Raw genomic sequence first — 68,828 nt, 5'->3', positions numbered from 1 at the left:
GAACCCCTTTATTTGTAATAAGGCTCTGTTGAATTGAGCTTTGTATTGGAAAATAAATCAGTGACTCAATTTTCAGCTAAATACGGTCAAAAGTAATAATTCCGAGAACATCAAGTAATATTTAATTCAACTACTGGATCAACCATGACTGGTGGATAAACTCAAGGATCCTCAACAATCAAATAGATCCTATGTCTGTGTGAATTCCAAAGATTTGGTTCTAGATGATTTACCTGGTGCTTGAGTGTAGCTAAACTCTTTGTATGCATTGGTGATTGTGGAATGACTCCATTTGCTGGAGGGACTCCAATAAGACCACATAATATAACCTATTATACATGTATGATAAAAATTAAAAATAGCACTTGTGTGAGCTATGAAAGTATATGATGTGAGAGAACTTCATACCATGAACCCCAAAAGAAGTAAATCATAATGGAAAGAAGCTGGCTTTCTCAAATTGAATTCCTTCTGCTGAGCCAGTTGAGAAGCTACACTATGGTCAAAATAGTACAGCACTGCAATCATCGTGGCTGGAATAAAAGCTCCAATTATGTAAAGAACAGGCACATTTAGCATATCCTGTCAATTTTATGAGTTAAAGTAGTCATATTAATGCCTGGTAAGGCAAAATGGACCTTGCAATAATTTGTTGGCTTCAGAAATGGGATAAAAAAATTAAGTAGAGAAAGCATGCCTTAATGACAGTCCAGTTCTCATATGCTCCAGGTGACCATGGATTTGGGCTGGAAAGACGCCGAGGAATTCTTGTGGGGACGTTGCCAGCTGGTATGTAGGAAACAGCAGTCCAGACTAGGACCATTAGGGGAACACCATAATCTGCTATAAAGCCTCGAAGTGAACCTGTGAAAGGACAAAAGTTCAACTTTTTCCACATAAAAAATAAGTTTCTTCTAGAAAGCTAAGGGTGAACTGGTGCCAAAGGCTTCTGCACAAAGTAGAGTCTTGGGGGGGGGGGGGGTAAATTTTCCTGCACAACCTTACCCTAGCTGATTCTAATCACAAAGGTTTCGCAGGATTTAGTTTTATGTGGCAGTTGATAAGGATGGTAATTTTCCCCCCTTCTAAATGAAAGCACAAACAGCTAAGTCACTATTACTACACTCAAGAATCAAACATTTTTTACATTCCGTAAACATACCAGATCCATAGCGCCATGATCGTGCTTTCCGGCTTCTTAATGCAGTAAGCAGCAAGCCAAATGATAATACTAAGGCAAACATTCCATTTGCAAATCTCCAAGAAGGCAGAAATTCTATTAACTTTGGGTTTTCTCTTTTGGGTGTGCGAAACTCTTCCACAAGCCCCTAGAATACCCCATTCACGACAGAAATGTTAGAATTGATGTGTTTCTAGTACTAAGATGATTTGAATTGTTTAAAGGAATTGCAAATTACTGTACTATAAATAAGTCTAGACAAATTATAAAACCAAGTTTAGCTTGAATGCCAGTTGTGCAAGGTGAAAGGATAGCTTGTTTCTTCTAAAAGTTTCAAACATAAACCAAAGAAAATAAGAGGAGAAAAGGTAAGAACTATTGCATTACTTTGATGGCTTCCTGCATGAAGAGCATTGCAATTAGCAGACCAAAGAGTTCGCCTGCTAATCGAGTAAACCTATTGATAATCGAGCAAGCTCCTAGAATAGACAACAAGAACAGAAGAATTGCAGTCCATACACATACCCTGCAGATTCAGATGACTACCAAAGTTAGTATTCAAATCAGATCTATCAAAACTAATACTGTCATTTGTCTCTGTAAAGCTGGACCAAAAAGTTTACCATCCAGTCCATGCTAGGAAAAGGTTTGGCCCCAAATCAGGTCTATCTTTTGCGAAGTTAAACATAAATGTGTACATAAGCACAGTAGGCTCAGCAACTCCTAGAATCAGCAAAGGTTGTCCTCCAACAACCGAGTGTATAATTCCACACAATGCAGTAGATGCTAAGGTTTGAACTGTTGTCAGAATCCCATCTGCAACCATGAGTAGAGTCTCTTGAGTGATAAATTTCCCAAAAATTCTTGCTTGAAATCATACTTCATAAGAAGTTGACCAGAGTAGACTGACGACAACTAGAACAAAAAAAATTTTAGTTACCCGTATTTCTCTCCAATTGTTCACCGAATGAAATAACTGGGATTGCAGAAGCGAAGAATATGTACAGAGTGGGAGCCAGTATCCTTCAAGAAAAGCGAGGGTTGCGGGGAAATAAGATCTCAAGTCAATAAGGAAATTAGAAATTTTCAAGTTCCTCACCAACTCACGAGCAAAGTAGAAAGAGGGAATGCAAGAAGTAGATGTTTACCTGAAACCTGCCTTTAAACCTCCTGTCCAGTCTTCCTTGTAGCACATCAACCTTCCATGAAGATCATTCTTGATACCTCGGAATGGTATAAAGGTCTCCTCCATGGTTTTGTGTCACTCAGAAAAATGGTCTATTGGGTTTGGCAACAAACAGAGGGGACCAAGAAATAGTCTTTATGGATGTCTCCAAATAGATTAAGAACCTCACATTCAGATGAGTTACATGAGTTGAGTGCAGCAGAGACCTAATAAGAGAAGAAATCTAACGTCTAGCCATGGATTCTAGTGAAAGAAGGAACTAAAGGGTGATCGGTTAAAGTTCAGGAAGATTCACAAGACCCAGTACCCAGATGGAAGGGGTAAAACAGATTCGTACTCAAGAACACCAGAAAACATCAAATGATTATAGGACTCATTACATGATTCAGTCCAGGAAAGAGAAATCAGGCATGAATGTGCAAAACTCAACCAGTAGCAGACACCACAAGTATATTTAAAATGAGGAAAGAAACAGAATACAGTTGGGGTTTGGACAGTAAACAAGGCAGCACTTTTGCTTGAATTGAAATCTTCTTTGCAAGCAATGTGAACCCAGAGGTTTGAGAGAGTGCTGCAAATATATAAACCCACAAAAGAAATGAAAAAGGGGAACAGTAGGAATTGAACTGTAGAGGCAATGTAGCCCTGTGGGTCAATACAGAGCATGGTAATAAGAGTAAAACTTCACTGTCTCAGTGCTCCACAGCAAACATTCATAAGAAAATACCTTTGCAATTTTGGATTGTTTAATGGAAGAACATATACAAATACACACAGCACATGCCTTGTTAAACTACATTATTTTTTTCAAAATAAAAAAATAAAAATCAATAACCCCGAAAAGCTGAAAAGGAGGAGCTCAAGACAAATCAAAAAAGGATTTAAAGAGAAAGGTCAAATATGATTGCCCTAAAAATAAAGAGGGTCAAACATCAAAGCAGCAATAATGTAGCATCAAACAATCACAATAACACACAAGGGTTTCCATTTACACTACATACCAGCTCATGTATTTGGATTTTTTTAGGGTTAAATAGTGTCAAGGAAAGAAAAACAGAGCCACAGTTGAAGGGGGCCAAGGGACAAATCTTCTGGGTTCTTCCCTGTAATTGGTTTCTGGGACTACTTCCTAGGCAGGTTTATGCTAACAAATTTAAAAAATAAATAATTAAATAATTATCTCCCTGGTCCTTAGTCCTCTCTGAAAGTAGGAAGGAGGGCAGGAAACACCGCTAAGTCTGCTACCCAGATAGCTCTTCACTGTGTATACCTTTTTCTTTAGATTATCTTCTGGGTAATCTACTCTGTAATTTTCATGGGGTCATTGTTGTTGTAATAACTATTAAAAATTTGTAGTTTGTTCTTTTCTATTAGTTTTTCCAGTGACATCAACCCATGGAACAAAGAACAACTTCCATTTGATTATCATTGTTAATGGGAACGTTAAACCGTGTCTCAATCATCTCCTGCCATTATTAGTTGGGAGATCATCTCTTAAAATAACTGAATCAAACGTGGGATACGTCAATACCAGGGTGTCTGAACTCAAAATTGGAACTTGGGATCATGCATTTTTTATTACTTTTCCTTCAAAGCCTATTTGATTACAAAATGGGGTAAATTAAGTTGATTATTATACACAATATTGGGGAATCGGTTAGCAATTCGATATGACTTGCCTTCGGCTTAAGTGTAGGGAGGTGGGTCTGTTTACTGGTGAGAGTACTGATTCCAAGTTTTCATATTTCAATGAAGATGGAAATCTAGATGGGTTGCAGAGATGATGTTTAGATGATAAAAGAATCAAATGGGCATTATATCTTCCTTTATACTTCTACAGATCTACCAACTGAGTGTTTAATGGGCATTATATCTTTGCAAGATCTGGTGAAAGTTTTGATGCCCAATCAAATCAAAGGATATCTGATATTCTAACAAACAGCCTAATATTTATCTTTAATAATACATTTGTTTCAATCTGTTCTTTGTTTTTACTCTTGACAATGGGTGTTGGGGAGAGTCAGGATTTAAAGGAGAGGGGTTGACAAGTACTGGTATTTCTGGGCTCTCTATGGAAAATTAAAAAATTCAGAATAGGAAGCTCCGTGGCCCTAGGGAAGCTCCGCCCTTGAACTGAGGCCGGAGTCACTACACTTCAGAGGGCTTTACCAAGGTGTTAATGGAGCAGAAGATGCTACAGGACTCTGGTTACTACTGAAATTTTACATAGAATTTTTTACATGCACTTCTTCGACTTTGATTATTAGGGTTTGATTCTGTTGCATACATAGAGATGGAACCATGCATATGGAACCATCAATGATCAGCAAGATCAGATGAGCATGGTAACGTAGAGCTTAAGCGGTGGTTGCACTCCTGTGCCATTACCTTGGAATTTAAAGTATAATAAATTTAAAATAAGGCAACTTTGCAATAGAAAATAATTCATGAAACTAATCTATTTGAATTGGTGTGAATCTCAGAAAAGTCTAAGGTGATGCATGCATGATGATAAGATTAATCCATTGCAATTAATAGTTTAGCTCACACAGCTGGTACAAAGAGATGGTAGGGATCGATAATCTGAGTTCATCGTTCAAATGATTCGAATCTCCACCATGCATGCATGATTTTATGAATTTAAGAATTTTAATTATATAAGGTGACGAAGGTGAAGCATGAGTCCTGGGGATTTTGGTATCTTCTTGTATTAATGCATTGCTTGCATAAATATATGCTGATTCCAAAAGCTATATATTAAAGAAGTCATAAAGAGTTTCGATATGAAAACTTTGATTATCTCGGTAGTCAATCTAAAAAAATAGTGTGAATGAGAACGAATGGTTTTAATTTATTTTCTGTTGATAGTGCAGCAGTCAGCAGATTTTATAAGACAATTTTGCTGAAGCACATGAATCTTTTTCATGTGTATTGTTGCAATTCAGTATTTGTTTTCAATTTTCATTTTTACTGTATTGTTTAAGGTTTTTTTTTTTTCTCCTTCCACTTCAAAATTAGTCATTTTACCAATGAATAATCAGAATGCATGTAATAGTATTTTTGCATTATAATCTCTAAAAATACCATCAGAACCAGCATTTCCAGGGTTCCCTACTGAACACTCGTCAATATGTTTCATGCACCCCCTAGAAGGGGGCACAAAAAGACTTCCTCCGGCCTCTTTACGCCTTCACTTGCAACACTACCCCCCTAAACAACTCGCTTGCAGTAGATTTTGTCATGTAATGCTCCAGCACTTAGCCATGATACTAGTTCTTTTTTTTTTTTTATTACTGCTTGCAATACCCATTTTTTATGACATCATTTCCCTTCAAATCTTCTTGAGCACCGTTGTAACCATCTAAAATATGTCATTATAATTCTTATAACTTTATTGTTTGTTCCGTTTTGCCTTGTGTATCTGGGCGGGCTCCAGAGCTGTGCAGCCATGCACCCCACCCTTCAAAAACCTGCCGGGCAAATTATTTTTTAAAAGATTTTGCCTTTAGACCATTTTTTTCTTTTTTTTTATATGTTTTCTGTCATATGATCATCTTTCTGTATGTGAAATATGAACACTAGTCCCCTCCTCTTATTGAAGAATATTTTCAAGAGGAAGATGATAAGTAGAAAGGTCATTGTGGCTCCTCCTCTTAGGGAAAAAAAATGTTGAATCCTTACTTTTCCCCTAGAGATATAACATCACTCTTAATGCATGCATGCATCCATGCTGATGTAGTTTCGTCTTTAATCTAATTCGAATTAAAGTTATTTTTGTTCAGGAGTTCTAATGATAGAACAATCTTCCAAGATCTCTTCAAAATCCAAATTTATTTTCAACTCATCAACAGGAAATGAATTCAGAATCTTCATGAAAGTGCCAAAACTAAATTTATTATGACATAAGATTCAGTTGAGTCCTAAATTGTCAATAATCCTCAGCATCCTTTTGTTACATCTAAATATCATAATTGCTTTAACTTTACTCATTTCGATGACAAATTCACACCAAATCTTATTGAGAAGGATCAATTGAGTTATTTTGATAAAGGCATTTAAAGAAATAATGTATAAGAATAATTTATCTTAGAATATAACAAAAAGTCACCAAATTGATATAAAAAATACAAATTCTCCTGATGTCTATGATGTTGCTCCCCCAATTACGGATTAGACTTAAAAGAAAATTACATAAAATATAAAGTTAGTCAAGAGAAGGGAATATGTATCTAATGATGACATCTTCATTTAACTTAAATGTTTCATTTGCCTTCTTTTTCTTTCTAATTATGGAACTAAAAAAGGAAAAAAAAGCACGAATCAAATTAAAATTAGAGGAGATGATCATAAGCTATATTTTCAACTGTGACTAATCCATGATTTCTTTTTCTTTTTGGGTTGAAAATGACCTCCAATGTCCTAAGAGATTAATTTGATTGTCAAAGATATCATCATCATCTATGTATAAATTGTTATTATTATTTTAAAACTCATAAGGTCAAAAAAGTTTGATGAACCAATGTTCTATACATGAATATTACCCTTAGATATCAAAATAGAATCTCACATAAAATTATGGATCAAGGTTGTGAAAGAAAATCATCATTTCCTTTGTGGCTTGGTTACGAGGACCCCCCCCCCCAAATCTTCTTTAATTTCCTATCATTTCTTATAGCACGTCTAGCGACTTACCCTCGCTTCCATTTGGCACCATAACAAACACCCAATGCCCCTAAATCTTGAAATTCATTTGCTTTCTTCCTCTTTCTAAGACTCTTCTGTTAGTGACACTGACAGGAAGCTAGTTTTTAGTGCTTGTATCTCTCACATTTGGCTTCAACAGAACCTTTGTAGAGGGACTTTCAAGTCTAGATCTCCTGACCAAATTTGGAAGGCCATCTATAAGATGTCTGTTCAAAGATCCTTTCGATCCCTTAGACTCTTTCTGACCTCCAAAAAACAGACATATTGTTGTTATTTGGACATTAAATATGTATCCGCTCTCTCAGAGCAAAAGTCCCCCCCCCCCCCTTCCCCTAGGTTTTCTTTCCTTGACTTTGCTTATCCAAAAACATTGAATTCACCCAAAATACCTACAAGGCTCCAATGCATATTATCAAAATGATCATAACAATGGTAATATATATTTCTACTTTTGTGATTCTTGGCTAACTTGATTGAATTATTATGGCAATCATTTCAGTATCTTAGTGGCTTAGCTAATGAATTAGCTGGCTAAGGTTTTAGCATAGCAAAATCAATTCATCTTTTCTTCCCCAGCAACAGCCTCCACCAGCTTTGGGCATCACTATTACTTAGCAAAAGAGTCACCATCATGATCACTCACCATTAATGTTGCCATCATAGTCCTAACTAATCTCAAGAAACAAAAAGAGATAAGAGGTATTACAGAAGAAATCATCAAATGCTCAAACCCCACCAATAGAGCTTTCTAGTTGCTAGCAGTAATGAAGTCATTAATTAACCCCTCTTTAGTGTTGGAGAATCATAATATTAATATTCAGTGATTTCCATAAAACCTAATTTCTAGGGCTTATGTTGGTGGGGGCAATTGTAATTATTAAGCAAATGGCATTACTTGATCTTTAGACTATTCAGTTTTCACACTTGAACAACTGGTATCTTGATTTATTTTTCTTATATCAAACACTTTATGATGTTTCTTTTTCTTTTTTATTTTTTTTAAACATATTCTCAAATAAGTAGTTTTAATTAATATTTAATTATGTTTTTTACTATGAATTTCTTTTTCTAATTTTGATTGGAAAGGGGAATAAAAGTTTCTTCTTCTTTTTTTTCGTTAGAAGAATATAAAGTTATTAATTAACATAAAAAGAAAAAATAATCATAATGTATACATCTATAATACTTAATTTAAAATGTCTCCCAACCATCCCACTACCATTCCCCTTACCCTTTGGGAATTTGATAATAAATAGAAATTAAAAGATTAAATAGAAAGTGAAATCACTTGGAGAATATGTACATATATACCTTATCATAAGGAAAAAATAAAAATAAAGGTAGGTATATCCTATGTATCATACAATACTTTAACCCATGCCATAAAAGTGGGTTTTTTTTTTCATTTAGTTTTTTGGTCATGATACTAAAGTTTGAATTCATATCTACATCCTTAAAAAGTAGGGCAACTAGTACTGAAACAACTAGTTTGATAATTTATAATTTTCAAGAACCTAAAGATTTCGAATAGACTCGATGAAATTATATTATTTCTACTAAAAGGGTGCTGCTCTATTCATTACTGAAATTATATTTTTCTCAGTAATGGTTTTTTTTTAAACAACATTCTCAAACAAGTAGTGAATTAATTAATATATTATTATGTTCTTTACTATGATTTTTTTTTTCCCCTCTAATTTTGATTGGAAAGGGGAATATAAGCTTCTTCTTATTTTTCGGTAGAAGAATATAAAGTTATTAGTTAACATAAAAAGCAAAAATAATCATAATATATACATCTGTAATACATCATTTAGAATGTCTACTAACTTCCACTACCATTCTTCCCCTTTTGGGAATTTGATAATAAATAGACATTAAAAAGAGTGAATATAAAGTGAAACCACTTGGAGAATCAATGCCACAAAAGTGGGTTTTTTTTCTGTTTTTTTTTTTTTGGTCATGCTACCAAAGTTTGAATTCATATCTAGATTCTTAAAATTATTACAAAAAAAAATCTTGTTCCTTAAAAAGTAGGGCAACTAGTACTGAAACAGCTTAGTGTTAAAATTATAAATTATCTGCACTTTTTAGAACTTTCAAGAACCTAAAGATTTGGAATAGGCTTGATGAAATTATATTTTTTCAGCTAAAAAAGTGTTTCTATATTTATTACTGGATGAATAAATATAAGAAGGCCTACATATCATAATGAGTAAAACCCTAATTAATTATCCCTTTACAATAACTCACGAAGGTCCTCAGAAAGATTATGAGAATTAAGAGAAATCAAAAAACCTATTTGGAAAACTCACCGTCCTATTATGAATTTATGATACCAAAACACACAAAATTTTTCATGCCCTACTTCTATTTTTGTTGAAATAAGAAAATAAACCTAATTTCCTACTGATAGCAATGTGTAGAACCCTCGATTAAAGGCCAAAAAAAAGCAACTGAGATATTAAAGACTGTAGATCCTTTGTTTTTTCTCTCTTTTTCTTCAGTGTTTCATTTGATCTATAAGGATAGCAGCAGCATGGAATGATTTTGTCTTGCACTTCAATTCTTACTCAAATGCCAAGTTGATGTCAACAAGAGATCCTCAACCGGTCATTAAAAAGGGTTTCTTCAATTATTATGATACTCTAAAACCATTTGACAAAGTGGCAGTCCCCACCCAAGATGGCTAACCGAAAGGGCTATCTTGATTAGGTGCTCTCTCTTTCTCTTGACCATGTAGCAGTCCCCACCCAAATGGCCAAACCCTTTTTCAGGCTTTCATGGCCAAACCTTACTGTTCTCAGTCTCTCCCATCCAACCTAGGGTTTCTAACTATTTGCAATCCGATCACAATACTGAGCCACCTTTTCAACACCTTTACTCTAATAAGTGGCTCATTTAAGTCATTTCGAATGGATAATTGATGTTCTTTTCTGGGTTTCAATTGTGAATATTTCTCAACTACATCTTTTAGTCTTTTGTATACGAATTTTCTATCCATCGGGGTAGAAGTGTGCTTCCCTCGCATTTCTCTACCACGTATTAGAAGAGACCCACATAGGATGCATTGAGAGTTCCACCTATAATTCATTTTGTCACCACTCAGAGATAGCTCTCACTCTTAATATATGACAAAAAGTTATGAGAGGAACACAAATCTCTACGGATAAAGAATCCAAACTCTATATGTGATATACACAAGTTCTTCTTTTGAGTCCAAACGTCCCTCTCACACTCAAAGGCTGAGGGAAGGCAAATCTTATGTGTGTTCAGAATTAGATCATTTAGCCTCCATGGACAAAAATTGCCTATTTTTTTCTCCTTACTGAGGATCTACTTGCAGAGCAGTCAATGGTTTACTGTATCACACTATATATATTGCCCACTTTTTGTCATCTTTTTATCTCTAAGATTTTGGCTACTTTAGTCACTTTAAAAGTATTTTTATCACCTGCTGCAGAGGGGATGGATGAGAGACCAAAAGAAGCTGGGAAGTTGTGTTTACCTAATAGTTTGCTGGAAGGCAGGCTTTTGTGCACAGATTTGATTTGGGTGCACAGTGCACTGTGACAGTTGACACAGAAAAGACACTTTTAGTCTTGAACTACTAAACCAATAGTTGGATAACCAAAATCTTTTCGCATGCAACTCATCTTTTCCAGAACCTGATGACTTGGAAGAGGCTTATCATGGTTGCTTTAATCGCATGTTTATATGTGAAAAGGGAAAAAGGAGTGTCTAATTTAACATTAAAGACAAAACATATAAAATCAGACACTGTGAGCTGTGATCATGGCAAAAACACCAAAGTCCATGAAAAAACAGGCAAACCAAGTGTTGAAGGCTTCCATACAAGCAGAGTTCAATCAAGAGGGATAATTTTTCTGTGGAATCTTAGCCCAGCAATTTTTGCTAAAATACTGTTTCAATGCCTTGCCCTCAGACTGTAACTATGGTTCACAACCCATTGCATTAAGACCCACCCCACCTAGTCAAATGAAAACTCAAGATTTTTATGTCCAAGAAACATCTGCTTCATAAACAGAAAGGAATTTAGGTGTTGGACAGCATCTTGATATGTTCTCTTGATCCCATGTTTTATCCAATCTCTCCCCTTTGTTTTTCTTCATTTTACTGTTTTTCCAATCTTATAATGGTTTTTTCATTGATTTATTGAGCACTACTTAAGAGTTTCTGATACCTCAATGGTTGAACGCAACAATTGAGTAGTTGTATCTTGGTGCACCATAGGAGGTGGATATGATCTCTTAATAATGGCTGGTGGAATGCTTCAGCCCACACTCAATCTTCTTTGTGAAAAAATGTGTCAAAACAGGTTCATGATGGTACGATTGGTTCTATTGTTTGTAGTCACCACAAATACTTTGTTAGACTGTAAAGCAGAGTTCTATATCTCAATTTATTGGTTCATTAACCATACTCTTCACTAGAAAACCAAGAAACCTGCATCACATTAACAAAATTGAGCAAGGATAAGAGCCCTAGCAACAGTAGAATACATCCATAACCAAATGAAGCAGATAGCTCAAACATGTTTTTTCTGGAAGCAGTGAGTGATCTAAGTTTTTCTATCAAGTCACACTCAGCAACTGCAGTGAAGGGTTACTAAAGAATTTAATATGCAGTTAACCTCATCAGGTTCATTGAGGCAGAGTTTAACTGTTCTACCGAAAATACATTCAATGTCTCGCAGTAAAGAGGCTTTCGCTTTGGTGTTCCATTGAAAGCATACCTTGTAAAATAATTAAGATCTTTCCTATGCTGTCACATGGAAGTTCCAGCTGTTTCAGAACTGATGCAGCTCAGCTATTCCCTACATCCCTTGAGGACAAGATTTCTTCCTACATGGTGATGAATCTTCAATAGCCGTTGCTAGCCTTGCTACTCAAGCCTGAAAAAAACTGAGCATTCACTAACTCATGCTCAATAAGATACAAGAACTGTTGGTCCATTTTTTTCACATCAAGTTTTGGTTTTTCCTCCCTCTATAAGCCTCTAATCAAATTTCACATTGCATGCACAAGGAAATGCATTAGAATCTGATACCTCAATTTCCTTGATCTAAAACTACAGAACACTGTTGTTTGCGTCCTCTCTTTGAGCAATTCTTGACCACTGTGAACGTGTAAAAAAATAAGAGCCATGACTGAATTAAGACTCTCATTTGAAACCAAACCAAGTGAACATTACAATTGTGCTCAAGAGTATGAGGAACAGCAATACCAATCTGGGCTTGCATCCTTTCTGCCTTAAATATAGTCAAGACCAAAATGGTAAAATATAAAGTTAACTGGCAATGGCACATTGGTTTCTAGTCTTTCTCCTCAGCTGTTGCTACCTTTTCTATGCTACAACCATAAATTACGATAATGCTTTCATCTTTCTTCCCAGGAGCTATGATCCTGAAAACACTTGGCTCAGGAAGCTGAAGAATGATGTTTATAAGTTGAAACAAAATTGTTTACTTGGGAAAGAAGATCAGTTATAGACTTGATATGATCATGTATACTAGAGATCTCGTTAAGGATTGTCACGCCCGGCAAAAGAAGTCGAATTTGAGGTGTGGTGTCGAATAAGCTGCGGATAGTATCTTGGATGCGATCATGGCATTGGCTTCTTCAGTGTAATGAATTCCATCCCAACTTATAAAGTGTGTTCCCTCTTTACAAACGCGAGATCCACTCTGTCCACATGTTAAGCGAATATCATAGTTATAAGGAGGGCCACCAAAGCCACAACATGCCATCAATGGATTCTCAAAACCTGCAGAAGAACAAACATATGGATTGAGGAGGGAAACAGAAAAAAATTCTGTTATTTAAACAAACTATGGGTTTCTGAATTGAAACACAAAACTTTACCGTATTTGGTTGAGTTGGCAATGATATCATACTTGATCCCATACATATCTACATAGACAAAGGTGGTATTTGACATTTCAGATCTCATCTCTTCACAATGAGCATGCAGACCTCTATTAAACTCCAATGCAGCCTCGTTGTATGAGCGTATGCATCCATATCTGTCAACATCTTCCGTAGTTTTGGGAACTAATGATAGCTTTTGGGGGATGCAACCCAAAGGCCCAGTATTGTGGATCCAGAAATTCTTCCCACCTTGTTCATAAATAGTCTACACCAATTTCCACAGATAAAGAGTTGAACAAGAATGTGAAGCTCAATAAAGAAATCTTAGCTAAACAGAACCAAAGCCCACCTTAACAGCAGATTTGATTTGTTCAAGGATGGATGGGATCCTTTGGATGACTTGTTCATAGGATAAATTTTTAGCGAATGAATCCGAGAGGTCATTTTGTCCAATGTCGATCATGTAGAGTGCACTGAGGAAACCGTTATTATCAATCAAAGGCCCCGAATAACCTAGTGGGCAGGATATGAAAACTATTTAAGGTGAACCCACGAACATGATTATCATAACCTCTTCATCTACATTAATGAGTTTCATTGGGTAGGTGCAGAAATAAGTAATGTAGACTACAAATGAAAATTCATATATACCTTGATGCAGAGAGGCAATTTCAAGCGACCGAGCCTTGAAATGAAGGAACTGCTTAACTTGAACATCTAAGGCAAAAGGAACAGATTTTGGTAGGGTAGAAGAACCAACAACCGCAAAATTTGCTCCATTTGTAAAATCTGACCCCAAAGAATCCATGTATGGACTCAAGAGACTTATATTCAAACTCTGGCCTGCCAAAGAAGCATATATAATGGTTTCTTATTGAATCGAGGAGCAAAAGTATAGATATTTATTATACAACATGCAGCAGCCATGCACATCTTAGCACATAGGGAATGTACTAATTTAAAATAAAGCTTCCCAACTGAAATTATTCAGAGCACATAAAACCAGTCCTGACAATAAAGGAACCGAGAACAGACTGAAGAGTGGTGAATTCAGGCCCAGAAAAAATGAAGAAGAAACCACTTGTTGAGAGTGGCCCTAAAATTCTGCATGTCCTGTTACTAGTATTAATGGTTAACAGTCAGGATGACCATTTAGTTTTAGTTAGAGTTTTATCCTCTGTTTTTTGTTACAATTGATTCTGTTACAAGCTGTTATATGTAAGACATGACTTTATCTTATGATGTATGATAATATAATTCTATGTGACTTGGGTGTATAAGATTCTTGGGGAAGTGAGAGACAGATGTTAATGAGCTTGGAACTGGTGTGTGTGTGTTTTTTTTTCTTCTTTCCCTTGGGAGCCCTGAAGTTGGGAACAGCCCAAAACCACTGTCATCCATTCAGAAGGTTTTACATGGAAATAAATCAAATTCGATTAGTTTTAGAGCTACAAAGATTGCTCAGTGAATTGAAAGCTCAAGATAAAGAAGAACTGGAATGAAATTGCCTGGATCAGACACCATCATCTTAATTGCACAGACAAGTCACGTATTCAGGTCAGGCTCCACCTATCATGTATGTAACCAGTGCCGGTGTATTCTACCCCCAAAAAAAAAAAAAAACCAGTGTCGGTGTGATGATCTTCTATTATTATTAATTTAGGGAATCAGCAGCATTGGGACCCAAAGACTGTTATATAGCTGTGAAACCAACCGACACTTGACCAAAAAAAAAAAAAACCAACCGACACATCCATTGCTGCTGCTGGCTTTTTTTCTTTTTTTTACTAAACCTCCTTTTGTTTTTATGTTTTTTTGTTTTTTTGTTTTTTTGTTTTTTTGTTTTTTTGTTTTTTGGTTTTTTTGTTTACTGCGTTGCCCAATTTAAAAAAGAAAAGAAAAAAAAATAAACCGTTCTAGAATGGGAAGGAAGAACAAGAAGCTGAACCAAACCAACAAAAAATCCGATTTGGGTTGGTTCTTCTTGGAAATTGACAAAAAAAATTTGTTTTTTTTATTTTTTTATTTTATTTTTGGGAGGGGGGTAAGGGTAAGAAACCATAGGTTCCTGTTAGCAACCATGAAGGGAAGGGAAAGCAAAGAACAGAGAGAACTAGAAGCATCAGTAAAAGCAAATAGAGAACAAGAGCTAATCTAACACAACAAGTGAAGACAAATCCATGATTCATTCGATAGTAGCTACTACAGTCATGATTTCATTGTCCATAATTTCAAAGTTTGGGATCTAACCGTTGTCTGTGATTCCAGAATTGTAAGTTTTGTAATGAGAAATGAAAGAAAAGCACTTACAGAGGAAATCGAGAACTAAACGACCATCAGACAAGCGGCCGGTGGAACGGCTGAAGAAAGTGCGACCATAAGGGAGGGAGATGTTATAGCCAAGTCCAGCTGCGAGACCTCCTGTGTCTGAATTCGAATCTCCAAAGTTGAAAATCACCACCGCCTTTCTGTTGCACTCTTCACTACACCTCATTGGAACGCTATTCCAGATAACAATCCACCACATCACAATTCCCAATCGTAAAACACAATCCAGAAAATTTCCTTTCATATCTCTCTTTCTCTCTGATCTTTGATTTAATTTCTTGTTCTCCTCCTCCTTCTCTTCCTCCTTTATTTCTTCTTCGATGGTTGTTGTTGCATAGTACTACTCTTTACTGTTCCGTTCATTAAGTCGAGCTGGAAAACTTTGATTTCGTCCGTTTTGTAATAAATTTACAACAAACAAAACTATTTTGCAAAAATTTTACTTTTTTAAAAAATAATAGAGAGAGAGAGGAACATAGATCGGAAATGAATCTCTGCTTCTAGTGCGTTCTGGGATTCTGAGCCAATGTTCTGCTCTGCTTGAGGTCTTCACGTTCTGCCTCTTTTATTTTTACCTATTTGGCTATTTTCTTTCCGTTGCAAAGGGATTCAAATGGTAGAGCCTGCCACGTGTTCGATTCGCTCTGATTTTGATTACCTTACAAGTTACAACCTCGGATCTGATCTAGAGATTCTTCCTTTACCCATCTTCGAACCACCACAACTCCCACAAAAAACGACGGTCTCTACTATATTTCTTCTTAAATCTTCTGGTCCTAACTTAGTAACTACAATTCAAAAAAAAAAATCAATTAATTTTGGCAAAGCAAGATTAAGGGATGGGATTATAATTCATAATTACTGGCATGCTTCACAGCTTGATGAAGCTCAAGACTTTCGATCTTAGGGAACACTTCTCCCATTCAATGGAGAAGAATAATTAAGAGAGCAATTAATTAAAAACCTGCTAGGATCAATGATGGTGTGGCATTCATAACACCCAGAAAGCTTCCTTAATTGGATTCCTCTGGTGTGGTTGGACCTGGTTGAACCGGCCACCATTTTCCAGTTAAGAAGACCTGTAACCTGTTTCTTGACCCAGAGTGAGCTGTTTTCTGGCGAGTTATCAGACCTGTGAACCACTCGTATTGCTGTGAAGTGTGAACTACATCATATAGGGCTACAAGTAGAACCCAGTTTCCTGAACCCACTTCTGATTCCGTTCTTCGACTGGTCATGAACTTGTGAATCTTCGATTCGTTTGCAAGTGTCCAAGCTTTTGATTTGATTCCATGAAGAGGCTTGTTGTTTTTGCTTTCTCAGTTTCTGATTTCGCTTGGAGAGTTATTGGTCCCTGCTGTTTGTGGTAGGAATCATAGTGGAGACAGCCATGAAGAAGCAAAAATAAAGAAACTAGACGAGAGGAAGTGTTGCAGAATAAAGGAAGATCAAGAACCAAAATATGGAAAATTTTCACAGGAGATTTTGTTTTTTTTTTTTTTTTAGTAAACAACAATCTTATTTAAAGCGGGCAAGAGGTGGGGGAATATAGTTCCACCAACCACACAAAGGAAGACATTCTTTCGAGCTAATAGATCTGTAATTACATTAAAACTCTTAGAAATAAAGTAAGGATATAATGTATGAAGTTATCCATCAAATAATGAATATCTTGGATCAAAGGCTCCACTTCCATAAATCTCATCTTCAAGATACCTGATTATCTGTTTACAGTCTGACTCAATTAGAATTTACTCGTATCCGAATGCAAGCGCCTCCAATAGTTTTGCTCTGAAAGCAAGAATTTATCCTTTTTCAGCAGAATTATAGTTTTCAAGAACAATGAAGCATCCAAAAGTTTACATTCGGCATCTCTAATAATAATACCCGCATCACCCTTCTTTGTTTTTGCAACCTATGATGCATCTGTATTTACTTTCACAAAACCCCTTTGAAGAGGTTGGTTTGGCTTAACTTTTTATTGTCCCAAAACTCTTGCATGGTATAGACAGTCTTCTCAACTACTTCTTGAGGTTTCCAATTCTTTTCTCCCATGATCTAGTCATTTCTAGCTTTTGATAACCACCACACTACAAAGGAACTAAGAATTTTCATAATTTCTGCATTTTTCTTGCCTAACTTGCTGAATTCCTTCCATATAGATATCCATTCTTAAAGAGATCTACATTTGTCATTCAAGATTCTCCAAGAAAGAAGAGAACCGAACCATACACTCTTCGCAAACGGACAATATAGTAATACATGGGAAGTTGTTTCCTCTTCCACAACGCATTCTCCACATAATGCATCTACCCCAATCTTCTTGAAAAGTAAGTTGTAGATAGTTGCAAGACATTCATTACAATCCCTCCAGAGAAAGAGAGAAATTTAAGGCAAGGGATGACAGCATTAGCACATATGTTACCCACCTAAGAATCAAATATGAGAAGGTAATTTGCCATTCAACTATCAAAATTCGTGATAACACTAGATTTTGGATTACCAATAATTTTTCCCACTTAAAAGGAGGAAAGACCAGAATTAGGGGTTATTAGTTAAAAAAGAAAAAATTGTTCACTGATCCTCTCCTCTCTCTCTCTCTCTCTCTCTCTCTCCTTCTCTTGTTTTCTGTCCTTCCCTAACCCGTGAGGTTTTTGGTTAGGAAAAAAAGAAAAACAATTTTCTGTTTCCCTTTTCTCTGTCTCTCTTTGTTTTCTCTTTTCCCCCAACCAGTGGAAGTTTCTGATTGTCAAAAAAGAAGAAGAAAAAAACCAGATAGACGCGAGATCTAATCGGGCATTCCCCATTTCTAAAAGTTTTACGTCGGACTGGAAGTGCCTCCCGTAGATCTGGAAGCTTTATTGTTGTAAGAGTCCATATTTCTGGTTGCCATCGGTGTCTTTGCCGTTGTGGATGTCGTTTTCGCACTTGTGACGTGTATTTCCGTGCTTGCGGCATGTCTCTGTCCGCCTTTGTGGGGTGCCGCCTCTTTGATCGTTTGTGATAGAGGATATGTATGTCGTATTCCTAGGGGTGCCGCCTCTTTGATCGTTTGTGATAGAGGATATGTATGTTGTATTCCTAGTGTTTAATTGTTGTTATAGTTGTCTATAGTATGTATGACATTTGGTCAACCAAACCTTGTATTTTCATATATTTATCTTTTGTATTTATTTCTTTTATTTGATGTGTGTTTATATTTCCTCTCAAGTTCATGAATTTTTTTCCTTCTTACCAAAATAAAATAAAATAAAAAACTGATAATATCACCCTAAAAAAAAAAAAAATTTCCATTCTCTGATCTTCCCTAGCGAGGCCATCTCAACCGTTTGATGCCAACATTTCGATCAAGATCTATTGAAAGCAACGAACGGTCGAAATTCTATCTTGACCCAAATTTTGCCATCTAACCGGCGCGATGGCTTCGCTGGACCGTCCATGCGCAGGACAGAAGCTTTTTAGGGTCCGGCTACTTCTCAGACAAAACTCATGGGACACTGAGTCCTAATACCATAATCAACGACGCCAATAAATTTGAGTAAATGAACTGAGAATTGACAAATAACCATACAAACAAGAAAGAGAAAAAGGAGATGGAGACCATAGAATAATAAATGATCATCCAAATTCTTTGTATATTCAATGTATTGACGAACCAACCATCACCATTCAAAGTTGCTACCCCAAAAACCCCAAAAAGAAAAACCCATCATTCAAAGTTACAATCAGTGTGGACCACAAATAAATATGGAACCAACACCAGGTGCCCAAAACCTAGAACTCCCATCTCCCAACATGTTAAAACCAAACCCCAAAAAAGAAGAAAAAAAAAAACCCAAAAAAGGAACCAGAACCTTCCAAGAAATGACAATGGAATGCTCTTCGGCAGATTCATCAACAGCCGATACACTTTGTGAAAGACATGCAATGCAATCTAAAAAGTAAATTCTTGCAGCCTACAACTAAAAACCAGAAATTATAGAACGTTACAGGCTATACCTATTTTTGAAAGCAGACTGACATGGATAACTCTTAACCCTTTTGGCTCCGGTTACCGTCTGAACCAAGAACACACTCTTTATCAGCCTTTGGCACTTTAGGATTCACCGGGATCGTCCCTACCATCAAAACCCCCTGCTGCTGCATAGACCCTGAAACATTGACGGGCATTGAACCAACTGTGAGAAAGTGATTGGGTTCTGGCTCAACTTTCGTCTCAGTTGTTTCAGTCTGAGGTTTATCTTCAGCTTGTTTAGAGTTAATGGTGAGAGAACCAATCTTCAGGACAGTCGTGACATCATTAGCATTATGCCCCACTTTGGGGTCAGCATCATCTTTCGTACTATCTGAGGAGCTAATGGCAACACAAGGTTCTCGCTCGCTAGTCCCCACTAAGCTCTCCAGATCATTACATTCTGCAACTTTCTCTTCCGCTTTCATGGGTACAGCTACCAAACCATTTGGTTTCTCCGGAAGAACAGACGTTGGAGTTAAGAAAGAACTCTCATATGTTTTACTCGAGAATCTGCCTTTCTCTTCGTGCATGATCTTCTGCCGCTCCTCATAGAACATAAAGTCATCAAGCATGGATGTCTTCAAGGTGTAATTCTTAAATATGGTTAGCATCTCCAACCCTTGTTTATATTTTATCTGAGAGGACAAAAAGATAAATCTGGGTCAACCATATTCTCGTGAAAATTATTTGTAGACGGATCTCCAAACAAGAATTTCATACAACTCAATGATGCAAAAACAAAATAAAATAGTTGGGGACATGGCAAACATAGAACAGAAGAATTAAGACTAATACCCCTATAAATAATCCTTGAAAGGAAAGTAAGAGACCATATCAACAACCTCACGGATTCCACTAGTGATGTAAACCACTAACAAACGCTATATTGAAGGTCAAGGAATCAGCCCTAAAGGTAGTAACAGGTCTCATTCAATCAAGAAACATAAACATAATGCTAAGACCCAGGAAAGGATACTAGGCAAATATGATACATGTTCCTATCAGTTTATCAATGATTCCTACAAACTCAACATCTTTTTAACTTCTGTTTTAGCTACTTATCGGTAGAAATTTGCTACCAGATTAAGTAATTGATTGGTTAGTTTTGTTCTTTTCACAATACAGCAATCTATTATCCCAGCCATGCAAGTATTAGAAGCAAGAATGTGAAGTTACCTCCTGGGTGTCTCTGCTGTTAGTCACTGGCTTGTTCTCATTGTTCTCTAATATAATGTGCCGAAAATTAGAGTTTGGTACATCTTTTATTATGTGCCATTTAACAGGGAAGCTACCACTCCACTTATCCTGCTGCCAGAAATCCATGTCCTTGTGGAAGTCAACAGGACCAATCATCTCTGCAATACCGCAGAACTGCCCACTTGCATTTACCTGAAAGAAACCAAACAGCCATCAGCCAAGGCCAACACAGAAATGTCTAAACTAAAACTGCTTTGATACTTCCACAAAAAATAGCTGATTTCTCATCACAATTCTGTGGATTTAAGGATTATATGACCAATCCAGATATGGCAACAGAAGGGCAAAACTATGAAATCAGACCTCCTCATCTCCAATATTTCAGAACAGAAGAAAGTGACTCACAGAAAAGAACAGGAAGACAGGACACCCTCTTGGTTTCCCTGCAGCTATTCGTTGTGCATCCTCATATGCACTATCCAGCCTCTTGTTGCCATTGGGAGTACTTGACCAAACATTGTATTTGATGCTCTTGTGCACATCATCCTCGCTGTAGGATTTGATTACAAAAAATTTGGCATCCGTATACTTGAGAGAGAAATCGTCTTTGTTGAACTGCTCAGGATGGATAATAATTTTTCCTGCGGCGTCGATATCACCAGCCTTTGTTGTGTAGGCATTAACAGAGAAGGATGATGCCCACTGATTTCTTGATCTGCTTGTTCTAGGGCCCCGGTTCTGCTCACCCAACACATCTGAACTTCCATTTCCATTACTAAGAACTCCACCATAGTGCGGCCTTGGCCTAAGCTTATCCACAGGAAGCCATCCACGCTGATTAAGTCCATAGTCAGAGTAACCATTGGTACCAGGTAGGGCAACCTTCAACGAATTGCGAAGGGATGAGACTCTTTCCACTGAGAAGTGGTCAGCAGCTTGAATTGAACCAGGAACATTTCTACCCTGAGACACAATAATTATGAAACATACTTACTCTCTGATACATGTATTTTTTAAAATAATAATATGCAGACTCAAGATTAGACTACTGTTTATCAATCTGCAATTTCTCCCTCTTTCTTACAGCAGGTGTATCAAATAGATGTCCTGCTTTCCACTCCACTACAAACTAAAAGATCCTAACAATTAGAGCTTCAGATCTCGATAAGAAGTCAAAGACAGAAAAGCACATTTGGATGTCCTGCTCCATAGCAATTCGATGATTGTTGCAAGTTAACAGAGAGACCACCTAATCCCTTAAGCTAGAAAGAACTCTACATTTGGATGGCTAAACTCATTCAACAGATAGATAGTGGAGCGGGTGCTCCTTTTGCCATGCACATGATATGGCTGCAAAGGCATATGCTGCTCCGACTTCCAACAAAGGATGTAATCCTAAGCCAAAAAAATAATAGAAGTGCTAGAAAGTTCCACCAAATCTACATATTAATCATCAATTGCCAGAATGCTGACAACTTATCAATTAAAATTCTTATAGGGTCCTCAGAAAATTGACAGCATCAATTGTTGCAAGGAAATTTCAATACATAAGCATAGTGACTTACTTTAATTTCTTTCAATGTTGTTAACTGAAAACTACAAAAGTATTATACCTGAGTGCCATGTAGGGCAGCTAAATGTGAACCACCAAGCTGCTTGTTCGGTGCTCCATTAACTATAGATTCTTCTGATACTTTAAATAAAGAGCGAGACTGGTTCAAAGACGTATCAGCAAGCTCAGATTTAAAATTTCCCAAGGGAGGCCTTGCAGTGGGTGGGAATATTTCTGCAGATGCTGATGGAGGGTTATGTTTTGAAACTAGCGTATCAGCTTTATTGAGCTTCGACACACCAGTACTAAACACGGATGGATCTTGTGAACCATTTGGGACAATTTCTGGTCTAGATTGAACAACAAGAGGAAAATAAGGAGGTGAAGAGACATTAGGCTGTGAACTAGGTCCAGTAAAATACTGTTGCATTCCTACAACTGGGCTATCCATTCCAACAATAGCACCAGGTATGTAAGGATTATATGGATTATATGGAGACTGTGCATATCCATAGCTAGGTGTATAATATACATAAGGCAAATTTTCTGTTTGCAAACCCTGCAAAAGAAGAAAAGATGCAACCAAAAATTAGTGATCTGTTATGGGGTGTTATCGTCAGAAATTAGCAACCATACACGAAAGGTAACAGAATATTTATCTTACAGCGTAATTGGGGTCCAGACCATCTAAACCAAAAAACCTATGGCCCTCATCCCATTCGCTAGGTGATTCAAATCCTAAAAACATGCAAAACAAAACAACAAGATTAAGTATTGCAGCTTCATAAATTACCATACTCACAAAATAGACAGGCAAATTCTATTTATACCTGTACAGTAATACCCATAATAATTGTTGGCAGTAGTATAGTATATGCCCTGGCCCTGGTCAACAATGAACTCTGGGGCTCCTTCGTTTTCCATAATTTCAATTTCCTCACAAGACTGAGGTGCGAATAGTGGGATTTCCTTGGCACCTTTAATCTAAAGAACCAACAAAGAAAACCCAAAATCCAGTATAAATGGTCAAACAGAGCAAATTATGTCCAATCAGACATAGATATCTTTGTCTAGGACCTTTTCTTCACAATGAAATTACCAGATGGTTCTCTTTAATTCCATGCTCAGAACCAATATATTCCATACTGTGACTGCCACCCCTGTAAAAAGCACAAGAAATCAAGTTTTGTAATCAATTCATAAAAATAACTTAATAACCTAAATAATTAAATGCAAGAACATTGAACTACCAACACAAATTATAAAATCCAATAAACAATGCTATTCTCACTGAATGGGTAAAAGAATTTCCAATATCCTGATTTTCATCTAAATAAAACCCAAGTGAAATGACCATGAGTTTGCCAACCCGGACCCTCACCCCCCACCCCCCACCAAAAAAGGCAAAAAATGCAATTACAGGGGACAATTTACCAAAGATATCTCCGCCACCAGAAAGATATAGAGAAAGGGGGTTGGGGGAGAGAGAAGTCAATACCTAATAGAGCAGTAGAGCAAAAAATAAAACAAAAGAGAGTCTGTTTAGAGTGCAGAAACAAAAAGGACGATTAAATAACTATCCAATAAAACTGTCATTCATTAACAAGCATGAAAACAACGCATGGGCCAATTTTTTTACCCTAAAACATAGAAAAATGTGTACGAAGGATTGTAAAGAGGTTAAAACACAGACATTTGAGCATCCTCAAACAGATGAACGTATAAAACATGCGTAAAGTGAAAAAATGAAGGAAGAAAGGGTTTTTCCGCAATTCTATATTCACAGATAACTTAGATTAATTGAATTTAAACTTCGTTTCGGATGGGTGAACCCTAAAAACTGCACATATAGATAGAGAAGAACAGTTCAATGTTACAAATCTACGAAAAGCACATCCAACCATCAAAACTCAAATTAGATTCTGAAAAAACACATCCTACACCCTAGTTCGTGATCTAGTTTAACATGAAAAGGTCTCACGAGATCGGAAGAGGAACGAATCAATTCATCAGAGATGTAAACAAAATCGATAAGCTCCAAAACACCCTGACAGAATCCGTAATCGGCTCGAAAAATCAAATACGATTCAAAAACTTAAAAACACTCAGACATCAATCAAGCAGGCAGGGGAAGGAAAGCAAAAAAACAAAAAAAAACATTAATCGACTGCCATGGATAAATAGACGGGAAACTAATACCATCAATCACTCGTTCTGGTTCTTAAAGAGAGTAACTCGAATCTCAAGGAACCCTAAAATTCCAAATTTCAGATGAGATGTAAACCGCAATCGAGACTATAAAGAATAAGCAACGAGTCAGTTTTGACTGGAAAAATCTAGAATAGTAGTATTTTAAAAAAAAAATAGCAGTTAAATTAATGAAGAAGGAAGGTAGGGAAGGAGAACAATACCACGAAGAAACCCTAAGTCAATCCATGCGTCAACAAGAAAGAGGCCTCTCAGGACAAAAAAATTGATGATCTAAAAGTATCAGTGACGTTTCGGTGCGCCATTGTTGAAGCAGAAACGCCACAGCGAACCCTAACCCTTATGGGGGATTGAACAAAAGTTGAAACCTTGAAAAAGTAGAACTTGGAGTTGGAGGTGAGTTGGGTTGGGGGAACGAGTTAGGGATCGAGAGGGGGGAAGAGATTCCTATTTAGAAGAACCTCGATCCTCGTGGTCGCAAGAAGTTTTGTACTTTACCAACGAGGGATGAATATCGAGATTACCCCTGGTTAAGTCTAGAAACATCTGGATTGCCATTGCGTTTTTTCAATTTTCAATTTTCAATTTCTAATAATTCTACATTTCTACCGCAAAAATAGCGAGTTTCGGCCGGGTAGTGTCGGGAGGATCCGTGGATCAGGATACCCGTCTCCAGGCTGCCCCTTTTTTATTTAATATATATATACTTTTTTTTTTTTTGTGTAATAAATCCCTGACGTGAATAAATAATATAAACTTTTACATGTGGATCATTTTAGTGCAATATATTATGTGTGGATCCCAATCAGATTAACACTGTTAGTCGCAGTTAAGTGTATTCAAATTTTCAAACATGGAAGTACTAAATACCCTCAACTTATTTAATATAATGTGTTATGACTAAAATGCCATTGACTATTCATAATATATACTTTTTAAAATTACATATTAATTAACATTTAATGACCAGAAAATGTTAATTAATTAATATATCCAAACAAAATTTTAATTGATGTATAGTTTAAAAATATATATAATGTGAATAATTAAAAGGTATTTTAGTCTAACACATTGTATTAAATAACTTGAAGCTAACGATGTTAGCTAGTTGGGACCCATACATAATATATTACACTAAAGGGACCCGCATGTAAAAATCACTAAATAATATCATAATAAACATTTATTTAGAAGAAACATAATATTTTTTCTATTGGTCCCTCTGTATGTGAACCTATTCAGCAATTATGCAACAAAATAAAAGCGTATGTCAACAAATTTATCTAAATATATAATAATAATAATTATATGTTTTTAAAAATCAGATCCCTCCACCAAGCTCGACTTCATTGTGATGTGGATCTCGACTGTCCATTTTACAAAAGTGTGAAAATTCATTTTTTGACAAATGGACGGTCGAGATCGAAATCTCAACCATTCAATGCAGGTGTTGTGCATTAATTACGCAGTATCCAACAAAATCCCTCTCCACTACATTAGATCCACAAAATTGGGGAGATTTAGACTTTCTATCGTTTTATTTTTTCTTTTTTCTGAATATATCATTTTCATATTGTATGTAAAGCAATTTTACGGCATTTAATGTAAGGTGGTGTATAAAAATGTTTGTTATATTGTTATTTTCTCTTAAAAGTATATGAATCAACGTGTATTCTAACATCTTTTGGTCAAATATCTCCCTTGATAGAGAGATGATCCACACTCGCACTAACAACCCATGATGAATTGGATCTCTTAACAGGAAGAGATGGGTGGAAGAAGGTATTGATTAATAGTAGATGTAATATTAAGTTATTTGGTGTTATAAGACCCCAAGATAATGAATAAATCCTTTCTATGAACACCTTTGTATGAATATGAAAAGTTGTTAGGATTAGAGCGATCAATTACACACAATCGAATAGAAAACAAGAAAGAAAGAGACACGGGTTTTACCCTGATTCGCCTCAATGTGAGGCTACGTTTAGCGTTAGATTTTTCAATATATTCAATATTCGATTACAAAATAATATATTTAAGTGCTTATAAATCCTTTCACTATATTCAATGTTCGATTACAAAATAATATATGTATAAGCGCTTAGAAACCTTAAGCCACAACGATTCATAGGCCCAAGCCCAAACTCTAAAGAAACCCCGTGTTCATACCCCTCATAATTACCCTCTACGGTAGTGCGGGACCCCGTGTACTAATGTGAAGCATGAGCCATACTCAACAAGAGTCAATCTCTGACCCTCGTAATTCCTTAGCCAATCATCTATTGGCTACTCAACTGCCTTATTGTACTTGATTTTGTATGGCCCTTAATGATCCATGCTGTAACTTCAATTGGTTAATTAGTATATAACTCTTAATTAGATGAACATTATAATATGAAACTACCACCTCACACTAGGAATGCCTAATTGTTAGCTGAAAAATGCTTGTGTGAAACATATTCAAATCAACTATACTAATTTCAAGTTTAAACAGATTGCTTCAAGTTAGGCTTTAGTGTCTACAACACTTGAATAGGTTTATGGAGAAGCATTGACTGGTTGTCAATCTTAATGGGCTTGGAGAAGGATTCTTCAGGGGAGGAATGTATTGAAGGCTAATTTGATCTAGTTCACTGGCAGGAAAGCAGATAAATATTTGGAGGATACATGGATAGAATCTCAGTTGAATTATAAGATTCAACACAAAGAATGCTGAGAGAATTTTCAAATGTTACAAAGGTTGCTGAACTTATTGATCAAGATTATAAACAGTGGAAAGCCCAGTTAATCCACAAGAATGGAGTTTACTCTACAAAATCAGCATAGCATATCCTCTTTAAACATCTTGCGCTGGGTTAGTGGGTTGGAATGTGATCTAGAGTCCTGTTCCGTTGCTGCCCACATTAAGTGTCAACCCTTAAACTTCAAGCAATCAAGCATGGTTGTAATGGCGATATCGGGCGCACTCATCCCTCTCTCCCCAGGTAGATTTGGTCAGTTTTCACAGTTGCCCATATGGATTTTTTTTTCTTTCATTTTTTGTGGAATTTGATATTGGCACATGCAATCCTGATGATAATTTGATGTTGGCAAAGTTCTGTAAGATTGAAGCTTCTCTGAGGTGACAATATATGCCTATATATTTTTACACTTGGATTAAGTTTCCTTATTACTGCAAATGAAGTTGTCTCTTTGTTTTATTTTGGCCAAAGCATGAAAAACTTGAGTTGTCCTAGTGGACGACTTCTCTTGCCCATTAACTGTTTTTTTTTCCCCTTCTTTTCCTGCTGATGAATCTGGGACAAACCAGGCCATGGCGCATTCCTCAATTTTCCTAGCTAAGAACAGAGGCATCCTTGGTTGTGTGATCATGGAACTATGCGTGACATTTCGATTATGTCCTGAAATTCTCATGAGCTTAAAATACTCGTTAGGCATGCGATCAGAGCTGACTACAACATAATTCGACTGAAAATATCACACAATCTAAGGCAGGGGAGAGGAAATCATTGCGAAGTAATAAATTCTGTAGTACAAGTTATGGATTCATGAATTAAGTTTTCTGATATAATATTTTGGGTTGTTAAATATATTAGGTATTTCAGTTTTAGATTGGAAGGGATCTAACCACAAGTAGAAGTCAATAGCCTGGCTTTGCTATGAACTGCTAAGTTAGACTAGGTCAAATTAGGGTTAGGGTTTTGTAGGACACAGGGTTGAATGGTGGCATTAGGTTACATTGATGTAGGAGAGCCTACGAATGAAGATTAAGTTTCATTGGTGTAAAGGGTGCTGAATTTATATTGGCAGCAAGTTAGGATTAGTTTTCTGGGTTACTTGTGGAGAAGCTGGAGGAACTAAGGTTTTTTAACGGTCAGAAAGGGCTGCTACTTCGTTCTTAATGGAAGAAAATCAAACTGATGGAAGGGACAGAAAGAGGTGAGACTAATGTTATTGAGAAGAAGAAGAAATCAGGATTGGGATGTTAGTCTGGTGTGCAGTGCCTGACAGCACCAAAACTTTTCAAGAAAACTTGTATTAATTGTTTACTCAAATCATCCTAATTGATGGGGATGTATTACATGTATATGTAATTATATATCATAGATCACCTGAAATTTCTAGTTTGAAGTGACTCCTATTCACTTTTAATATGCTCAAAAGGTAAATAGAATCAAACAGAATTCTCTTTAGCTATCAAGTTTAATTACTAAACACATGCAATTTAACTACTAATCACATGCACTTATACTACCCCCACTTTATGGGTTTATATATTACGCCCCTTGCATCAATAAGCCCCAAAAGAAGAAGCATAAGGTCCTTCAAGCCCAAGCTTGGGCCAAAGTAAAGTCTTTTTAGAAACAGTTTACACAGATGGACAATCTTAATTGCATCACAAGGTTTGGTAACCCTTAACGTGTGGCAATGAGTGGCGGCCACATGATGGATGTTCCTATACCCATCTGATAGGTAAAGTTTCAGCAAAGACTAGTGGTAGTGCCTCTAAGTGAACAGATATTGAAATCCCACTAGGGTCCATCCCAATGAAATTACATGTTTGTATTTCATTGAAACTTTACACACTTGTGACTAGTCACCAGGTCTGCTTTTGTCTGAAAATTGACATGTGGGATTGGTGAGGTTCTTTCTCCATGGTTCCACCCTGACCTATCCATGTTGAGCATGCGCCAAGGGAGTGTAGGTTGGTGAAAGTGAAGGAACTTCTTCAATCCTTGATGAAGAAGTTATTGATGGAGTATCTGGTTGGAAGTGAAGTTGGGAAATGGGTTGTTGATTATACACCACTCTTGGATATTTTCACTCCGTTCCTATGCACAAGGAACCTAAATATCAATCAGTCACTCTTATCCATGAATATAGCATGGTTGCCCTACTGTCCATGTAGTCACAAGCTAAAACTCTGTAAGCAAAATGAACTCCTATCAGAGAACTGGTTTATTGATAATTACAAATGAAGCAGAAGGGAAGAAAGACATATTGCTGGATATGATAAATATAGCTTTTAAATGGTTGTCTGATTTTATTATGTTTTAAAAAGATGCTTAAATTATTATTTTTTCCCTCTTTGAAAATTGTAGTCTATATTGAAGATGAGTATACATGGTGTTACAGTTTCTGATGTTCGGGGATTTGGGGCTCAGGGAGGGTAACTGAAAGGTATTGCTGGTGAGATCTCATCTTTATTGTGAATTGATGATCTTGTTCCTTCTATATGGGCAGTCCAAATTTAAACATACCTCATTTTTTTGGCTGCCTCAGCAGTCAAATTCCCTTTGAACCTGCAAAAGAAAGTCCTTTTTCTGGCATGTTTTATCATCTCAAATTTGAAACCTTAGTAACCTCTGTTGCAATATGAAGAGGAGAATACTAATAGCTGACGGCTAATGTACAAATATCAAAGGGTGCACTGAACAAGTGGCTAATCATCCAAAAGATTTAAACAATGAGCCTTCAAAAACGTTCCCTATTTTAATCGGTTTTTATTCTCAAACTTTATTCAAGGAATCGGTTGGGGAACTTCACCCCCCTTATTGGTTGACTTTAAGAATCTATCCATTTTTCCTTTTTGCCTCCCTTCAAGAGGGGAGAACAACATTCCTCCCTAAGCTCAATAATTGGTTTTTCTGGCTCCTTCTCCCTTTTTTCTTTTTTTGAGGATACTTAGCGAGATTTACAATTAATGCACCACTGGGTCTGTGGTGTGTTGTTTTAGTTGCCTATGCTATATTTTATTTTAATCTAGTTCTCAACTGTAATCTGTAGGTTCTGAATTTTCTGAAGACAATTTTCTTAAGGAAGTAAAAGTGGGAATTGTGGTTAGCAAAAATCAGGTATGATGACATCCTTTAGTCATATTTCAGGCTTCATTATGATTAAACAAACAGTTTGGATTTTCTACTTGTATGTTGCCATGTGAAATCTGGTCAATCTCTTGCTATCAATTATTCTGCCATCTAATCTTATGTTGTAACTTCATGTGATTTCATCTTAGGTTGAAGAAGTGATTGACAAGATAATTGAGGAGGCAAGAACTGGAGAAATTGGAGATGGCAAGATATTTTGCAAGGATATAACTTTTTTTTGTGAGTAACTGCTGTAACTCGTAATAATGAATAATTATGTCTGACTACTAGATAGTGGAACTTTCCAGTTGTAGACGGGCAACAATTGTATGATACTTATGATAATGTATGTTAGCATTGTTTTACATCCAGCTTGATGCTTTGAGCTTGCATTTTCTTCCCTTTTTCCCCCATTCTAACATTTGTAGTACTAGATACTGGTAAGTTCTCAGTTGTAAGCAATTGCTACTTGAATGGTGGATACACCATTACCAAAAACACCTAGCAAGAACTTTCTTTTTGGAACACAAAGAGATTGAAAGACAGCAGACAATATTAGAACTACCATTTTGCCTGGCAACTTAAAATAGCCAAGCATTAGGAAGCTGTGTAGCCTTAAAAACTCCAGTCCATAAAGAATCATTAATGTTAGTTAACAAGGGAGTTAATTTCAATTTTGAGAAGTTGATTCATCAATTTCAGTTTTTCCAAAACCTAGTTCACTAACCTCCCATATTTTTGTTACCAAGTCAAAGCCATCTTGTGTTTTCCATGGATTTGTTCGAGTCTTCAAGATGCACCAGATGGGAACTGTGCGACAATTGATTCAGTACCAAATTTTCTGAGGTTCTGCATGCCCAACTCCAGCAATCATACATATGCAAAGAAATGAAAATGAAACTAATTAACAAACAGGAAGGAATTGCTGCTTCAAAAAAGAACATTTTCCTTATGATATCATGGCCTTGAAGGACTCCCCAGGTGTGTGAGTCCCTCAAATAGGTGCATCCTGTTCATCTGTGATAGATCCTCTGGTCAAAAACTTATTTTAACCTTTCTCTTCTGTACATTCAGATTATAGACAACCTATGGGAAATCATGAATACACGCTCAGGCAATTTTGTTGTTTAACCAATCATTATGGCCAGATGTAGATGCTGGAAACTAATTATCATTTGTCATAATTCATCCATATAAATTGACATTGTTACTGAACGTCATTCTTATTAGTATTCAAATGGTTTGGAATTAATGGATCAAAGCTGTGTTTTTCATCATGTGTGCAGTAATGCCCATTTCAGATTAATAAGAGTTCACACAGGCATGTTTTCTTCCATCCCAGTGAGAACTTACCCATTTTAGTGGTTACTTTCATATATATTCCTTCCTGGTGAAGATTGTACTCCTTGCTTAAAGTAGTTCGCCACTAAAATGTGAGGTGAAATTCAGGTCAATGTGGGGAGGAGGCAGAGAGGATCACTGGGGGGCATTCTGAAATGATTATTTCTATGACAAATAATTGAGATGTGAGCATGTTACTTCAGATTTATTATGCTATCATCTAGCCTACTCCTGATGATCGACTGTAAATCCTATTAGTTATGGCAATGAAAGGTAATTTATTCTGCGTTTTAAATTTGAAATACCCACACCAGAAAATATCTTAAATCTCAACTTCTTCGTTTTTTGATAAATGTTAATGCATTGAAAGCGGCACAAAAGAAAATTTGAAAACCCTTTCTGTATTCTTGTCCTATTACTTTTTATGTAGAAAACTTGTATTTGGCTTTAATTGGAATCTTTATCACTTTGCCTACAAAGAGTCAAGCTATAAGCCTATGATATTCTACTTGTTAAGAAAAGTAATGGCTGGCTGGGTCCTTTTTGATGCTGGCTGCTGGCTTGACACACTAACCTTCCTCCTTCATTTGGGCTTGGTACCAGCAGCCGACACTTTTGATACCCAGTGCATGAGGCTCACACCACTGTGGTCTGGGAAAGCTGGTTATAATGTATACAGCCTTACCCCTTCTTTGCAGATGCTGTTTCCAGACTTGAATGCATGACCATTTGGTCGCAATGGTTATCTATTTGGTAGAGCTTTGTCATGTTGAACTGAAACCAGAGGTTTAACAGAGGATTTTTATAATTCATGAGTTAAAGTTTCCCAAAAAACAATCCAAAATAAAAGGATAAGTTATTGAATCTTTTGTTACTCTAATTCTGCCTGAATGTTTTATCTCTTATGGTTTTTATCTGGAAACAGGGTCATGAGAACAACTCTAGAATTTAACCATGAAATCTAATATTGAGAGAGTGTTCTGAAGGATTTCTTAGTTGGCTTGTATGACTTGTACGTATAAATGATCGTTTGTTTTCTGTTCAGCAGATCAAGACCCATCATGAGGCACTGATCGATGTTTTCCTGCTGGAATGATCCGTGGAACGGAAAGGAGCACAGCAACTGACAGCCATCTCTTAGTCAGTAGTTTTTTTTAGAATCAAACAATGGAAGTATCAAATAGAAAGATGATCCATTGGTTCTGATCAAAATTTCAAAAGATCTAGATGTTTAAGATTCTAATTCAATCATTTACTCTATGTATGTCCATGCACTCCCTCGTGATGAATGAATTATTTTGCTATCTCTATGTATCTGAAATCCTTTATATGTCTCTGAGGCATGCTACTGTTCTGAAACTTTGGCGTGTGATTCATGTAATCGGATGTGGATGAGTTAACCACAAATCAATCCTTAGTCCATCCAATATATCTAACAAGAAACAGCAACTGCAACACCAATCCTATTTACAGAGAAAACAATATGTTGGTTTCCAGCATGGGTAAGACATTTCATGATCTTTGTGTAATCTCAGGTTGGCAATGAGTCAGTTCAGGTCTGATCCTGTTTGACTTGGCTTGGTTCTAGAGCATACAACCTTAACATGATTTAGGTGCCTTGAATAACTGGTTCTTGAATCCGGATCATCTCCTTGTCGGGAGAGCACAGAGTGCTCCCCATGGCTTCCTGACCACAAAAACCAGTGGGTCCCTCTGGTGGAAAAAAAGTTTTTTTTTTTTAATTTTTTCCAAAAAGTGTTTTTCACTGTGGGCCCCACTGATTTTTGTGGTCAGGAAGCCCGTCGGGGTCGCTGATCCGGACTCATTCTTCTTACCTTGCTTTATTAATTTCTTCTTGAAATAAGACGAGATAATTTAACAGAAATTTCCGAGTTCTAAATTTCAGTTTTATTATACCATTTAAATAGTCCCAAGAACTATTCAAATTCTGAGAATTTATGCCAAACATTGATATCCACTTCTGAGAATTTTAATCTTAGGATTCCAAAAATTATTTGTGGGTTAGTTGCAATAACTGTGATTCTTCCGTGCAGGTCTCTCCAGTCTCCACACCGAAGCTTTAAATGATATCAGCTGATCCTAATCATATCAACTTTATAATGCTAAATGAGGACACCCAAATATATACAGAAGGGTGTAGCTGTGTAGGTTCTCAATTTCTTATGCGAATCTAGTGTAGATGATAAAGGGGCAGCTCAGGGAGGGGACCGATCGAGACCCACAGACCAATTGCAGATCTTAACTCTGCTAAACTTTTCACTGCAACTCAACAATTCCAGAAAGGGCTATCAATCTACTTGCAGAGAGAATGATGAGGTAGTGAAAAGTATTAAATGTAAAGCAGACGAAACGTTTGAGAATGGGTCAGAATTGGTTAAATGCTATGGGCTCTGGGCTCTAGAGTGAATCAATTAGTTTCAAATACAGAGGCATAATTAGAAAGAAACATGCTCACCATGTGACTAATAAAGATAGTTCCTTGTTTCAGTGGAGTGGGTTACAGCTTTCTTTTTAACAAAAAAAGAGAAAAAGTTAAAAGCTTCAATTCAGCTGTAACGAAAAAACTCTCGGATAAAGCAGAGAAAATATGAACAGTGTGGGTTGGTGGGAAAATCTATTATTGTCGTCTTTCTAATTTCTGAGAGAGAGAGAGAAAGAGAATTCATGCAGAAGCCCAGATGAGCAAGAAATCTGACGTTTTATAGGAAACGTGAAATAAAGCAGTATGGAAAAGATTGGAATTTTCTGTAACTCTATACACGCTCTTTTTGCTCTACTTGCACGCATCACTCTCTCTAATGGCTGTAGTAATGAGCAGCAGTTTCTCTGTATATGCATTGGCTATATAAATCAGCATGCTTTGGTTCCCTGTTTCTGCATTGCTTCTCTTCTGTGTGAGTGAACCACTATATAGAGAAAAAGGAGGAGATGGGAAGAAGCTTTATATCATTACCTTGTGTGGGCATGATAGTGGCTCAGTTTGGCTTTGCAGGAATGAATTTGACATCAAAGCTGGCGTTGGATGCTGGCATGAACCCTCTTGTTCTTGTTGCTTATCGACAGGTTTTTGCAGCTGCTATCATATTGCCATTTGCTTATTTCTTTGAAAGGTACTTCCATCTGTACTTCTGCTTATTCCTATAGATTTCCTCTGTTTTTATTAGTTACTGCAGAAGTACAAAGATCAAATGGAGTTATTATGATCATTCTTTGTATGCTTTTCCAGCCCATGAAGTTTATGGTGTGGTGGAACATTTTCCATTTGGCTCTGTTTCTCTGAAAAAAGAAAAATGGGGGGCCTCAGAGATGTCTTTGAGCCTTCCCAACACAATCCTTTTTAGGGGTGACAAAATTTCAAATGAGCATGCTTACATGATGGTTATGGAAAACTGATGAACTTATTATAGTTAATCAATGTTTATTAGTCTTGGTGAACTTGCATGTCTTTAAATGATGATCAGAGTTTCAAAATAGCTTTAAGATGAAAGTAGAGATAAGACTGCATGAATTATGACCCTCCTTGGCTCCTTTCTCCAAACTGGGTTTGCAGTGGCACGAGCCTTGTGCTTTGGATATGCCTTTTTCTTTTTCTTTTTTCATTTTTTTTCTTCATATGACATATTGCATGTCAAGTCAAACTTATATGAAATGAAAAGTAAAGAATCAAATTCACTCACTGTGATATCCTCTCCACACCATCCATGTGAATCCTTGATGGTGGTTAAATTTCATTTTTAATGCATGAAAACTGATATAACCTTTGCATGTTCTTTGCATAGGAAAACCAGAAGGAAGATCACCTTACAAGTTCTTTTTCAGATTTTCCTAAGCTCCATTTTTGGGTGAGTTCCATTTCTTGGTGTTTAATTGAACTCTAATGCACACACCACACTCAACAACAAAACTATCAGCTTATGAATTCGTATGCGGGTGTTTGTGCAGGGTGACCTTGAACCAATGTCTTTATTTTCTCGGACTCCAATATTCTACACCAACAATTACATGCGCATTGAACAATTTGATACCAGCAATCACCTTCATCATAGCCATCCCTTTTGGGTAATTTTAATTCCTTCTACTTCTCTCATGTTTTTAAGGTCTTGTCAAATTTCTCAATTGTGTTATTGTGTAGTCATTGATCTAAGAATCGAGATCCTTGAGCTATTTAGTATTGGATGGGATTGATTTGGATCTACATTCCATGCTCTTAAACATTGTGTGTAATTTTTGTTGGCTTTCATGGTTTTGAAGATTGGAGACTGTTGGGATCAAGAAGAGAGCAGGGCAAGCTAAGGTATTTGGAACAATTTTATGTGTTGGTGGGGCTATGTTAATCTCATTTTACAAAGGGGAGCTTATCCATATGATGAAATCAAGCATCAATTGGAAATATGCTGAGAAGATGAACCACAGTGATTCTAGCAGTGGATCCAACTTGTTCTTGGGGCCCTTGCTTGTAGTTGGAAGTTGCATTGCTTGGTCATTATGGTTTATAATTCAGGTAAGGATGATATCATTGTCCAACTATCTTCTTAGTTCCCTCTTAACTATCACTCAAATTAAAGCACAGTGGAAATTGATTTGCTTCTGCCTTTTATGTCTCTTTCTCTGTCTGTCTTTCTATTAATCTACAATCCATGATTTCTCCTGGGGAAATAATTTGTAGGCTAAAATGAGCAAGACATTCTCTGCTCCATATTCAAGCACAGCGTTAATGACGCTGATGGGAAGTTTTCAGTGTGGAGTTATCGCAGTTTGCATGGAGCATAGCATCTCTGGTTGGTCTTTAAAATCCCATGTTAGACTTGTTGCAGCTTTATACAGTGTAAGCTTTAACACAACCTGAAACTGTTGTGTGTGTTGAACTGTTCTCTCCTATTTATCAGTTTCATTCTCAGACCTTGTTTACCATAACTCCAGGGAGTTGTGGGATCTGGAATTGCTACTTCCATCATGGCATGGTGTATAGAAAAGAGAGGCCCTCTCTATGTTTCCATGTTCAACCCGCTCTTGCTTGTCATTGTTGCCATTATGGGTTGGGCATTACTCAGTGAGAAATTATATCTTGGAAGGTAACTGTGTCTTTCGTCTTTCCTTGCCTGTTTCTTCTTAGTTCCTTGTGATAGATGCTTCAACTCACATTTTTGTTGTTCCAGTGCTCTGGGATCTTTGCTGGTAATTGTGGGTCTCTATGCTGTTCTATGGGGGAAGGGGAAAGAGATTGATCAGATAACCAGAGAGAATGAGTTGGCATTGAGAGATGAAACTGAAGAGAAAGCAAACGTGGAACTACCCGTGCATTCAAATGGCAAATGATTCAGGTTGGAGAAGCAATGAATACAAGTTATAATTAAACTTGGGAGTTTTATCTATTCTGAGTAATGTATTGTATGGTAAAATGTAATTGGTGCTGTAGCAGAAATATCCAAAATTGGAGCTTTGATTCTTCAATGGATGATCTTCAATAAATTGCATGGCCTTTTTTTTGGTAATGTAATAATAAATTGCATGGTGGTTCTCATAAATGTGTTCTTGGTACCTATAATTTATATTCCTCAATTTTTTTTAAAACTATTAGGCGTGATAATGATGATTTTTCATCATTTCCCTAATTGTCTCTCATTTGAATTCTTTCCATATCATTTTATCTTCTCATTTGAATTCTTTCCATACCATCTCTTCCTTCCATTTCATCAATATCCTAATTTGGCTTTGACTTGATTAGGTTTCTCTATTAAATCATTCCATACAAACATTTTTATTTATTCTCTATTTAGGCAGATTATTCTCTATTTTCTCTACTTACAGAGTCTTCATCTACCTTTATACTTGTTTATGTTGATGACATTTTAATTGCTGGGTCTGACACAACTGTGATTTCTAACTTAAAATCGCTTATTCAACAACGTTTCCGAATTAAAGATCTTGGATTGCTTAAATATTTCCTTGGTCTTGAGGTGGCACGTTCCAAGAAATGTATTTTCATCAACCAATGAAAATACACATTGGACATCTTAACTGATGTTGGTTTCACAGGTGCTAATCCGACTCAATTTCCATATGAACAACACTTCAAGTTAACTACTTCTGATGGTGAGCCCTTACCTGATCTAACACCATACCATCGGTTATTGGGAAGACTTATTTATCTCACAGTTACTCATCCAGATATTGTTCACACTGTGAATGTTCTTAGTCAATTCATGCATGAGCCTCGTAAACCTCATATGGATGCTGCTAATCGTTTACTTCGTTACCTCCATGGCACTCTAAGACAAGGGATTATTTTATTTGCTGATAGTGAGTTATCTCTTCATACTTATTGTGACTCAGATTGGGCAAGTTGCCCTATGACTCGAAGATCTACCACTGGATATTGTGTATTTCTTGGTTCCAGCCCTTTATCTTTGAAATCTAAAAAACAAGCTACTGTGTCCTGCTAATCTACCGAGGCTGAATATCGTGCTATGGCTGTCACTACTTGTGAACTCATGTGGTTAGTTACATTGCTAAAAGATCTTAGCGTCATGGTCCCTTGACCAATACCTTTATTTTGTGACAATCAAGCTGCTTTACATATTGTTGTGAACCCAGTCTTTCACGAGTGCACCAAGCACATTGAGATTAATTGTCATATGGTTCGTGATTAGATTTGACATGGTCTTATTTAACCCACCTCCACCACTAGTGCTGCTCAAGTTGCTGACATTTTCACCAAGGCCCTTGGAAAATATTTATTTCTCAGTCATAGAGGCAAGTTGGGAGTTCTTGACATTCACTCTCCAACTTGAGGGGGAGTATTAGGCGTGATAAGGATGATTTTTCACCCTTTCCCTAATTGTCTCTCATTTGAATTCTTTCCATATCATTTCATCTTCTCATTTGAATTCTTTCCATTCATCACTTCTCTCATTTGAATTGCTTCCATTCATCATTCATTACATTTGAATTCTTTCCATACCATTTCATCAATATCCTAATTTGGCTTTGACTTGATTAGGTTTTTTTATTAAATCATTTCCATACAAACATTTCCATTTATTATATTTACATACAAACATTTCCATGTATTGTATTTTTATGTTTATATCTTTCTTTTATTGTTCATAGTTACCTAATAGCATGGGATGTATGCTGCCTATATATTTGAGGTTCCCTTATATGAAATCATTCAACTATTTCTCCCATTGAGATAGTTTCTTAATAAAAACTTTTCCATTTCTTTCCTGAAATTTTGAAAATTTTCTTTTCACCTCCATATATCAAATATTAGTACTTGACTCCCACGATTGGAAAACTTTTTTAACGGTAAAGATAATAAGTAGAAAATTCACTGTGTTCTATGTGAAATATTGGTACTTGGCCCTCTCCTAATGTTAAATCATGGCTCTGCTCTGTCCATGCCTATGCTCTTACTGGCAGCAACCTTTTGGACTTAAATATTCTAAACTAACCACTCAATCGCGATGTTCAGGGCCAATTCTGATTAGACCTAGAAAACCCAACCGGGTAGAACAACCCCAATTCAACCTGTTTTAGTCTTTAAATTTCTCTCCAAGCTATGACCAATCAAAAAGTCCACCAGCATTTTATCACTTGCCATCCTAGTATGAATTCCATCGTTGGGTCCACTTAGATTTTCATTTCTTTTTCATTTTCATTTTGTGAGCACTTAAATGTAGATCTCACCTATTGTGTGGTGAAGACATGAGAGAGAGAGCATCGAAATGGTAGAATAATCATAAAACACTTGTCAATGGTGGGTTAGTAAAGCGGTTAAAAGCCCAAACTCCCATGGGGATATCTTGGGTTTGCACCCATCTGGCGACGTTTCATTTCCAGTATTAAAAAAACACCAGTACCAAAAAAAAAAAAAAATTTCATAAAACACTTGCCAATACAGGTTGGTTGAGTGGTAAAGATCCATACTTCTCAGTGGAGAGAGGTCATGGGTTCGACCCTTACGGACGGCAAAAAAAGAAAAAGAAAAATAATAACAATAATTATCATAAAACACTCCTACACACCAGTGGTCTAGTGCATATTGTTAAACCGGCTCGGAGTTCCTATCCGATCCATTAAATGACCCTCCCCACAGGTCGAAACCCTGTAATAACTTCCTGGACCGGCGGTCTTCAAAGTCCTGGGTCAATCAACCACGAGTCAACCTTCATCTATCAGCTCGAACCAGGACGGTTTGCTTGACCCCGGTAACGGTGGGTAGTGAGCAGCGTCATGAGCTCCATTATACAGTTTGACGGTCTCCGTCTGCTTAAAATTTACGCGTTAATTTTACTAACGTGGAGTTAACGTCGTTATCCTCGATCTTTCTATATATAGAATCTTCAATTTTGATGGAATCTTGTTGTGGTGGACAGCTCCTTGAGATCTGTAATCTCGGATCGACGACAACTGCCTCTTCCTCCATCTCCATGTAAGAATTTGTTTCGATTTCATCTTCCTTCTTATATTTCTCTGATCTATCATTTCAACCTTTCATTTGGGGTTTTTTTTGGATTCCTGTTATTGTGCTTTTTGCTTTCTGATCTGATCTGATCTGCTCAATTATCTAATCTATAGAGCTTTTACCATTTGAGTTCGATTCGATTTGCGGTATCTAGGTTGGATATACTTTCCTCGATCACTTTTTTCGATTCAGGTTTCGATTGCTGAACTTCGTTGTCTGTTATTTATAATCCACATTTCTGTTGAGAGCATATTTCTTATTTGATCGATTTATGCGTCTTTGAGGTGAATCGGATCTTTTAATTGAAGATTTGCTGTTGAAATTCGTAGGAGATTTTATTATTTTGACGTCTTAAGGTTGATGTGAATTGCAATTTTTGCTGGATCCTTGAAATGAGAATTCTTATTGTAAACCTTTTTGTCGTTGTCCCTAAATCCTAAATTAGTGGACACCTTAGTCGGTCTTAGATCCTTGTATTCGATGCATCCATTGTCAATGTGTAATTCAATAAGTGATAGTAAATCATCATCACGTCAACGTTCTATCGTCCTAATTTTCCTGTTAGAAGATTTTGTGAGTTAAAATATTTATCTTTATTAATCTTTGTATTTTGGCTTTTTAGATGATGCTGATGCTAATGACGATGACGATAATAACTTTTTCGTGTTTTTTTTTTTTTCTGTTGGAGTAAACAATGAGTTGGAAATGTTGTTTCCTTCACCGCAAAGAAAATCTTATGAGTTCTAGAGAAATGCTTGCGCGAGGGATTGTCTTTCATATGAGACATTTTATTTTCCTAACTGATTCTTATCTTGAATTGTTGACCCAACACTCCCCTCTCCTCAGAAAAGAAACAAGGAACAAGAAAACTGGGGTTGGTGGGGTTTGAAAGATTCTGTTATTGTCATTGCTGTGAATAAAATCACTACTTCTCCAGAGTTCCTATGTTTTTTTTTCACAGCTGTTATAGATTGACAGCTTCTTCATTATTGATTCGAAGATAATGTTTGAAAGTTAATCTCATATGAATTTGTTTGTCATTATGACTTTGGTAAGATTATGCCATTTAAATATTTGGAGACAGATATCCATTGGTGTACTTTGTGTGTTACTTCTTTGATAGTTTGGCACTTCACAGAAGTTGAACATTGCATATATTTCTGAGTTGGGATTCTTTTCTATCAGATTCGAAGATGGGGCTGTCTTTCACAAAGCTTTTCAGCCGGCTATTCGCCAAGAAAGAGATGCGTATTCTTATGGTGGGTCTCGATGCGGCGGGTAAGACCACCATTTTGTACAAGCTCAAGCTGGGAGAGATTGTCACCACCATTCCTACAATTGGTATGTCTTATATTGCTGGCTGTCTAATTCATAATAAAAAGATAATTCATCATTTCTAAATTCTTGCAAGGCATTATAATCTCTGCTTTAGCTTCATATTTTCCTTATGTCATCAAAGGGTAGAGTAAATTTTGTCTTAACTTTTCTCTTGTTGCCTTAAAATCTCAATATAGAAATTGATAATCTAAATGGAGTTTGTTGTTAGTCTATGCTTAGATCTTGGTTGAGCTGGATTAAGATGACACATTCCTTTTCATGGCTAAACGTCAAAATTGAGTTGTAGAACACTGTTAATGACAACAAAGATGAAACAAGGTCATCTGTCATGTACAGAGGTTATGTTCAGCCCATACATTAGCCATGGAATTGTGATCGCTTTTTGACTTTGTTGAGGGACATCTATGATCTTGTCTTACCATCATTTAACTTGTTAAACTGTTATTGTATCAGGGTTTAATGTTGAAACCGTGGAATACAAGAACATTAGCTTCACTGTCTGGGATGTAGGTGGTCAGGACAAGGTACGTGGTGGCATCTCTTGGTTCTTCTGCTTTGTTATCTTTCTTCTCATTTTCATTGAAATAGAATGGAGTGGGGAAAAATTGAACCAAATAAAGAAGATATTGTTGTCACTAGGTACAGTAGTAGGAGAGCACACCCCTAATACATGAATCATAAATGCACAGAATGTCCTTTGCATCAATCCCCTTCCCCTTACCTTTTGGGAAAACCTATAGACTCAGGATGTAAAGGATAACCAGATGTAGGTTTGCACAAATTATTCCAAGTTGCATGGTGGCTGGCATGCTAGTTGCTTACGCTCAATGTCTGCATTCTTTTCCACTACATGTTCAAGCATTTGAGATGACATTTTTATAAGTCCATTTCAGAATGCATGGTAAAGTTTTTTTTTTAGAAGGAATATTTCATACATATAAAGCATTCAATTAGATTTGTTTGGATGCACTGCTACTGCAGAGCATTGTTTGAAACTAATTGTCGTTAAATTTTCTAAAAACTCAGAATTCACTGAGGTCTTATCATCCAGGAGGTTATAAATCCATATTACAACAGAGAGTCTTCTTAATCTAGTAGTAGTCTTAAATGTTACTCAGCTAAATGGGCCTGTGTATATTTAAGCTCTTTACTTTTCATAATTAAGATTTTGCAGATAGACATTTGAATGGGCATGCAACTGGCACTTTTACTTTCAAAAAAAATGTCTTAAATGATAATCCAATCTTGTACAATATTTGCCTTCTATTTATTTATTATTTTTAATTAGAAGGTCTTGTTCCAATGATGACCTTTCTGTACTCAACACAAATATGTGTAGATGTAGCTCCTGCTACCGTTCTCTTTGGGTCCTTCTGTTTCATGAGGGAAGACTATCCATGATGTGGTGAATATTATATATAATCACATTGATAAAAGGGATGATCATCTATACCATATCCTTTTGAGTCAATAATTTGTTCTAAAATGTTTTGGGCATCTGTGTCTTATATATTCCTTTTCTTGTATCAAGGATATCTTTTTACTGGCTTGATTCATGTACTTCTTTGTTCAAATTAGCATGCTTATGGACGGTCTAGTACTGATTTGATTTTCTCCGTCAGCACTTAACATAATCATAAGCTAAACTTCTCATGCCACATTGTCTTATCAGTGTTTTCTTCAGTTTCATGGGAAAATGACTATATATTGTGGCTGACATTTCAAAAAGATTTCATCAATATTTTGTACTTTTATGTTTACATCTACAAGAATTTCCCCTTCTAGGTATATATGAAAATTTTCTTTATAAAGATACATGCTCATGGAAGGAATTTGCTAGTTAGGGATCCCTTCATTGTCGTTACCATAATTTTATGTTTACTTCTACAAGAATTTCCCCTTCTAGGTATATATGAAAATTTTCTTTATAAAGATACATGCTCATGGAAGGAATTTGCTAGTTAGGGATCCCTTCATTGTCGTTACCATAATTTTATGTTTACTTCTACAAGAATTTCCCCTTCTAGGTATATATGAAAATTTTCTTTATAAAGATACATGCTCATGGAAGGAATTTGCTAGTTAGGGATCCCTTCATTGTCGTTATCATTAGCTATCATCTTTCAAAGTTGCCTTTTTTGATAGTTGAGTCTTCAATATTGTCTTGAAGGCTTCTTCAACTACTATGAGTAGTGATTTGGAGACCTCCAAATTATGAAATCATCCATAAAGAGGCCACATGTCTTAAATGGCTGACTACTTGGGAATGCCGTTCTTTGACAGTCTACGTTCCTTCTTTCCCCATTTTATTAACTCATTTGGCCCTTGAAAAATATCTTTGATTCAATTTTGTGTGTCTGCAAATGTAGATTCGGCCATTGTGGAGACACTACTTCCAAAACACACAAGGTCTTATCTTTGTGGTTGACAGCAATGATCGGGACCGAGTTATTGAGGCTAGGGATGAACTGCATAGAATGTTGAACGAGGTAAGAGAAAGCTTCAAAAGGATCTTTCATTCCAAGCTGAGAATCCTATTGATTGGTATAAAAGGAATTGTGTTGCAGATAGGTAGTTCTATGGCAATAATGTCATTTGCCCTCAATTATTTGCCCTCAATTATTTGCCGTGTGCAGGATGAATTGAGAGAGGCTGTGCTGCTTGTGTTTGCCAACAAACAAGATCTTCCTAATGCAATGAACGCTGCTGAGATCACTGATAAGCTTGGTCTTCATTCACTCCGTCAACGCCACTGGTAAAATCAACCATGCAGCACTGTTCTTTAAAAGACTACTCTCTTTCTCTCTTAATTCATACATCCAACGACCCCCTCCCTCTGAAAACCACCTCGTAAACTTTTTTTTGGTGTCGGGGGAAGTGGTCTATCCTGGATTTTCTTGACTCCAGACCATGAGGTATTTATCTGGTCGTTTCATGTCACTTGCAGGTACATCCAGAGCACATGTGCCACTTCAGGGGAGGGGTTGTACGAGGGACTGGACTGGCTGTCCAACAACATTGCCAACAAGGTTGGTACATATTGAAAATTTGCTTAATGTGGTGATCCAAGTTGAGAAGTTCAATAAAGTGTAATTGGTTGAGCACTTTTTTTTTTGTTTATTGCAGGCATAGAAGAGGGGATGTAATTTTCAGTGATTTTTTGGGCCTGCTGTCAGACATGTCGGAGTAGAAGAAGCAGTTACTACTATTATCTTGGTTTCTTGGATTTTCCTCATATATATTCTGTTTAAAAGTGATATATTTACCCACTCTCTCACTCAGTTTATAAGTATATACATTGGTTTTTTGTTCCTAGTGGAAAGAAAAATCATTATAGCTGGAAGTGGTAGTTAAGATGAAGCTGTTGCTGTATTCCTAACTTGGTTTTCCAGTAAAATTAGATTGATGTTTTATGCCTTCAGAAGTCGTGATCCTGGTGGTACCTACATTTTAATCCCTGTTACTATTTAGCTTGAATTTGTAATGGAAGAATGCATCAGTGAAATATGAAGCACGAGCCAGCACAACGCGTTTATTTGGTTGCCAAATAACATAGCTTTTCCTGACAAGCTAGCTCTTCAAGCAATCTGTCACACTTCCAAGAAAATTTGTACTAGAATGGTATTTCTAACATAATGGTTCACTTGTTAAGCGAAAGAAGTTTTTTTTTTGGGTAATTCAGTCTTTGAATTTATTCAAAGTTAGAAGTCGAGACAAATTGAGTACAAAGATATAAGGCAAGGAGAGGAAGTTAGCTAGATTGTCTTTCTTTGAAGAGACATGGCCTTCCTTGTTAGAGAGAGAGCAATAGAATTCATCTCCCTAGAGACATACTCGAAAGAGCAAGTAGAAAAACTTTGAGTTACAAATAAAATATCCGAAATGATAGGCTGCACTTCCACAAATCTACATTCTCCCAAGCGGTTGAGGCATTTTATCAAAGTATTACAGTCAAACCTGAAGACGATATTCACCAACCCTTCACTTATTCCCACTGAGCTGCATGTAGAATAGCTAGGGCCTTCGCTTCAAGACTATCCTTAGAAAGGACTGGAGAAGAAATAGCTCCCAGAATCTTCAGGCCTCTGTCAAAAGCTATAAATCTCATGCCACCATTCACATCATCAAGGGGGAGGTCCGCATCACACCAAATCTGGGATTCTCATTGATCGCCAGCTGAAAGAGTTAGTTCTCGTTTAACACATTCTGTGGATAACCTTCAAATACCATAGGTTTTTGGGTGTTTTTTTTTCGAATGGTAGAATCCTGTGGTATTCGACCCCATACGGGTGATACACTGCCCAAGATCTAGGTAGGCTGATTGAACATTTTTATGAAATTTTGAGGAACTAAGAGACAGTCAAGCAAATTTACTTTTAATTCTTTCATGATGTGAGAAGAAGATGAAGCCCAGGAAATGTCCAGTGGATCATTGAAAGTAACTGCGAGCAACCCCAGTACATTTCTCTATGATGATTTTTATCAACTTGAAAGATCTATGGATACGCATGATGAGGAAGGCCTGTTAGCTTGCAATACAGGATGAAATTGTGAACTATAATTGTCTAAAGTGGGTACTTCTCCAGTGAAAATGTAGATTAACAAGCTGACTTAAAATTGGTGAGTGGATGAATTACTTCTCTTCCATGCCTCCATCGCACCAGCAAATGATAGCCAACTTCTCAAATGCTTGATTCCTGATCACTTTGTTAATACACACCACCTTCCAGATTATGAAAGCAAAACAATGTAACCTGGTTCAATAGGACAAAAAATTTGGATTTGCAGGAACTGTCAGAATCTTTGATCTTTAACTACTTGAGCAAATGCCCCTTACCAGCGAGAAACATGTCTCACAAGCATAGTGAATACATGGAACGATCTGAAGTGAAGTGTAAAATAAAACTTGGTTAAGACGACTCAGTAAAGCAATACAGTTTGATTGATTGGATTCGCTCAACTGAGATAATCTGAGAGCACTTTTTTTGAAACCAATCAAGCATGACCAATACTGGGAATTTATAGAACATAGATCATTGATCATTGATGGGCACTGCTCGGTGCTCGTGCAGGGTAACAGCCCCCCTTAACCCAAGCAAGAAGTGAGGGTAGCTTTGCTGAAGGCATCAATTCCTAAGCATCAAGGCAACGGCAGAATCTAAACCAAGAGAATTTGTGGGACATAATGCAAACCACCATTTGATATGACAATATTCAAGCATAAAAATCACCAGAAATACAGCAATGTGTGTAGTTATAATTTTCTTTCAGATGTTGCTGATTACAACTTCTCTATTACATACTGTAACCCACCCACCACCAAAAAAAGAAAACAAGAAACAGAAAAGAGGACTACAAAAACCGCTCAGTGGCTCAAGTGAAAATCCTCAAGTGGATGAACATTATCCCCTCAGAAAAGGAAAAATAATGAATACTTTGTCAATATCAACAAAAGTAACAAGTTGATATGTTGTGTGCTATAGCCACTACTGCCTCAAAATGCTGTTTGAGCTGTAGAAGAAGTTCTCTTCCCCTGCTACAGTAGAGTGAAGCCTCCCTGCTGCCCAACCATTATTCATTACACGGACGGCACTACGAACAGGGTCCCCAGTCACTCGACTTCCTTCAATTTGCTTTTCAAATTCCGGATAACCATTCTCCTTCCTTTCTTTTCTTCTCTTTCTCTCTTCATCCCTCTCCTTCCTCAGCCAACTCTCCACGGTTCTCTACAAGTCCCAAGCACATAGACAAATAGAAGGTATTCAGACTAGGTGAAAAATGGAAAAGGAAATTTGTGGAAGTAAAATGAGGCGATTTATTTTGAAACTTGAAAGACAAGCAGATGATGACCATTGGAGGATACCCCAAGAATTATACAGAAATAAGTAAGGAGAATATGAAAGCAAATTCGAAGCCATCCATAATGTGAGAAATGCAAGATGAGGAGCATTTATATCTTAAAATACCATTATGCTTCCACAATTAAAATAAGACTAAGGAGCATGCTTAGAAATTTGGACAGGAGAATAACTAACCATAAGCGACAAATTACTGATCTCCTTGACTTTTTGCATTGGCATTGCTAATTGTAACTTCCCATGTGCAACATAAACCTGGAAGAATAATTCATTACAGGAAGTATAGACATGAGAGTTGCAAAAATGAGCACATCAAAGAAGAATTCATACAATATGTGATGGCCAATCCTCAAGACCATCGAATATATGGGTTGCATAAATAATTGTAGCACCACGCTCTTCACATTCCTTTCTAAGGAATTTCAAAAGGTCAGCCCTTCCCAGCACATCAAGGTCAACTGTTATCTCATCAAGAAGAAGAACCTACAGAAGAAGCATGACAGAGTGTGTTTTGTTATGAACCTTAATAAGAAGATAAAAGTGAGATTATAAGTTAACAGATTACATGTTGCACAAACCAGTGAGAAAAATACCTTGTAAGGTTTGAGGAGACCCATACAAATTTGTACCCGTCGCCTCTGACCATCAGATGCTTTATGCAGTCTCCATGAGAGGTCAATATCTAATACCTCCAATAACCAAAAATAATATGCCAAATCAATTAAGCAATAAAGTACAGGAAGGTAATAGTGCTATTCTATTTTCCAATTACAGTAGTTGGATAAATAGTTCATGACATGAGGATGGCTTCCAGAGACTCTCTGCATAACGCACACACATAAACTGCACAAATTTGTTCCTTTTTTATTTCATGGAAATTATACTACCCAAGATTGTTTGTCAGCTAAGTCATCCAATAAAAGAAGAAAAAAAAATTTAAAAAGTGATTCCAGCCCACCTTCTTGCCCCCTTATGTTTAATTTTTTACTTTCCTAATAGACCACATAAATGTTCTCCTCACATTTTCTTCACCAGAATAGATAAGGGAAGTGTTCTCTAATCTGGCTTTTACATAGAAACCCAAAAGAAAGCTCTTTAAGCTGCCTGGGTAGCCCATCACCCCCCCCCCCCCAAACAACCTTTCTCCTCCTCTCATGAAGGGCATAGGCAGTGTATTCCTCTCATATCAATTATATTTGATTTTCTATCACCAAAAACGTCAGTGCAAGGAAAAATGGTGAGGGAGCATCATATCTGCTCCATCCATCATAGTGGCCTCCTACAGGAAGCTGTCCAGGTTGCTTCAAGCAGGAAGCCAGTATGAGGGGCAGTAAACTGTAAGAATGGGGGCATCAACCTTTATAGGACATCACAATACATGTGTTAAACCTATTAAACTACTACATGAAGTGACAACTTCTTCATAAGCTTAAGTACCCAAAGTATGTTTTGAAATGAAAATTAATATTAAAATCAGTTGCTTCCCATACAGAAGACTGTAAATCACCGAGGTATGAAGAACATTTGGTTCATAATCAACTCTTGCAGTAATGTTGACCGGAACTGAAGCAGAAATGGATACAGGAAACAGGGATTAAGCTCTGAATTATATCAGAAAGAAGCAGAAACAAACATGTACGTATGAAATTCATTTTCCTAACCTTAAGAGGCATTAGGGTGACCTTCTCTAGGAACATGACGGACATGATGATGCCAGTACTACCATCGATTCCAAAATGTGGGTTTCTCAGTATCTTATTCAGATATAAAGAAATATTGAACTTGGAGAATAGATCCTAATAATGATATATAATTCAAAACAAAGTAGTGTTTCTCAATTAGATGTTTGCACATTGATTGAGAAATAAGGGCTGCTTCTAAATTGATCAAACATCCAGGACAGTTTACCAACTTATATGAGTTACTTTTCCTAATTAGGTTAAGCATCGGTCGAACACAGATATGAATATCATAGAAAGGGACGCAACTTAGCATTTTCATAAATCTATGACACAGAAGACATCCTTGAGGAAAAAAAAGAGAAAAAGATTCAACTAATCAAATAAGAAAATTACACAGACCAGATGGGGAGTACCTTAATGAGTTCAGCTCTCCTTTGAGGATCGACGCCCGAAACCCCAAATATCATTTTCTCCGCAGAAATATCCATTTGAATGGAAACCTCAAAGCCAGCAAATGCAACATCTCGCTTCCACTGCCAAGAAGATATACACATCTCCAAGAAGTAAGGATTAATTAAATTATGGATGAAATTTGAAACTTGCAATAGAGAGAACGGAAACCACAGAACGGAACCTCTCCTCCAAGATAACAGAGATCGCCGGAAGACGTCAAATTTGTGTCGTGGAAGGCGGATCTGCCGAGTACACGAACCATCTGAGGCTCCACCATGTGTTTGCCTCCCAGTATTTTCAGAATTGTAGTTTTTCCTGCAACATGGCCACCGATAAAGTAAAAAACAACAAACAATAAACCCAATAATACCATCAGAAAGAATTGAACTTGGGAGGGTTCAGGAAGGTAGAGGAGAGAGATGGAACCTGCTCCATTAGAACCGACGAGAAGGCAACGTTCACCGGCATGGAGAGACAGCGAGAAGCCTTCGATCAGAGGGGTTGACCCAGGAGGAGGATGGCCATCGATGCCAGGATATGTGAACCTGAGATTATTGATCTCGATTGTTGGTGCTCTCTTCTCTCCTTCCTCTGACATTTTTGGATGTTTCTCTCAACTCTTTCGTCGCACTAGTATAAAGCAACGAACTTTGGAGGGTGATGGCGGTAGCGACACGAGATTTGAAGGTTTGGGGTAGTTGGGATCAGATGGAGAGAGGATTCAGATTCTGGACTCGTTGGGTTGCAGGTCTCGGCAACACGAGTTGCAGGCTCGGCCATGTCGACAGCACAAGAATTAGAAAGCGTGGCATCTCCTTAGCCATTAGAGTCTCTCACGTAATTTGACTAATTTCATCTCTCTCGTGGCTAATTGCTGATGACCCATTTCCTCTCACCTACTTTACTTCTCGTGGCTAATGTCTTAAGATGGGAGTTTTAGAGCCTAAGGCCATGGATGGGTTAGCTACACAAAGATTGAAGCCTCAAGCCTAACATATTTTGACCTAATCCAAGTATCCAACCCTGTTTTTGCTTGCTCCATAATGATAATCAAATATTTATTGGGTAGTAATTTTAGCTCTACTAGTTTTGAGGCAAATTATGGTCAAGTTAGTCCCTAAGTTAGGGCCAAGACTAGCTTGGTGGGGTAAATAAAGGGAATCTAAGAGTCGTGTTTTACTTGGGATCAAGTTCCATGTTGACAGGCATAGTGACATAGCGTAAGCTAGAGCCTCTTCTATGGGAGTGTGGATCATCTCTCTTGATAAGGAGCACTCTGTGCTGTCCTGATGACATTATAATCACAAATTATGTGGAGATTTACAAGTAAAAAATTATAAATAATTAAAAAAATAAACTCTACCCCCTAATCTTGTGAGCCCCTATAATTGGTGGTCAACAATCGTGAGAGACGATCCTAAATACTCCTCTAGCCTTTCATTTAGTCGTTCTCAGCTTTGATGCAATGATTTTACTTATCCTCTCCTAAAATGATTTTGAAAATTTGAAAGATGAATATCATCATTGATTTTAATTTAGAATGTCCCTTGCTTTAAAAGGGTTCAAAAGTACCTTCAAACACTTACATTAGAGCATTATGTGCCATGTGAATCAGGAATTTCTCAGTTGATCCATATCAAAATTACCTTACGCTGATGTATACACAAGAAAAGGCCAAATAAATAAAGTTTCTCTTCCACCTAAAATTCAAAATCTCATCCAGATTCTATGTATACAGAAAATAAGGTGGTTGCATTGATTTGCACTAGCAGAGAAAACTCGTTTTTTTAATATTTTTTGATGAAAGGACATTATTGTTGGTTGGTAGGTAGGTGTGACAATGATGGATCAATCAACCAAGCAACGGAAAATGTCAATTGAATTTTCAAATTCATCGAAGAAGAATTGGTTACTAAATCCATATAAATGATAGGAAATTTATCAAGTTCATTTTCTTATAGAAATGGATCATCTCTTTGATGTTACATGTAAATAGATTTTTACCATTTGATGTGACGTTGAGACACATGTCACACATTTACAAGGAAATGGAGCATTCATTTCCTTGTAAGAAATGGACCTAATATTGGTCATGGATTCTCGATTCTCAGAAAACTTGCTTTGACTTACGAAGAAAGAAAATGCTTAACGCTTTCCAACTCGATGACCTTGCCTTCAGCAGAGGGCGCTAAAGATATGATAATAATGTTTAATTTGTGTAACCCCGATTGTCACAAATTAAGACGCATGCTCTTTCACTTGCGGAGATGTTACACTTTTCCTCTTGAGAAATCTTAGGTAAGAATCTTTCAAATTTAGGCGTCTATGCTTTGCTCACACCTCCTCAATCCTCACCAACTATTAGAAAGAAGCCATGAGAGGCACATTAATTCATTTTGTCATATTTTAGAAGAATTGAATCCTCTACCCAAAACAAACAACTACTAGCAGATCCCACGTTGACCTCACCTCTATTATGCTAAGGCTTATTGAAGGCCCTCCTCTTATTACTTTTAGTACAAAGTATGTATCAAAGATATATACATACATAGAAGAAGATAAAATTTCACATATACCATCAGCAAACCCACAAATCTAGGGGTGTTAATTTGTAACATGAACGGTTAAACCGAACCAAATTGGTTAGTTATAACCTAAACCAACGTAAATCAAATATTAAATGGTCGTGTTTGAGCTAAGGGGACGAAATCCTAAATTGTTTGGCCGGTTTGGGTGAGCCCGTGTGCAGGCCCATTAGCCAGCTAGTTCTGCTCAAATATAGTTTTTGAAGATGTTTTAGTAACTACTTCTACTAAGCTCGTATTTATTTTTTCTAGAAACCTTAGTTTTCTAGATATAATTTTAGAAATAGAATTTTCTATTCAATTAACATCTATATTTACTGAACATTTATAGGATTAATTTTGAATCTATCAAAATATTTTTAGTTTCAAATGTTTTCTATTTTTTGCTCAAAATTCATTGTTGAGCAACTGGTCTTCACCCACACCCAACTCAAATCCAAACCAACTATAGAATTCAAAATACTGGTCTCACCCACACCCAACTCAAATCCAAACCATTAACACAAACTGCCCTAACAACCAGAACCTCACAAACCACCCCCAACGTGAACCTTTAGGACTCATCTCCTAATCCCCTCTACCATGACAACCACTCTTATGTGACCCCCAGAAACACCCGTATGAACCCAGATCAATTAACTGGAAGAAGGTAACTAAAAGTCAGGAATCCCAAAATTAATGACTAACATAGCATCTTATAAAACTAGAGATACATAACAAAAACGTTGAGCTCAGAATTAGTGGGGTGCGCCAGGCCCGTGCAGTAGTGCAACGCATGGGCGACGCTTGAAGACCCCGGCAGCAAGCTACCGTGGTGGGCCTTCCCCCTAGAAAAATTAATTTAATATCATGTGGATCGATGACCCACGTATCAGATATTAAACTGATAAGAACAGATACTACACTTGATCTTAGCCAAAAGGCCGAGAAAGGTATGCTTTATTGAATGTTTTAGTTTTCATTTTATAAGCTCTCTCTGGCAGTCCCTCCTTTCCTCTGCTCGATGTGGGATTTAGTAAAATGAGGCCACCGGCCCCGAACTCCAAACCTGGTTTCTTTTCTTTATGTCTTATATCTATAACACTAACTTCTAGATCTTAATTTATCAATATAATTTCCTCACTAACCTCTTATTCTCATCCATGCCTAAGAAGACATGGCAAAGCTCTAGCTATATCTTACAACTTTAGCTCAATGGGGGAGTTCGCTTTGCAGGCATGAAGTGTTCAATATTTGGTTTCTCCACATATGCCAATGAGGAAGTGCTGTATATGTCCTTCTATTGAATATATTTTTAACCGAGAACACCAGAGGACCTTAGGTCGTGCCAATCAAGTTTTCTTACCAGAAAAAAGGATTGAGTCCTTCAATCTCAATTTGAAATAATGCTTTGATGTTTATATATATATGAGTACTTTACTCTCTCATGGTAAGCATAATGCATGAGGAAGAAGAAAAAACTGAAGTCAAAGATGGAAAGAATAATCAGTTCTATTTCGATCCTGTATTATCTTCAACCCCTATTTTGTTCTTCCTCCCATTCTCTCTTCTTCTTCTATTGTAAATTAACCCTCAAGACGATTCAAGCCAAGACCCACATCCATGATCCCACCCTTCTATTAGAGCAAACCGTGAAGATCTCGGTGAAAGAGGTGCAATGTCTCTCTACCACTGAAGTACTATAGAACATCAAGAATCATATCCATATTTTTTTTCTTCGATTGAAATTCAAATCTCTGTAACCCTAATTTTAACCAATCATCCATTTGTCATGGGGGTATAATGAACCATACTAAAGTAAATCACATTACTTTTGCAACCATTTGAGTGAGAATGGCTTATCTATTTTCTGTGAAAAGAAAACGAAAATTGGGTAGTGGTCGCCAGCAAGGGAAGGGAATGGGGTGGTTTCCGACGGCAGTTGTGAGAGGTTTTCGGTGAGGTGTAGGCACAAAATAAGTGAAGGAAAATTTTATTTACCCACCTAAGAGTTAGGCATAGGAGGGTGTTAAACATGAATTAATTATGTTATCTTATTCCACTAAGAGAAATAAGGTCATTTTTCGTGTGACTTCACAAAATCTTAGATGAAAATCTAACAATGTACAACCTATAATTTAGGCCACAATAGTGAAGTGCCCATAGTTTAACCCTTATTATAGTGTGCAACCTTTAAAAATTTTTAAAAAAAATTATACTAGATTTTCTGATCAATGCATCAATCGATCATTAAAGAAATGCCAAATCTATAATTCACTTTTGAGAAGTTGGAATTTCTTTGCCAGCATTTTTGCAATTACTCGATAATAAAAACAAGAGTTTTTTCTATGGCGCCCCCTTAAGTGAGTTTCAAATTAGTGACTGCCTCCTTAAGCGTGATAAATGACATAGCACTGCCCTTCCTTAAAGTCAAATATTCCAAATTGCCCCCTTAACGTTAAGCTTGAGTCGTAAAATGCCCAATATACTGCTAATACTGCGTATACCCCTCAGTTAATTTCCCTTTCCTCCATTTTCCTCTGTCTTTACGAAGAAGCTTCTTCAAAACAAAAGCTCGATCCTCCTCCTCCAACTCTAGCAACCTCCTCCGACTCCAACACGGTCTTCCAAGGACAAAATTAGGTATGGTAAGTTATTCGGTGCTGAGGGTTAGGTAGAGAATGAGAAAATGCCCAGAAACACCTCATTAGCATATCCACTGCAACTTCCATGGAAGGTGATCTTTCTCATCTCAATTCTTACTCCTAGGTTAAATTTGGTGAGAAGCATCCTAATGGTACTATCAGTGGTCCTCTAGTTAACCTAGAAATCCCTAAAGTCCTTGTAAAGAGTAAAAACCCAAAAATGTCTGGTTTCTTCTCTTCATCCCTACCAAAACCCCATCAAATGTGATCCACCCTATGATCATCTTCTTCCATGGCCTAGGTTTCACATTCTTTAGCCCTAATTTAAAAACTATGACAGTGTCTGTCGTCGCATTGCCAAAAATACCCCTATTGTGGTCGTCTCCATAAAACTATATTCTCTCACTGAGAACACCGATTTTCGTCACACTACGCTGATGGCTTCAACACTTAAATTCCTCGATGAAATGAAAATTGACAATTTGCCCTCAAATTCAGCTCTCTCAATTGTTTTCTTGCTAGCGATAGCGCTAGAGGCAATTTAGCTCACCATGCTGGAAAACCAAAGCTCTGGCAACTTTGGGTTATTGGGTAGATTTCAGTACATCCCCTTTTCAGTGGCAAGGAGAGAATGGCATTACGAATAAGGTGGCAACGGGGGATGCTGAAACGAATGGATTGATCGTAGAAGCTTGACAGGTGTTCTTGCCAAAAGGAGAGAACATAGACCATGAAGCTTGATCAATACTAAGAATATTATATTGAACTTCTACAACTCAAACTTCACGGGCTGTTACAAAAGATAGCTTAAAATATTTAAACTTAAACAAAAAAATGTGTCATCCATCGCACTTAAAGGAACAATTGCCGATTTATAACGCACTTAAAGGGAACCATAGAAAAACCCTAAAAATAAAAAATTGTGATCCCCACACACCCTTAGGATGGTAAAAATGGTCCTACTTGACTTGGAACCTTGCCTTCAAAGAAGACTGATCCTACCATAGTCACTCTGGAGTCTACGCCTGGTTAAAGAATAACCTGAACCTTCGTCCGCGTGAAGAATGCTGCCTGCCGCCCTCTCCAATCACGAGACCTAGTCAGACGAACCAGCATGAAATGAAAAAACAGCAGCACTACAACCCAAATAAAGAACAGCTCCAAAACAAACTTCATGTCAAGATAAAGAAACAAATGACGGAAAGAAGAGATCCATAACTTTCTAGAGACATCGAATGGGCTGAGCCACCATTTTCACTTTAGAAGACCAAAACACCTGCTGCCAACCGTCGAGATATAACATTCATTAAATGAGCAACGTTGTCATTCCTGACCATAGTCAAGAATCGACAGTTGAATTTTGTCCTCAACAGTTGACAACTGAAATTTTCATCTGAACTGTTAAGAACACAGTCAATAGGCAACACTGAATTTTAACCCCACTAATCTGAAATGGCAGGTGGATCGCGCAATGTCATTTGGAAAACAGACATAATGTTACTGAAGAGGAGTGCACAAATATACTTAAATTAATTACATTCATTATCAATTTTCTCACAGGGATACAATGGTTTAGAGAATCAGAACAAATTCCCATCACCACCAACGAAGACCCAAAACGAACAATTAAAAAAACAGGAAGAGAAAAGGGTGGGGACAGAACCCAAAACCCCATTAACGCGCTTGCTTCCATAGCTCTCCCCATCATAAGTAAAACCATCTTCATATCACTATTACGGAACGGAACCCCAAACCTTCACTATCACTACATTTCTATACAAAAGACTCTCACACACCCACAAACAACCTAAGCAGCCGACGGCGCCGTTATGTACTTCACAGCACCCGCCTCCGACAATGCCGCCAGGTAGGGTTGCCGGTTTAATACCACCGCCGCTGCCGCCGCCAGGTTCTCCCCTTCTGCAGCCTTCTTGTAATCCAGAGACTCGTCGTTGTAGATATCCCACCATTTCTTCACCAGCATCTTTACGTCTTCTCTGTCCATGTTTTCTTCCTTACCCGTGTATCTCCATGGCTTCGAACCCTGTACCCCAAAAAAGAAAAAAAAAAAAACAGAAATCAGCAACAGAAAATAACCCAATAAGTGTCTGTACAAAGTCCAAAGAACATTTGAATGGAAGAACTTACCGTAGCACAATAGTGAACGACTTTCACTTTGTCTAAGTCTACATTCTCTGGGTGGCGCCATAGATTGGCTAAAACCAGATTGTAAATGTTTGGTATGGGTTTGTAGGTTTTCTCGAAGAACATGTTGAGGAAATCCTGCTCTGCAAAAGTAGTGGGAGGAGTGACCTCCAAGGTCTTGAAGAGATCGTCGTAGGTAGAGAGGCTTGGCTCGTAAACGAACATGCCGGCGTTGAAGTAGAGTGGTGGAGGAGATCCCATCTCGGCTGGCCACTGTACCTTGTCAGGACACTGTTGGCAGTACCCGATCTTGTACTGTGGTGTGTTGCTCCATGTCCGCTCGCAGAAACAATCCAATACAGCATAGAGGTGACCATCAGGAAGATCAAAGAGGTGATCTATGTTCTCATAGACTTGAATGTCTGAGTCCAGGTAGATCATTTTACTGTACTCCACGAACTACAGAACAGATCAAACCAAAAAATTTAGAACAAGCCCTTTTGCATGCAACATGAAGAGAGAAAGAAATCAACTAATCGACTAATCTTACCCCCCAGATCCGGAGTTTGGAGTAATTGATGACGTAATAAGCCATGGCGAACTGGGTTTGGTTCTCTGGAGGATGAACAGGCTCAATTTCTTTGACGATGCAGCCCTGAGACTCAAGAATCTGTCTGTGCTCCTGAGGAACATCAGGCAAAACAGCCACCACAAGTGGGTAAGCACTCTTCACCTTCCTAAGCCCTTTTGCTAAACATACGCAACCTTTAACGTAATCTCCATTTCCTGCCAAGAACGTTACATAAGCTCTCGCCGGAGCAGTTGCAGGTTTGGAAAAAGGGACGTTCACAACAGTGTTGCTATCGATCCTGGGAGCCATTGCTGATCAAAAAGAGTGTTTGTTTTCAGATTGTAAAGGAAGAGATCTCACTGAAATCAATCAAAGAGAGGAAAGGAGGCTTTGGCCGTAGAGAGACGACGAGAAGATTTGGGGATTGTTGTGGCTACTTTGGTTGGCTGGTTGCTGCTCTGCAAGGTGTGATGGGTTCGTCAAGGAGGGTGGGGTTGTTTATATAGATTTTTGAAATGCAAGCTTTGGTGGAACGAAGTTACGGGAGAACTGTAAGTAGATTCCGACGATGCCGCCTCGGACGATCTAACGGTGATCAGGTGTGTTTGACGGGAAAGTTCTGGAATGGGCTCCAGCTGTCGTCATGCTATAGAAGACCCTAGAAGAAGGAAGGCTTCCACCTCATGGACATGGACTCATGTCACTCCCATAAAAGCCCACCACCTCCTTCAGGCCCATTCTGCGTTGTCCTCTCCCGAATCGTCCACCATCAGCATAGTTTATCCACGCCAATGGATAACGATTCATGCGTTCTGAAACAGTCGATTTTGCCGATCCGGGGATTGGCTCGGATAAGATCAACGGACCAGATTTTGTAAGGAGTACGTCACCCACATTGCGGAGCACGGTGAATATTTTTCTCTCCTCCTTTATTACAACCGTCTTAACTACTCCAACGGATAAAACGTCGTCGGCACGGAAATGGTAAAAGTGAAACCCTAAAATTGCCACGTGGATGAATATCTCATTGGTCAGCTGCGTCACTAAACTTATTTTAGCCTCTAAACTAAAATCTTTTTAGGTATCTATTTCACTTGGTAGTTAATTCCTGGAACATTGTAGTAGTAGAGCACGCCAAGTATCTGAGTGTCCTCTTTTGTGGACAGTGTTTAGCCACGTGGCAGAAGGACGTATCTTCCCAATATTTAGGTGGGCCCGGCCGAGTTAGTTTTCGAGGACTTTTCGTAACTGGTGGTCGAAGAAGGCTCTACTGAGTTCCTGGAGAAATGAATTGAAAAGGAGCGTTGCTCTCTCTTCTGGGTCACGCACAACAATGAAAAGGATTTCTCTCTTTCTGGGTTTTTTTTTTTGGTAGAGCTTCTCTCTTTCTAGTCAAGCTCAACAGTAACGCATTAACTTGAAATTTCTAGGAAGCTCTTTTCCACATGTTGTATTAGGTAAGGTGAAAGAGAAATTCTTTTTAATTTGATTGCTAATCTTCTTCCAAAGAGTTGGTCTTTTTTCTCCTTTTGGTTGAGGATTACAATGTCTGGTGATCTTGAAACAGAATATTACAAGTTACAATTTTGTTTGTGGGCCTTTTGAGTGATCTCTTTTGCCGGAAGGGTTAAGATTCCTTCCCTTCAAATGAAGTTTTCATCTCTTGAAGGATACTATAGTTGGGTGCTTCTCACCTGTCTTTAGGTACAGGTTGTTTTAAGCTATTTGGATCGCCACCCTTGTTTTTTTAGATGAGAAACAGTTGATAACATACTTGTCATACTAGTGCCTATCTCGGCATTTCCTTAGATTAAATTCAGTAGCTATTGGTATGGGGGAATACTTTACCCAAAAAAAAAAAAAAAAAAAAAAGGTATGGGGGAATACTAGCCCCTATGAATCAGTTGATTTTTGTGTTACGCTCCATAAAGTTTGAGTATTTGTAATATTTCTCCACCATAAGTCATCCCCATAAGGATGAGGGGATGAAGTAGTTCCCATGCCTTCCGAGACAGAATCGCGAGATTGAAAGCGTGAAGGTCCCTATAGTTTAGAGCACCCTCACTTTTTGGAGAGCAGATTGTCATCTAATCTACCGTGTGGACTAGCTGTTTGTCCCCATTGGGTCAAGAGAACGATTTCATCCATTTCTCAACATCTTTTACGACTGCTGCTGGAAGTTTGAAACAGGACATGATATGGATTAGGATTGTTTTACCCGGCGCACTAAGGTATTTTGGCCTTCCATCCTTGTAATCTATTGTTCACTTTGGAAACGAAAGTATCACAATGTTTACATTTCAACTTCCCTGAGAATAAAGGTATGCTCAAATATATATATCCAACTCCAACGTTGGAGTAATATGAAAGTGTGTAGACAAGTCTCTTTTTATGTTGGATGATGTACTAGGGTTGTAGTGAGCATGAGTCTTCTGTACATTCAATTGTTTGCCGGACTGCTCAAAATACTCACTTTTAACTTTGCCAAAATTTCTTGCCTCCTTCCTTGTTGCTTGACCAGATAAAATTAAATCATCTGCAAAAACCAAATGTGCTAATCTTTCCCCACCTCTCGTCAATTGCATCCCTCTGACGTAATTATTTTTCTGAGCTAGCTCCAGATACAATGATAATAATTCCACAGTTGAAAAGCATGGGACGTATTGCCATTCACCAAGACCATATATTGCACAATAGTGACACAAGGCATTACGCATTCAACCCACTCTGGAGGAAAACCATAATATAATAGAGTTCGTTTGAGAAACTTCTAATCCAACCGATCATAGGCTTTACTCATGTCAAACCACATATTACCATAAGCCCTCTCTTTCTTTTGCGGTGCTTATGTATTTTATGCATCATTTCATGCGCAATCAACATATTATCTTGAATGTGACGACTTTTAATAAATCCATTTTGATGAAAAAAATTAGATGAGGCAAGATACGATTTGAGCTTGTTGACCAATATTTTGATATGATCTTATAGCTTGTGTTGCAAAGACTTATTGGTCGAAAATCTCCCACAGCTGATGGTGTATCAATTTTTGGAATTAAAGTAATGAATGTATGGTTGTGGGTTAAATTAAAAGGTACCTGAATCGAAGAATTGAGATACCATGGCGTGGACCTTCTCTTGTATTATCTCCCAATCATGTTGGTAGAAGGAATTTGGGAAGCCATCCGGACCTAGCCATTAGTTCCAAAAACCGCACATTTAATCTCTTCTATTGTCACTGGTTGGACAAGAAGAGCTTTATCTGTATCCGATCTTTGATAACATCAAAGTATGAGTCTTTCAGAGCTAGATTGGTAGAAGTGTACATCTGCTGGAAATGCTGATTAAATGCTGCAGCTATTGAAGTGTGATCTGATAATAGAATACCACTGTGTTGAAGTGATCTAACTTTACTTATTGGCTTCTATTCTCTAGAATATACCAAGATTCAGATCTATCGGACACCACAGTGTTTTCATGGTGCTCAATTGCATGTCGAATTCCTTCTTCCTTCGTCTCATGACTCTGTACGGTTTGTTTCATCTCCAATGAAAATATTTAATACAAGTTTGTCAAACACCCATTTTTAAATAACCAACGATCTCCTAACAAGAAAAACATGCTATGTTGTGACCCGACTTCAAAGAAAGGCCTTGGTGGGCGATCCGAATGACATGACGTGGGACATTAGTGATGGAAGCAGATGGCTTGGGCTATATAAGCTAAACCAATGGGTTGACCTATTTATCCAATTAAAATCTATACATGTACCTTGAATTCTTCTCTGAGATCATATTGTGAAATTTGGGATTTTTGCCTTCAGGTTTTGGGTGAAAACATTGTAATGTTGTTTTGGTGATTCATTGAGAGAATTTCATTCTTTTTTTCTTCTACGTAGTTGAAAGTTCTTTTTTTCGCCTATAAATATAGCATTTTTCACCTATAAACATAGCATGCCGTTTTGATATGTGAACCACATTAAATCTCTAAACTCTTTTTGTTTTATTTTTGTTTTGTTAATGATTTGTTGATGTTCATTTTAATAGAACACGTGGAAAACAATTTCACACAAACGGCTCTCCCAAAATAGTAATGTTACTTGCGTGTTCTGTGTTTTGGTGATCCAAAGCCAACAAAACCAAGAGCAACATGAGTTGGGGTTGCAGCAATTGCAACCAGAACCAGCTTTACCAATGCCATTGCATCTGCCGGGCAAGATCGGTTGTATTAGATCTTGTTGTGCCTTTCAAAATATTTATGCAATTTTTCAAGGCCACTTATCCTCCCTTTATTCCGATACCAACAACATAGTACTCATTAAATATCAATGGCAACCAATATTGTTTCAGATTGCTGAAAAAGCCTGTTTATTCCTGATACCCAAAAGCAGAGCAGTAGGTTCTGTGGGGGATTTCCTTTCCCCCCCTTAACTTCTTATAGAAGATTAGAAGTATATGAGTCCTTGGCTTCTAAATCGTTGTAATCCAGATGCTATTGCTTGTAATAGCTCCTTCATTGAATAAATTTCTATTTTACCAAGATCAGAAGCATTTGATTGATGCAGAGAGTCCAAATTCAGATAAATTTCAACGGTGTTCATACATAGAGATTGGGTAGCTGCACTACAGCAGTAGGGATAGGTCATTATATGAGTACCAGTTTTGCTACCCACTGATCTAAAAGTTAGAGATTTTTCTGGGTATGAAGAAAATTTGAAATGAGATATTTGCCTCCAACATGGCAACACATTAGGTTAAGGTGTTACTAATTTGATCTTCTATGTGCAAATGCATTCTCTGTAAAGTGTATAAATATGCTATTGAATAACATCTCTGCCAAGTTATGAGAAACTTACAAGGTAAAAGGAAAAAAGAGAGTTCAACAAAAGAGGAAGAACTAGCTCTGGAGAACAAGGCTCTTGCCAAGAATAATGTCATCAGCTGTGAAGTCGGCTGCTTTCCTAAAAGTTCCCCTACCAAAATCCAACTTGTACGAATCGGCAAGACCATCAATCAGGTCAAATTCAGGCTTCCACCCTAACACACTCTTGGCTTTTTCAATGGATGCGAAGAAGTGCTGCATTTCATTAGCAATTTTAAAGACAATTACATCATCAGTAAGACTTGCAAAATAATGGATGTTAATATACATGGCAAAGCACAATTCCATGATATTCTCAACTTAGTTAATCGTCTTTCTTAACTTGTTCTTTACTAACATAACAAGGCAATTCAAAGTTCAAACTAACCCTTTATTTTGGTTTTTCTATCTATTTGTCCTATTGATGATCGATGCATGTGTAAGTGTACAGTGAATCAGTTCAATAATATACCTGGTCACGGAAGGGAAACGACTTGGCTTTACCAAAATCAAACTCCTTTGGATTGAAATGTATGATCTCTGGCTCAGGAAACCCTGCAGCCTGTGAAATAAACAAAGAAAAAGAAAGATAGGAACCACATTGAGTTTGTACTTTAAATTCTTCAATAAATTCTCTCCAGGTTAATAAGTTGATAATTTACCTTAGCACATGCTTTTGCTAAGCCATCAAAAGTGACGTATTTATCTCCAGAGATGTTGAAAACTTCTTTACTTGCTTTTGGGTTACCAAGAACCTGAATAAAGGCCCTAGCCAGGTCCTGTGATTTCAATTTAACTCGAACTACATTAGCCAAATTAATTTGATAGAGGTCAACATGTCATGGACATAAAGATTAAGAACAATTCTGCTAACCTTAACATGGCCAAGTTGGGTTATTTGAACTCCAGAGTTTGGAACAGGAATAGGGCGACCTGCTTTCAGTCGGTGGAAAAACCACTCCTCAACAGGGTTGTAGTTCAGAGGGCCATAAATATAGACAGGCCTTATAGAAGTCCAATTAACACCCTTTGCTTGCAATAAGCTCTCTGTCTCAAGCTTCCCTTTGTGCCTACTCTTTGGATCAACTGCATCAGTCTGTCCACAAGCCTTTACAAGTTAGGATGTAAACCTCAAAACAGAACTATACAAGTTAGCATCACGTATGAGAACACAAAAATCCCACCTTCTTCAAGCCAGTTTGGGTGGAGTGGTTGATTTCAAAGGTTTTACCCATCTTCCAACCTTGTTGGCAACCCCCCACCCCCACCCCTCTTATTAAAAAAAAATCCTCATCCTTTTTACTTCCCCAGCTCAAGATAGGGACAGAATAGAGAAACATGTACAGCACTGCTCCATTAACTAAAAGATTATTGGGTTTGATTCATGGGCTACAACTAAAAGATAGAATCTACATTATCTAATAATAATTACACAGCTCTGGGAGTGGCAGGTGATTTTTAAGCCTTCATATGATCAATCACCTTCGGGTGAATCCTAAGGAGTACCCTCAACAAGGGGAAGTTACTTGGAAGGACAAAGTATGATCACAAATTCACCTCACAGTGTGGTAGGAGATCAGACTTCAGGTAAACACCAGCAGATGAGCAATATATGTACCTGTAAAAGATTTTTTTTATCTCATGTTAATTATAAAAGCAAACAAACTTCAGAGGCTGTGAGCATATTAATTATAAAACACTACTGGAAGGATTAAGAGATTTTATAAAAGCTTACTGTTCCAGTTTTGGTAATGCATCAATGATTGGCTCTACTTCGTCAGCCTCCCGTCCTAATTGCAACAAAATATCAATTACTTAGGGGTGGGAATGGGGAGAAGAATTTAAAATACATGCTTCTTGTTAAGGAAACATAGGACTGCAGGACTACATGCATATTCCCAAGAATTTTGAAATAGAACTTGGGAAAGAAGCATATAAGATAAAGAGATAATTAACCAATGGAACATACCATTTATATCATAGAAAGAAAGCATAAGATAAAGAGATAACTAACCAATGGAACATACCATTTATATCATAGACCACATCAAAGCCTTCAGCTGCAAGACTGGTCTTCACAAATTCAAAGTCCTTCCTGTCTCCTTTCAAATGCAAGATCTACACATTATCATGATTAATAGACCATAAGAAAAGTAATAGTTACTTTCAATCTCGATATGAAGCAGTTGATCTCCATTTCATTAACTAAATGTGTTTGTTGTGTTCCATTTGGCATCATTAATCCACTGGTCATGTTAGAAGAAAAATGATCAGATGCAAAAACAGGTCCCACCACTTTCTACCCGTCTGAAGGCTTCTGTAAGGGATTCATAAGAACCAAGTTGTGTAATGTAAAAAGGTGTGACTCCTAAGGGTACATTCAGTGCTTTATTTGGGAAAACCTGGATCATTTCCCAATGGAACGCCCAAATGAAGCCATGAGAGCTTGGTCAAGCCCATGAACTTTGGTGTATCAAATGGGTTAGGCATGAGTGGGTTAGCCCATGCACTACCCTGGCTTTTACCCTGTCTTTGAGTGGTTGTGCTTGGATGCTGTTCTGATTGAATTCAAATCCTCTTACCCACACATGGAGAGGAAATTTTCCAACCCAAATGGTTGGATTCATGTGTTTCCTCTCAAAGTAAGATTTTTTTTAAAGAGTAAATTAGCTAAAATAGAACTTAACACCATTAACCACTGTTGTAGCTAATTTATTTAAAAAAAAAAAAAAAAAAATCTTACTTAAGAGTGGACACGTGTCAAGAATCCAATCATGTGTGTTGAAAATTTTTCTATCCACATGGGTAGAGGATCTAGACTCATGTATGATGTCAAAGATAAAGAAACCCACCTGCATTACCCATATTGGCATCTCTTGATTCTAGGTTTCTATGTGGGGATGGGAAAGCTCCAGGGTACTTGCTTCTCTAGTGGATCTAGGAAATTGTGCCACAAGCCCCAATAAATGCATCTTTGGAGTGTGAACCAGACCTCTGTTACGAAGGTTCATTCTAATAAAAAACGTCATATTCCAATCAATTTCATACCACAACATATCTTCTACCCTAAGATTTGGCTAATCTGAATCTGGACTATTTGATAAATAACAAGCTCCACAAATAAGCCATGTATCAATTGTCAAATATACAGGTTTAAAAAGGGCATATCCCGTGCAAGCAGTTCCAACCACCATGCAGTCCTGGAAGTCTCATAATGTAAGCAGCTTTAGCCCTGCTTTTCACTTCAAGACTTCAATTTCTGACCACTTAAACACAAGAGAGCAACTTTACCATTGCACCAAGGTCTGCCTTACCAAATTACATGTTTGTTATCTGCCTATCCACAAACATATGACAAGTTGCCACATTTTTTAACTTCTTGAACCTGGTTCCTATAACCTGCAGAGCTACCCACCAAGGCACTCCTTTTTCAAATATGACTACAGGCTAAGCTAAGAGTAGTTATGGATTAAATGCCCCTCTCTGGGGAAATGGATAGATCTTCAAAGGATCTCATGCTCATCCTCAACTTCATCCCCTTTGTCTGCATGTATGACAGGCATCTTGTGTTTCTAACTATTCTCTAAGGGTGAGTTTGATAACTCTCTTGGAAAACATTTCTCCTTTTTTTTCATGTGCTGTGAGAACAGAAAGCAGCTGTAATGCATTTGGTAAATCGGTTTGTTTTTGCATGCTAGAAAAACAGACCGGTGGTTAATCTAGCTGGAAAACAGGTTTTGCAAACAAGTTTTACTCATTTTTTATGAGCCCATTGTGATTTATGACTCTTGGTCTTAAATTGTTATAGACACAACTACAATCAATTGACCACAATGGGTCTTGCTCTAGACTCACTGTTCTCAGTTCCTGTTTGGTTGCCAAGATCAAGAAGATTTCGGTTTGTTCTAATCATGCAACCGATCTCCTGGCTCTGATGCATCCGCATTTTTGTTAATTTCTATGGTCTACTCCATAGACTGCTCTATCGTCCTGTTTCGTTCTTAACTTCATTTGCAATTGATCTCCTTGGCTCTGATCGATGATTCCGCAGGGGTTTTTCTTAAACCGGCGGATTTCTCATGGTCTCCCGACTCCCATACCGACTGCTCTAATCAATTACCAAATTTGTCCCAAAGTTTCAACTCTCTGCCATTTCATAGAAAGCCACATCCCCTTGTTTGTTTGTTGTTTACTTTGGTTGTTCTTTTTCATTCTATTTGTTAAGATTGTAACTCATTGATGTTACTTGATGACATTAAGTATTGATCAATTTGATTTTCATTTATATGCCTTGGTTTTTTTACAAGTTTTCTTGCATTCTCTAATCCTGCTTTGGTTTTTTTTTGTTATTCTGCATTCTCTATCCTAGTTTCGGTCCATATGGGTAGACTTGAATCATCTTGTTGTTTTCTACAATCGGCCCTGTGTGTTTAAGGCTCAATGGCTAAATACCAAGTTGAAACCAAAACGGTGGGCTAACGAGTTGGCGCCCCAAAAATCCCTTTTCCCGACCGAGATCTCGCCGAGATGAGGACCGTTGGGGTCATCCCGTAGCTTGAATTCTTCAGAAATGGAGATTATTTGTTAATTCCGTTAGGGGGTAAGAGTAGATATGAGGACCCTTGGCATCATCCCATAGCTTGAATTCTTCAGAAATGGAGATTGTTTGTTAATTCCGTTAGTCATCACTGTTGCTACTCCTTGTAAGCTTCTTAGTGACTTTTATTTCTTGGAAACTTGATTAATGCAAGCAAGTTCAATTTTTCAATCTATCCTAAATTGAGTATGAATTTATGCTTGAGGTTACATTTATGTGCATATGCCTTCCTAATTCATTCATTTTCTCTTCATGGAGATCCACCCATTTCATTTTTTCATTAATCCGTTAATCCTTTCCAGATGTAAACTTCTACTTCATACAGAAACATGATAAATAGCCATGGACAAGAACCAGGTCAGACATACAGTAAAAACCAACCAAACTTTTTCTTCAATCCAAAATTCATTCATGATCAAGAGTTCCCTTTCTGCCTGCCCATAGTTTCAAGCTGTCTTAGGTGATGCAAGTTTAGGTGTCATAGTGGCCTCTCGAGTCTTTTGAAGCTGTCTGTTTAACATATAGTGTCTGTTATCCTCCAATAGTTTTGTGTGTCTGTGCGTGCAGGAGAGAGACTATAATCCTCTTGTGCCATTTGTCTATCATGGAAGAAACATTTGTGCCTTTTCATAGGATCAAGAATGATCTTAAAGGTCAACTACTGTGCTACAAACAAGATTGGACTAGTGGGTTTCGGTCAGGTTACAAGTTTGTATTTCCTCCATCGCTTACCTTGCATCTTCAATATGAAATGAACACTGGGGGACATATTTAAATTTATGATCTTGAAGATTGGCTCTTGGATGGAGCTTTTATGTTATCATTTTTTTCCTATACATCTTGGTTTGCAGAAAAACACGATTTTCAGACACGCCAATAAGATGGCTTGTAAATATTACTAGTTTTTCTGTTGTTAACACAGATGCAAATTTCAGAATTCTCAAAGTAGAGCCTCAGTTTAGGTAGTTCTGTCGAAGCAAGAATTTCTCACCCTACTGGTATTGGATTGTGAATCTACCGTGTATGGTCGTTCAGATTGTTGTTACTTTCCTTTATTGATTTTTAAAACTAAGCTTATGTCTGACTATGCTAGAATTGGTTGATGAGTTCACCAAGACATAAGAGCTCTTCCCAAGAGATCATACAGGTTATAGGTGCTACTAGTCAACTGTTCTTTACTCCATGCTTGCCTCGCTTGGACCACTCAGGTGTGATATAGTTTACTCCCATCCTTTCATTCTTGTATTGTTCCTCTTTTTTTTTTTTTTTTTTTTAAATTATTTGGGCAGATAGATATGAATTGCAATTGCATTTCTCTTTCATGCAATGTCACTCTGTTCATTATTTTTGCATTCTATCAAATAGTTCCAAGGTTTTTTAAACATAACATCAATTATTTCCAGGCTTCCAGCCATAGTTAGAATGTGTGTGGCTTCCTCTTAAATAAGTAATCGATGCTTGATGAGAAGTGCAGAGGTTAATCCTGGAAGCTGCTGTCAATCGATTAATTCTAATGGACCTAAAAATTTGGAGAAGTTAGGTATTATATCTGGATACGATTCTGAAATGACCAGCCACCAACACTTTTCTTATTGCTGTTGTTACATAAAGTTTTCAGTTGTTGTACTCAGCACCTACTATCCTATCCACTGCAGTGATTTTTGTATCTTGCGAGAGCAACTTGTAGTTATATGGCTTTTAGCTTCCAAGACTAGATTATGTTGGGGCTGAGGTAGTCTTCTTTTTCTTCTGGCCTTAGCTTTATCAGTTGAGAATATCAAACTGTTGTATATTTGGTAGTCATTTACCTTTAGTTTTTCTTTTCACTTTCATCCTCTCAAGGAAACAACCCTTCTGGAACATAGTTCTCCCCTTTCCTATCTCTCAATTCCTCTGTACTTATACATATTTTTCTGTTTGAATGGTGCAACCATTTCCCTAATCTGCAGATATATAATTTTTTTTTTTTCTGTTGCTGAAAACATCAGTTCTGTTTCATTAATATTATTGAGAATGCTCCTGCTAAGAGAACTTTAACCCCATGTGAAGCAATGAATCTTTAGCTCAATTGGTAGAGCACTTGAAACTGAATATGTTTCAAGAGCAAGAGATGGTGGTTCAAATCCACCAATATTTGTTTGATTTGTTATGAGTTTAG

General features: G+C 37.3%; 8 protein-coding genes, 1 non-coding gene and 1 pseudogene across 12 annotated transcripts in view; 3 read left to right on the top strand and 7 right to left on the bottom strand.

Moving 5' to 3' along the window:
• LOC149008581 (putative boron transporter 2) overlaps positions 1-3,086 on the bottom strand; it is a 5,175-nt gene extending 2,089 nt beyond the window's left edge. Inside the window, exons 1-8 of the mRNA XM_089166023.1 lie at positions 2,329-3,086; positions 2,121-2,203; positions 1,804-1,996; positions 1,568-1,706; positions 1,163-1,328; positions 698-864; positions 409-582; positions 234-329 (exon numbers count right to left, since the gene is read on the bottom strand). Of these exons, the coding sequence (XP_089022149.1) occupies positions 234-329; positions 409-582; positions 698-864; positions 1,163-1,328; positions 1,568-1,706; positions 1,804-1,996; positions 2,121-2,203; positions 2,329-2,432 (1,122 nt within the window). The 5' untranslated portion in view covers positions 2,433-3,086. The remainder of the gene's footprint in view (positions 1-233; positions 330-408; positions 583-697; positions 865-1,162; positions 1,329-1,567; positions 1,707-1,803; positions 1,997-2,120; positions 2,204-2,328) is intronic.
• An 8,288-nt stretch (positions 3,087-11,374) lies between these two features.
• On the bottom strand, positions 11,375-16,657 carry LOC149008580 (GDSL-like Lipase/Acylhydrolase superfamily protein). Its single transcript, XM_089165015.1, has 5 exons — positions 15,272-16,657; positions 13,613-13,804; positions 13,311-13,474; positions 12,956-13,226; positions 11,375-12,857 (listed from the first exon to the last, which is right to left on the bottom strand). The coding sequence occupies exons 1-5, from the start codon at positions 15,531-15,533 to the stop codon at positions 12,625-12,627; spliced, it is 1,122 nt and encodes a 373-aa protein (XP_089021141.1). The 5' UTR covers positions 15,534-16,657; the 3' UTR covers positions 11,375-12,624.
• Positions 16,658-18,819: 2,162 nt separating this feature from the next.
• On the bottom strand, positions 18,820-24,704 carry LOC149008579 (YTH domain-containing protein ECT4-like). 2 transcript variants are annotated; one of them, XM_089165014.1, is made up of 9 exons: positions 24,465-24,704; positions 24,253-24,348; positions 23,153-23,213; positions 22,884-23,037; positions 22,718-22,791; positions 22,115-22,612; positions 20,907-21,464; positions 20,481-20,693; positions 18,820-19,939 (listed from the first exon to the last, which is right to left on the bottom strand). In XM_089165014.1, the coding sequence occupies exons 3-9, from the start codon at positions 23,195-23,197 to the stop codon at positions 19,322-19,324; spliced, it is 2,160 nt and encodes a 719-aa protein (XP_089021140.1). In that variant the 5' UTR covers positions 23,198-23,213; positions 24,253-24,348; positions 24,465-24,704; the 3' UTR covers positions 18,820-19,321. The 2 variants fall into 2 exon arrangements, with proteins under 2 accessions (XP_089021140.1, XP_089021139.1); XM_089165013.1 differs by lacking the exon at positions 24,253-24,348.
• Positions 24,705-34,236: 9,532 nt separating this feature from the next.
• Positions 34,237-37,062, top strand: UMAMIT25 (nodulin MtN21 /EamA-like transporter family protein). The gene is made up of 7 exons (XM_089166361.1): positions 34,237-34,600; positions 35,270-35,332; positions 35,433-35,549; positions 35,742-35,991; positions 36,157-36,315; positions 36,411-36,562; positions 36,647-37,062. The coding sequence occupies exons 1-7, from the start codon at positions 34,419-34,421 to the stop codon at positions 36,804-36,806; spliced, it is 1,083 nt and encodes a 360-aa protein (XP_089022487.1). The 5' UTR covers positions 34,237-34,418; the 3' UTR covers positions 36,807-37,062.
• A 2,798-nt stretch (positions 37,063-39,860) lies between these two features.
• On the top strand, positions 39,861-44,708 carry LOC149008577 (ADP-ribosylation factor 2-like). 3 transcript variants are annotated; one of them, XM_089164592.1, is made up of 7 exons: positions 39,861-39,924; positions 41,143-41,298; positions 41,749-41,819; positions 43,665-43,784; positions 43,932-44,050; positions 44,243-44,324; positions 44,422-44,708. In XM_089164592.1, the coding sequence occupies exons 2-7, from the start codon at positions 41,151-41,153 to the stop codon at positions 44,425-44,427; spliced, it is 546 nt and encodes a 181-aa protein (XP_089020718.1). In that variant the 5' UTR covers positions 39,861-39,924; positions 41,143-41,150; the 3' UTR covers positions 44,428-44,708. The 3 variants fall into 3 exon arrangements, with proteins under 3 accessions (XP_089020718.1, XP_089020715.1, XP_089020716.1); XM_089164589.1 differs by lacking the exon at positions 44,422-44,708 and having other exon boundaries at positions 44,243-44,339; XM_089164590.1 differs by lacking the exons at positions 39,861-39,924; positions 44,422-44,708 and adding an exon at positions 39,961-40,111 and having other exon boundaries at positions 44,243-44,339.
• A 1,466-nt stretch (positions 44,709-46,174) lies between these two features.
• Positions 46,175-50,264, bottom strand: ABCI20 (non-intrinsic ABC protein 9). The gene is made up of 7 exons (XM_089164588.1): positions 49,715-50,264; positions 49,470-49,603; positions 49,249-49,368; positions 47,747-47,842; positions 47,484-47,636; positions 47,331-47,408; positions 46,175-47,021 (listed from the first exon to the last, which is right to left on the bottom strand). The coding sequence occupies exons 1-7, from the start codon at positions 49,884-49,886 to the stop codon at positions 46,782-46,784; spliced, it is 993 nt and encodes a 330-aa protein (XP_089020714.1). The 5' UTR covers positions 49,887-50,264; the 3' UTR covers positions 46,175-46,781.
• Positions 50,265-52,613: 2,349 nt separating this feature from the next.
• Positions 52,614-52,809, bottom strand: LOC149008575 (U2 spliceosomal RNA). Its single transcript, XR_016175427.1, has one exon. It is a non-coding gene; the product is annotated as a U2 spliceosomal RNA (small nuclear RNA).
• Positions 52,810-54,541: 1,732 nt separating this feature from the next.
• On the top strand, positions 54,542-55,179 carry LOC149008574 (putative carboxylesterase 18; annotated as a pseudogene).
• An 829-nt stretch (positions 55,180-56,008) lies between these two features.
• On the bottom strand, positions 56,009-57,668 carry LOC149008573 (galactinol synthase 1-like). Its single transcript, XM_089164718.1, has 3 exons — positions 57,193-57,668; positions 56,646-57,101; positions 56,009-56,541 (listed from the first exon to the last, which is right to left on the bottom strand). The coding sequence occupies exons 1-3, from the start codon at positions 57,520-57,522 to the stop codon at positions 56,305-56,307; spliced, it is 1,023 nt and encodes a 340-aa protein (XP_089020844.1). The 5' UTR covers positions 57,523-57,668; the 3' UTR covers positions 56,009-56,304.
• Positions 57,669-62,005: 4,337 nt separating this feature from the next.
• CRB (chloroplast RNA binding protein) overlaps positions 62,006-68,828 on the bottom strand; it is an 8,017-nt gene continuing 1,194 nt past the window's right edge. The window contains exons 4-10 of the mRNA XM_089164717.1: positions 64,101-64,191; positions 63,809-63,863; positions 63,631-63,691; positions 62,948-63,169; positions 62,736-62,852; positions 62,546-62,635; positions 62,006-62,289 (exon numbers count right to left, since the gene is read on the bottom strand). Coding sequence (XP_089020843.1) covers positions 62,110-62,289; positions 62,546-62,635; positions 62,736-62,852; positions 62,948-63,169; positions 63,631-63,691; positions 63,809-63,863; positions 64,101-64,191 — 816 coding nt within the window. The 3' untranslated portion in view covers positions 62,006-62,109. The remainder of the gene's footprint in view (positions 62,290-62,545; positions 62,636-62,735; positions 62,853-62,947; positions 63,170-63,630; positions 63,692-63,808; positions 63,864-64,100; positions 64,192-68,828) is intronic.

Source organism: Hakea prostrata, chromosome 8 (genome assembly GCF_041222555.1).
Source record: "Hakea prostrata isolate BN-2017 chromosome 8, UWA_Hpros_2, whole genome shotgun sequence".
In the NCBI taxonomy this organism is placed as follows: domain Eukaryota; kingdom Viridiplantae; phylum Streptophyta; class Magnoliopsida; order Proteales; family Proteaceae; genus Hakea; species Hakea prostrata.
Note: the sequence above shows the minus strand (reverse complement) of the source record. Positions and strands in the feature narration are given on the sequence as shown.

Coding starts and splice junctions, on each gene's coding strand:
- ABCI20 (XM_089164588.1), bottom strand. CDS start 49,886: ATGTCAGAGGAAGGAGAGAAGAGAGCACCAACAATCGAGATCAATAAT. Junction 49,369..49,469: donor TCTGTTATCTTGGAGGAGAG/GTTCCGTTCTGT, acceptor TCTTCTTGGCAG/TGGAAGCGAGATGTTGCATT. Junction 47,637..47,746: donor GTCTCCTCAAACCTTACAAG/GTATTTTTCTCA, acceptor CTTCTTCTGTAG/GTTCTTCTTCTTGATGAGAT.
- LOC149008580 (XM_089165015.1), bottom strand. CDS start 15,533: ATGAAAGGAAATTTTCTGGATTGTGTTTTACGATTGGGAATTGTGATG. Junction 13,805..15,271: donor TTTAGTTCTCGATTTCCTCT/GTAAGTGCTTTT, acceptor CTTCTTTGGCAG/GCCAGAGTTTGAATATAAGT. Junction 13,227..13,310: donor AAATCAAATCTGCTGTTAAG/GTGGGCTTTGGT, acceptor AAATTGGTGTAG/ACTATTTATGAACAAGGTGG.
- LOC149008579 (XM_089165014.1), bottom strand. CDS start 23,197: ATGGAATATATTGGTTCTGAGCATGGAATTAAAGAGAACCATCTG. Junction 23,038..23,152: donor GAATTAAAGAGAACCATCTG/GTAATTTCATTG, acceptor TTGGTTCTTTAG/ATTAAAGGTGCCAAGGAAAT. Junction 19,940..20,480: donor ACAGCAGAGACACCCAGGAG/GTAACTTCACAT, acceptor TTGTCCTCTCAG/ATAAAATATAAACAAGGGTT.
- LOC149008573 (XM_089164718.1), bottom strand. CDS start 57,522: ATGGCTCCCAGGATCGATAGCAACACTGTTGTGAACGTCCCTTTTTCC. Junction 57,102..57,192: donor CCAAACTCCGGATCTGGGGG/GTAAGATTAGTC, acceptor TCTGTTCTGTAG/TTCGTGGAGTACAGTAAAAT. Junction 56,542..56,645: donor TCGTTCACTATTGTGCTACG/GTAAGTTCTTCC, acceptor TTTGGGGTACAG/GGTTCGAAGCCATGGAGATA.
- UMAMIT25 (XM_089166361.1), top strand. CDS start 34,419: ATGGGAAGAAGCTTTATATCATTACCTTGTGTGGGCATGATAGTGGCT. Junction 36,316..36,410: donor TTGTTGCAGCTTTATACAGT/GTAAGCTTTAAC, acceptor CCATAACTCCAG/GGAGTTGTGGGATCTGGAAT. Junction 36,563..36,646: donor GAGAAATTATATCTTGGAAG/GTAACTGTGTCT, acceptor TTGTTGTTCCAG/TGCTCTGGGATCTTTGCTGG.
- LOC149008577 (XM_089164589.1), top strand. CDS start 41,151: ATGGGGCTGTCTTTCACAAAGCTTTTCAGCCGGCTATTCGCCAAGAAA. Junction 41,299..41,748: donor CACCACCATTCCTACAATTG/GTATGTCTTATA, acceptor TTATTGTATCAG/GGTTTAATGTTGAAACCGTG. Junction 43,785..43,931: donor TGCATAGAATGTTGAACGAG/GTAAGAGAAAGC, acceptor TGCCGTGTGCAG/GATGAATTGAGAGAGGCTGT.